At 37.1% G+C, this 68,660-nt stretch overlaps 8 protein-coding genes, 1 long non-coding RNA gene and 2 pseudogenes across 22 annotated transcripts; 6 read left to right on the top strand and 5 right to left on the bottom strand.

Annotated features, from left to right (window-relative positions):
- Positions 1-667: 667 nt before the first annotated feature.
- Positions 668-5,178, bottom strand: LOC137746167 (uncharacterized protein At2g24330). Its single transcript, XM_068486251.2, has 6 exons — positions 4,008-5,178; positions 3,586-3,882; positions 3,220-3,364; positions 2,422-2,531; positions 1,573-1,996; positions 668-1,379 (listed from the first exon to the last, which is right to left on the bottom strand). Exons 2-6 carry the CDS (start codon positions 3,850-3,852, stop codon positions 1,090-1,092), a joined length of 1,236 nt encoding a protein of 411 aa, XP_068342352.2. The 5' UTR covers positions 3,853-3,882; positions 4,008-5,178; the 3' UTR covers positions 668-1,089.
- Positions 5,179-5,182: 4 nt separating this feature from the next.
- LOC137716977 (uncharacterized) lies at positions 5,183-8,258 on the bottom strand (annotated as a pseudogene). Its single transcript, XR_015956828.1, has 5 exons — positions 8,017-8,258; positions 7,781-7,926; positions 7,335-7,565; positions 5,613-7,193; positions 5,183-5,299 (listed from the first exon to the last, which is right to left on the bottom strand). The product of XR_015956828.1 is annotated as an uncharacterized LOC137716977 (transcript).
- A 196-nt stretch (positions 8,259-8,454) lies between these two features.
- Positions 8,455-12,514, bottom strand: CRY3 (cryptochrome 3). The gene is made up of 13 exons (XM_068477676.2): positions 11,970-12,514; positions 11,445-11,584; positions 11,119-11,343; positions 10,902-11,027; positions 10,721-10,795; positions 10,457-10,573; positions 10,312-10,358; positions 10,122-10,198; positions 9,839-9,914; positions 9,637-9,706; positions 9,391-9,514; positions 9,089-9,138; positions 8,455-8,937 (listed from the first exon to the last, which is right to left on the bottom strand). Exons 1-13 carry the CDS (start codon positions 12,385-12,387, stop codon positions 8,716-8,718), a joined length of 1,767 nt encoding a protein of 588 aa, XP_068333777.2. The 5' UTR covers positions 12,388-12,514; the 3' UTR covers positions 8,455-8,715.
- Positions 11,448-17,070, bottom strand: LOC137718060 (methyltransferase). Of its 7 annotated transcripts, none has more exons than XM_088685983.1 (9): positions 16,493-16,547; positions 16,334-16,393; positions 16,194-16,225; positions 15,549-15,691; positions 15,289-15,355; positions 15,097-15,174; positions 14,799-14,944; positions 14,637-14,716; positions 11,448-11,584 (listed from the first exon to the last, which is right to left on the bottom strand). In XM_088685983.1, the coding sequence occupies exons 1-8, from the start codon at positions 16,521-16,523 to the stop codon at positions 14,677-14,679; spliced, it is 597 nt and encodes a 198-aa protein (XP_088542109.1). In that variant the 5' UTR covers positions 16,524-16,547; the 3' UTR covers positions 11,448-11,584; positions 14,637-14,676. The 7 variants fall into 7 exon arrangements, with proteins under 7 accessions (XP_088542109.1, XP_068313676.2, XP_088542111.1 ...); XM_088685986.1 differs by lacking the exon at positions 11,448-11,584 and adding an exon at positions 16,729-16,844 and having other exon boundaries at positions 14,494-14,716; positions 14,799-14,970; positions 16,493-16,577; XM_068457575.2 differs by lacking the exons at positions 11,448-11,584; positions 16,493-16,547 and adding an exon at positions 16,696-17,070 and having other exon boundaries at positions 14,417-14,716.
- A 115-nt stretch (positions 17,071-17,185) lies between these two features.
- Positions 17,186-18,071, top strand: LOC137741317 (uncharacterized). Its single transcript, XM_068481041.2, has 2 exons — positions 17,186-17,327; positions 17,611-18,071. Exons 1-2 carry the CDS (start codon positions 17,186-17,188, stop codon positions 17,853-17,855), a joined length of 387 nt encoding a protein of 128 aa, XP_068337142.2. The 3' UTR covers positions 17,856-18,071.
- LOC137741307 (Plastid-lipid associated protein PAP / fibrillin family protein) lies at positions 18,032-20,060 on the bottom strand. The gene is made up of 4 exons (XM_068481031.2): positions 19,726-20,060; positions 19,136-19,259; positions 18,643-18,822; positions 18,032-18,455 (listed from the first exon to the last, which is right to left on the bottom strand). Exons 1-4 carry the CDS (start codon positions 19,963-19,965, stop codon positions 18,256-18,258), a joined length of 744 nt encoding a protein of 247 aa, XP_068337132.2. The 5' UTR covers positions 19,966-20,060; the 3' UTR covers positions 18,032-18,255.
- A 1,477-nt stretch (positions 20,061-21,537) lies between these two features.
- Positions 21,538-25,658, top strand: LOC137725406 (glycosyltransferase BC10-like). Of its 4 annotated transcripts, none has more exons than XM_068464108.2 (11): positions 21,538-21,774; positions 22,077-22,553; positions 23,367-23,465; positions 23,548-23,672; positions 23,780-23,851; positions 23,987-24,077; positions 24,481-24,561; positions 24,657-24,716; positions 24,828-24,950; positions 25,043-25,081; positions 25,246-25,658. In XM_068464108.2, exons 2-11 carry the CDS (start codon positions 22,140-22,142, stop codon positions 25,372-25,374), a joined length of 1,233 nt encoding a protein of 410 aa, XP_068320209.2. In that variant the 5' UTR covers positions 21,538-21,774; positions 22,077-22,139; the 3' UTR covers positions 25,375-25,658. The 4 variants fall into 4 exon arrangements, with proteins under 4 accessions (XP_068320209.2, XP_088542440.1, XP_088542439.1 ...); XM_088686314.1 differs by having other exon boundaries at positions 21,542-21,774; positions 22,071-22,553; positions 23,572-23,672; XM_088686313.1 differs by having other exon boundaries at positions 21,620-21,774; positions 23,572-23,672.
- A 15,476-nt stretch (positions 25,659-41,134) lies between these two features.
- Positions 41,135-45,355, top strand: LOC137732479 (uncharacterized). Of its 2 annotated transcripts, none has more exons than XM_088686729.1 (4): positions 41,135-41,954; positions 42,634-42,730; positions 44,765-44,824; positions 45,260-45,355. In XM_088686729.1, exons 1-4 carry the CDS (start codon positions 41,464-41,466, stop codon positions 45,338-45,340), a joined length of 729 nt encoding a protein of 242 aa, XP_088542855.1. In that variant the 5' UTR covers positions 41,135-41,463; the 3' UTR covers positions 45,341-45,355. The 2 variants fall into 2 exon arrangements, with proteins under 2 accessions (XP_088542855.1, XP_088542856.1); XM_088686730.1 differs by having other exon boundaries at positions 42,637-42,730.
- A 1,805-nt stretch (positions 45,356-47,160) lies between these two features.
- On the top strand, positions 47,161-48,200 carry LOC137717263 (fasciclin-like arabinogalactan protein 14). The gene has a single exon (XM_068456573.2). The coding sequence runs from the start codon at positions 47,231-47,233 to the stop codon at positions 48,017-48,019; it is 789 nt and encodes a 262-aa protein (XP_068312674.2). The 5' UTR covers positions 47,161-47,230; the 3' UTR covers positions 48,020-48,200.
- A 1,323-nt stretch (positions 48,201-49,523) lies between these two features.
- Positions 49,524-50,744, top strand: LOC137714838 (uncharacterized). Of its 2 annotated transcripts, none has more exons than XR_015957155.1 (3): positions 49,524-49,827; positions 50,062-50,110; positions 50,669-50,744. It is a non-coding gene; the product is annotated as an uncharacterized LOC137714838 (long non-coding RNA). The 2 variants fall into 2 exon arrangements; XR_011065470.2 differs by having other exon boundaries at positions 50,609-50,725.
- Positions 50,745-55,606: 4,862 nt separating this feature from the next.
- LOC137718084 (fasciclin-like arabinogalactan protein 14 pseudogene) lies at positions 55,607-56,644 on the top strand (annotated as a pseudogene). Its single transcript, XR_015956542.1, has one exon. The product of XR_015956542.1 is annotated as a fasciclin-like arabinogalactan protein 14 pseudogene (transcript).
- Positions 56,645-68,660: the final 12,016 nt, after the last annotated feature.

Below are 68,660 nucleotides of genomic sequence, written 5' to 3' on the forward strand. Positions count from 1 at the left end.
GAAATTATATTCCTATGAAAGCTTTTCATAATTAATGGTCGATTTGTAAGAACAAGGCTTATGAATGGATTTAATATATTTCCATGCTTGTTACATTCATTTTTTTAGAAATACATAACTTTATTCGGAAATGAGAAAATCATCAAGTGCTAAATTTAAAACCTACGTGCCCGCTGGATTTTTCATTGACATTTCTTGAAAATACGTTAATTATATGACACATAAAGTTGCACCAATTCAAACACAGGACAGAAAGACAATTAGAAATTGGAATAATGTCATTTCTCATTCCCAACAAAAATACATGTTAACCCTATAATTTCATAGATTGAGCTATTATTGATACTCCAAAGAAAAAGAGCATTCCTTTTACTTAACAAGGTTTTCATTTTTAACATATAGCTTACGATGCATGCGTACGGGCAGCTAAATTAATTAGAGCAAATGTGCTGACTCTATACACCTGAATTTGAATACTCTGACCTACATTTCATGATTTAAAGTAAAACATGACTTGAATTTACCTTTTCTTAAAAGTATGTATTCGTGTAGTTCAGGTTTTCGCCCCATTAAACAAAAGAATATTTTGGTTAAAAATATTGTATGTGTATATATATATAAAATAAAAAATAAAAAAATAAAAAAGTAAAAGAAAGAAACCTAGCGGTAAAAGTACTTTCTCATCCTCCCCTAAATCAAAATAATAATAATAAACAAATAAAATGTAGGAAAACCGCACCACTCAAGCAAGACTCTTTTGTATCACTTGCAGTACTACAGCACTAAAGTTTGAATTTGGTCTGTATATGAACCGTAACTGTATAGCAGCTCCAACTATTGAACAAGCTCAGAAAATAACAAAATGAAAGCTCAAAGATGCACAAAATTACAATCAATCCGCGTGTTGTACGATCATAAAGCCTCAAAGTTACAACCAATCTGCGTATTCTATGACCTCAAAGCCCGGAAAGTTTCTCGGCAAGGCACCTCTGACATTTTCTTGTACATGAGTAACACAACAATCATATATAAATCCACCAGCAGAAACCTACAAGGGGAAAACAAGGCCAGATCGAAGAAAAGAACATCTTAACCCTCCTCATGTTTTTCTAAACGAACTGTATCGGCCAATGCAGGCCTTTCGGTTACTTCCTCAATCTCTGAACCAGCTTTGACCGGGCTGGTACTTGTGAGTACACTGTCATCCAGAGAATCACTTGCTTGCTTTGTCGGCTCACTGATGACCCCTGTTCCCAAATTGCCCAAACTAGGGGTGTTAGAACCAGAAGTACTCCCTTCCAGATGTTTTGGCTGATTTAAGGCGTGACAGTGCGGGCAAAAATAAGTGATGTAAGGGAAATCTTCCTTCTTAGCAAGCCCTGCATAGAGAGAAACATATGACCGTTGTTAGATTCAACCAAAAGAATGAAAGAAAACGAACACTGAGGAGAGTACACGAGACTGCACAATGATTCGAACTTAACTTTCGGTTCTAATCATGACTTTACTTCACTTGCTTAAAAAAAACATAAAAGAAGTAACAGTACTAGGATTCAGGTGTTGATAACTTACCATTGTGCATATGACAGTTGCCACATATGAGCGCATAAGACTGTGTTGGATCCTCACCCACAAGTAATGCTGCAATCCGAGCAATCCATCCTCCATCCTGTGGAGATGATCCTTGAGGATTATGATGACTAACAACTAGCTGATTATACTCAGAAGTCTGAGCACCGTCGGACCTTGCAGAACGAGGTGTCTCTTCTTCAAGAGGATTCAGTGGAACACTTCCTGTACTATTAGATCTGGTGTGCACTGGTTTACGGTTTCGAAGTTCACCAGAATGGACAAGTTCAACATCATGGCTTTTCCCTGTTGAGACATTACCCTTAGTTTCATCTCCCACATAAAACTTCAAGCCTGAATCAGTACCCAGCTTTGATGCCAGGACAGTTGCAGCAGCTGCCTTTGCTGCTGGGTCAGGATCATATCTCTGCATAAAAGAACATAACTTAGGCATATACGAAGACAACAGATAAGGACAACCATGGTACATCTACCGTTATTCAAACACAAACCGCTGAGTTTCCCAAAAACATAGATAAGTTAAATAAAATCGAGCAAAGGGGTACAATAATTGATCTGAGGATGCCTTCGTCTCACACATTTTCAATTAATGCACATGATCTCCTGAAATTCTTCCAAACAGTATTTGCAATAACATTTAAGAAACTCTATCCATTCAAACCATCAAATGAGATAATATGAGATGCAGGGGTAAACATGCATCATGACCTACCCAATTCGCCTGATAAAAATTCAACAAGTTAACAGAAAATACCAAAGAGAATGCAGTAATGAGACATAAATACATACAATGAATGCAATATAGCAGCAAAACTCTCTTCAAACCATTACCTGAATCAGTTGTTGAGTACTGTAATAATTCGTCCTTTCTTTAAGTTCATCAATTTTTGCTTGCCTTTCAGCCCTAAGCCTTTCCAGGGTTTTGGTGTCCTTGCGATCTCCTATACATTGAAATATATGGATATCAAATTGCTGATGCATATCGGCATATCAACATTAGACAAGTACCCTCCACTTAGTTGCAGCATCCTATTTGGAAAATGGAGTTATGGAAATAGATGGGTTCATATACGAATGATCAAAATTATTCACCAGACATTTTAATCAACAGTAATAAACTAATGAGATCATCGTACTTCTAGTTTCTAGCCTTCTGTCAATGATCCATTAAAATACCAACATGGCACTAAGCTCCTAAACCCATACGTTTGATACTTCAATATGGACTTCATACGATACAGACATGTATGAAAGCTGATAAATAGACTCACAACATACATAATTTACAAAAGTAACATATCAAGAAAATCAAGACGGGCATGATATATGTACAAATTGAAACAGTACTGAACTTCGAACTCTGTGAATACATTTTCCCTGCTATAAATGCCTTATGAATTATGATGAGAAGCTGCACACCATGTGCACTAAGAATATACGACGAGGCTTAAAAAAACTCAATAAACAAAGTCGGAAGCCACCAATGCAAGGATAAGTTCTAACTAATGCACAACCTGAAATTCTACCATAAGCACGGAAACCAGACACCTTTGCAAAACAAGTGTTCCAGATATGACCAAATGAACATAAAAAAGTAAGCAAGCGGAAAAGTTTTAGCTAGACACTCACGCAGCTTTGTGAAGCTCATAAATGCCGAATAAGTAACAGAAGATATAGCAGGCAAAAGAAACATGGGCAGAATACGAAATGTCCTCATCTTCCAATCTAAATCCGTCGCTCTCGTCGATACTATAGCATAAGCAATTGCAATAACCTGAAATTGACAAAAGTAAGCAAAGCCCAGCATTCTTCTCTGATACCATCACACTTGAAAAGCTCTATATTCCAAGAAGAAACTTGACAATTTTTATGGTGCATTATCAAAACCTTTAATGGGCATTGGCATGAAAAATAAGAATTTTTAACAAGGCCCTAATTAATGGGTTTTACTATAATAACACGATTAATTAAGCAAAGCAAGAGATTTTCAATTACCTCAAAGAAGACGGAGAAGAGAATGAGATTTCTGGCCATGCGCCTCCAAGTAATGGACCGCCTCTGCATTCTAGCGAGGACAGTAGCTTCCTCCTTCGAAATGTGCTGAAGCCGCTTCTCGAAATCGTCGCCGTGTAGTCGGAAGATCCCACTGAACATTCTGGACAAAATTCCCTGGCGCTTCTTCTTCGTAACCGCAGGCGCTGCAGCCGCCGCCGCGGCGTCCTTCTTGTCGCCTTCTACTCCGACGGCTTTATCCTCCGCCATTTCACCAATTTTCGGATTCTCTATCTCTTTCTATAATATAATAACAAATTGAAAGCGAATAGCAAATCAAACGTCGATTAAGCAAAATACAGAGATGAACTCAGATCCGGAAGATTATGAGAGTTGTGGGGGAGAGAGAGAGAGAGGAGGAGGACCTTGAAAATGGCGATGGCGGATAGGGAGAAGGTTGAATCGATGGAACTTCTTTCTGGGTGTAGGGGGTAATGATGGAAATCGACAAAAGAAGAGAAGTCCGTGAGGGCGACGCAACGCAGAGCTCTGATCGATGAAGAGAGAGAGAGAGAGAGAGAGAGTATCGGCGATGGAGTGAGAGTGTCGAGGGAAAAAGAAGGAGAGAAAGGGCGTCTTCACGAATGGGGTTTTTTAATTTTTTTCGGTTGCTACTATTCAATTAGACGCACCGCAAGAACGCATACGCGGGGCCGGATAACACGGTGAGTGGGACCCACATCGGACCGCAGGGATCCTGTAGCCCGTTCGTTGGATTCCACGACCCACCCCCTGGCCAGATCTCCAACCGCGCTGAGCTGGACCTTAATAAAATCCCCGCGCCAAAAAGTCTATTTTCCTAACTACTCAAACCACTTTTCCACATAATTAACTAATTTTTAAATTCTTTGTTCTTTTTTAAAGGGTAAAATTGTTTGTCCTTTTTCTTTAATTAAATATTTTTTTTATCCTTTTAAACGTGCATTAATAATAGAGTAATGTGATTCACACACTTATTTTTATTTCTCACACCCTTATATCGAAAGATAGCCAATGATATGAGTATAACACCTTCAGGTATGGGATAAATTTCATATCCCAAGCCCTCGATGATGGTATAACATGAGAGAAGTTATTTTGCAAGTTAGACTCACTTTTCATTATGTGTTAGTAAATGCACGATATGTTTGGACGAGATTGATAACCCTAACCCTACCCATACTAAACATGTCTTGGTAACTTGTGAAGGAAGGAAAGGAAAAGAATCTTACTTTTGAGATCCTACAACAAAGAAGCCAGGAAATCGTTTCCAAAAGAAAGCATTTCAGGTTCCTTACCTTCGGAAGGACACAAAGCTTAGCATAAAGGGTTTGTTAAAAATTTTACCAAGGAATAAAGTTGACCATCACGGGAGCGACTGCCGATTCCCGTTTCACCGATCCCATCGCCTCTTGGTTTTCTTCAGAATTGTGCAAGGATGACTCAGAATCTCATGGTTATGAACACTTGAGATCAATATGTTACATTCTCTCTACTATGAAGAGCGAAAAGTTTAACGCAAAAATCTAGTACTTTGCGGTAATTTTCCAACCTGCAAAGTTTGGGCCCATCCGATCTTCACAAGTATATTAAAGCATCCCGCTTTCCATGAAAGGAAAGATCAGAACTGGCCCCAAGTTTTAGCAGCAGGACAATCAAGCAGAAGACCGCTTTGATCCTGAAAGATTTTTGCAAAGAACAGTCAGCGATGATTTAACTCGCAAAATTATAAAATGAAAAGTTTGAAGCCCTGAGCTGACGACGACTAGACTTGACCAAGAACTTTCTTATCCATCCCAACATAAGCTATCCAGTTTTAACTCAACACCCAACTAGACATACATCTTCGAATGTTAGTAGTCTGGTAAAAGTACACAAACTTCTTTGTCCAGCTTTCCATTGACCATAATTACCAAAAAGTCTTAATTGATACACAAAAACCTACAAAAGTATCACTCAAATTGTAATGGAGCATTGGTAGAAACACATACCTTCTAGAAAAGCAAACAACAGATTCCCATTTGCCACAAGCAGAAAACTGCCATTACCAGAATGGATTCTATGGATTTAGATCCAAGTAATTTCACTTGCATGCCAAAACGGCAAAACATGCTCGATGCACGGTCTGAGTTTAAGGAGGATAACTCACAACCCCTTCTCAGCCACTTCTGGTAAACACCAAATGCCATGTCAGGCTCCTTAATTTAGCAGTACTTCTTGAAAACTATACGATATGGAACATAATCGAGAGTTAAACCAGATTCCTGTATCTTCACAAAAAGCTCTTCTGCCTCCTTCATGTTACCTCTCACGCAGTGCCCTCTGATTAGTGCAGTGTAAGTAAACATATCTGGATCAAATCCTATTCTCAGCATTTCATCATATAACCAGAATGCAAAAAGAATGCGCCCTAATTTACAAGCAGCACCTATCAACAAATTATAAGTGACAACATCAGGACAAAGACCAGACATAAGCATTTCCTTTTTGAAAGCAAGAGCACAATCAATGTTTCCTCCTTTTACTTGTGCGTGGATCAATGCATTGTAAGTATACACATTTGGTTGAACACCAGAAGAGAACATATGATCCCTGACAGAGAGTGCAGCACTAAGATCCCCATGTCTTCCATAACAATCGATAATACAATTCCATAGTAGTGGCTCAGGCACCATTGACTTCTCTAGCATACGAAGAAGAAACTTGTTAGCGCTGAAAACTTCTCCTTTAATACACAGGCCCTGAACAATTATTTTGTATGAAACTTCATTTGGAGTAACTCCCATTTTTGACATACTTTCATGGACGTAGCAAGCCTCCTCTAATTTTCCTGCTTTGCAAAGACCACTTATAAGTGTATTAAAAGTAATAACATTAGGAAGCAATCCTCTTTTGATCATTTCACAAAGGGAACCATAAGCAAGGTTCATGTCTCGACTCAAACAAAATCCATTGACGAGAACATTATATGCAACAACATCTACTTGGGCATTCATTTGGACCATGTCATCCCAATTACGAAGTGCCTGAACCATATTTCCGTTTTTAAGATAACCATCCATAAGTGTAGTTGAGGTAATTAAATCTGATGCTGTCTTGTCATTATCATCGTCTAATATCTTGTTAAGAAGTATCTTCACATTCTCCATAAGACCTTTCTTGCACAATGCATGTACAAGTATGTTGTAGAGAAAAGATAAAGAGCTTTATCCACATCATCAAGAAGGCAATAACCCTTAATAAATGTGTTGTATGTAGCGCAATTGGGAGGAGGGCCCATTCCTAACATCTCTCTAATTAGCCAATCTGCCTTCTCCAAGTGACCAGTTTTACACAGTCCGTTTAAAAGATAATTGTGCATCAAAACATCAGGAACAAAGCCTTTCTTTATGATTTTTCTCTGAAGCCAAAAAGCTGTTCCCAACTTACCATCCATGCATAAAACCCTTAAGATAATTGAACAAACCCTACCATCCATGCATAAAACCCTTAAGATAATTGAACAAACCCTTATGTAGTTAACTTTAGAAGCGCAACTTATAAAGCCTATCTCTGCCACTGATATGCTTTCCCTGCAATTTTTCACATAGTCAACAAAAGCTTGTAATGGAATATGACGTACAAAATATGTATCAATCCTTGAGCACTAGTTCCCTAGTTATCAAACAAGATTGTGAATTTGATCCTAAAGATTACAAAGACCGAAAACTGACCTCATTGTTTTCAGACGTTCCAAACTGTCCTTCAACATTGCATCCAACGCATTGAAAACTGCGAATGGATCTTGTTCACCGTTGGAATTCTTCTCCTTTGAAAACCAACGTTGAGCACTCAAATGGTAATTCTCATCCCACTTTTTCATGAAATCTTCAAAAGTAGTTGGAAGTAGATCCTTACCCCAACATTTCCAACATTTGAGAGCACCATATGGTTTCTAGTAATATCTAATACCCAGTGCATTAACTTCTTAGTTTTCTTGTCCACTTTTCTACTCAGTTTTTTCTCAGCAACCAAACAGAAAATCAAGAACATAACTAGAAAATGGCAAGTAATAAAAGCATCTCCATCAAATCTTCAGGTTTTTTCTTCCTCTTTTCTACTCAATATTCTTAGCAACCAAACAGCCGACTATGAGTAAGACAAAAAACCGATGAGTTACTTGGCGTTGTTAGCCTGGCAGTACAAAATGTTGACAAAAATGCGAGCAATGTTGTGCTTGATGGAGTCGAGGGTTCGATTCAAGCAACTCAGAAGGGCAATGTGGGACGGCGACGATTCTCCGCACGCAATGACAAGCTGCAAAACCTAAACAAACAATCAAATAAACAATTGTCGATATAAAAACATATATATATATAAATTAAATTAGTGAAATATTAGGGATTGTGGACTGACTGCCATTGGAGGCGTTCTGTGAAGAACTTGAAGGATTTTGAGGAAGGAGAAGAAGACGATGTGGGGAGTATTTTGTTCTGCAGCTTCTGCTGCTGCTTCTTCTTCTTCCTTGACTCCGTTACTGACGGTTTGAGACTGAGGCTGGCTCTGCCTCGGATTGGTTTTCTCCTGAGGGGCGTTAACCTCCGGACGGCGTGAGTTTTTGGAAGCGGATTCAAATGGCACATATTCTGTTGACGACTGAAGACCCCGAACGTACAGATCGGGGCGGGGCGGAGTGCCAACCAGGCTCGAATAATATGGGTCTCAATTCAGTATGGGCCTGAGATGTCAAAAGACCAAATCTCATTGGAGCTTACTATTCTCCCCATGTTTTTTTATGAGATAAATCTCAACTGCTCATTCGTAAAAATAAATGCAAATAAACAAAGACGATGCTAAATTAATATAAAGTAGAATATCATTGTACAGAAATTAAGACCGTTTACAGATACTGAGAATCATGCTTTCGAATTCTCCTCTCCCAATATAATAAGCGTATAAAAAATCGAATATCGTTTATGGAGAGGAAGAAAGTATTTTGAAGTTTGTGAGATAGAGAATTCTGAAATTTTCCTAAATTCTCTATTTCTAACTGGATAAAGTGTTACATAGTTTATTTATTTATTATTATTATTTTTTTTTTTCTTCTTCCCAGGTTTATCTCCTTTGCCCCCGTGGCTGTCTTCCTCCAAAATTTGCGCGTCTAGCAGCCGAGCCCCTGTCCTGGTTTTGGTGCCCACTACTGGAATTTCCAAACTTGAGAGGTACAACCGGCTTGATATATGCCATTCCGGGAAAGTTCCGTTTATCTTTCGGAAGCGATCGTAATTGAGGAAGCCAATATGCCACATACTCGCCATCAGGATCATAATTCTGCGCCTACAAAAGGCAAAAAATACACATCTTCGGTACGATGCTTCCAAAACATAGTTATAAAAATTTGTGAAGAACTTTGCACTTTGCAATTTGTCATTCAAAGTTGGGTCTTGTTTTAAGAAATTAAAAGGAGACAATGGATTAATGTACTTACTTGTTTCGGAATACTGAAGTAACGATCTTCTCTGGGGTCATTTCCAACACCTTAACAGGATGAACCAACGACGAAAATTTGGTTAGTAAACCTTCATTTCCAAGGTTAAGAGAATCCTTTGTTGCTAGCTTATATAATCCTCCTCAACATCGTCAAAATTCCATATTCTTATTAAACAATCCCGAGTAAAAGTATTCTCCGTGACTTGCAGCTAAAGAAGAAAGTCGACATGGAGGCATACTTATGCTTTTCAGAGAAACATGCATACATTGAATTGAATACAAAGATGAATATGAAATCACCTGCTCCATAGGTCCAATTCCCATAATTGGAACAAGGGTCATAATCCAAAAGACATGTCTCGAACCATTCAGCTCCCATGCGCCAGTCAATGCCCATATCACGAACTAGAAAGGAACATACAATCTGTACAATAGTAGATGAAGTATTAGTAAACCTTCTATGTCCCATGTTCCCGGGAAATATGACATCGAGATCAATACAGGAAGTTTTATTCCATTAACAGTGACAGTTTACTTTAGAATTACCTGCCTTCCTCGATTTGACATGAATCCAGTGGTCGACAGCTCTTTCATATTAGCGTCTATAAGTGGATACCTAGAGGTTTAACAAGTTCTGTATATCAAGAACAGAGCGAGAACCAAACACCAGTAGAGAACAAGTTCTTGATTTAACATTTTTTAAGATTATAGAGGCTTAATTCTATAACTGTCGGGAAAAGTATTGTACCCCGTATGACCATCTCTCCAGGATTCAAATAAAGTCCTTTCCTGGCTCCATCTATGCTCCACCTTTCTCGGGCCACCTTTAAAGGGACCAAAGTTAAAAACACGACTACTAATGAAACAGAAGTAGCGAGAATTGAAATCTTTGCACTGATACGTCAAAATAAGTGGCTCCATGTGTGCTACACAGCAACAAACTTTTTCGGCCTTAAACTTTGGCATGATTGGAATATTATACTTCGGCGTGACTGAATATTAAAGTAATCAAATAAGAATTTAATCCTTACCTAAATGGAAAAGGGAATTCCCGCATTTTGCTGATAGAAACCTGAAGTAATCCCTCCATATCAGTTCAAACAATACCCTGTCGGGTTAAACAAAGATTAAATCAACCGGATAAACAAAAGTGACAGTCCATTTCTCATCCAAATAACTGCATTCTAGTTCCTGGAAACCGAGGGAGAGATTGAGAATTACCAGTATGTGGAATCATTTGCTTCCCTTTCTTTTTCATACCTCTTTACCTTAAGAATCAATTGGATACCATGCAAAAATTAGTCTAAGTTCTCACAATGTCATGTCGTCATGTAATGAACGTAAGAAAATAATCAAGAATTTCAACCTCTTCATATATGAAACGGGGAGAAAGGCTTCCTGAAGCAAGCCATGGAGAAAATTTTGTTGAATAATCAGGTCCTAACATTCCGTTTCTGGTGTGTTTATATATCTTTACCAAATCCTGCACGTGAATGTTCATGAGAATAAGATAGACGACCAAATTACTCTTACCAGTGTTCCGTTATATTATGGAATGTGTTAAAATAAAGAGAAACTACATGGAAGTTTTTTGGAGCATCAATATGCATAACAAATGAATTTATCTTGCCTTCTTCCAGAAATACTCGTGCACTCTGCCCAATGCGGCACTTTCGCCACCGACAAACTTCATTCCTTTACTTACCTACATCGAGATGGAGGGGGAGAAAAGGGAAAAATGATCATTTTCAATTCTCAGAGTCTATATCAGACTATATGTAGCGCTGTAAGTATATATTGGAAATACTTACAATTGAAGATTGAAGTCCAAACTGATCTAATGAAGGAACACATCCCCAGTCTTCAACACTAGGGGGTGGGCCAAGAGAAGCTGGAATTTTGATGCAGCCACGAACCGTGCATTTCGCTTCAACAGACTGCAAATTAGGTATCATCAACAAACACAGTGGAGAAAACCTCCCCCAGATATTGATTGAACTGAAACCAGCCAGAAAGCAATCTCCATACCTTGCGAAATTGAGTATACACGTCCGGTAGGCTGCTGGTATCAAACGGGAGGTCATCTATATGGTACATAGTGGTGCCCCAAATAAGTTGTAACTTAGGATTGTTTACAGAACCGGGCTTAGAGGATTGCACCGAAGATGATGGCAACGCCACTCGTTGCAAACCTTTGCTGACCAATCTTTCGACATTTAGCTCCTCACTGCAAGTTTCTTTTTGGGCATATACCTAAATAGGATTAGATTACATACCAACACACTACTGCTTTAATAAGTTGGAAAATCATAACAAGCTCATTATGCTAATCAAATAGTGTGGAAATCATTAACCGTGTGAGCTCCAAAAGCTTTTGCAAGATCAGGGAGAATCTCCTCGGGCTTCCCATGTTGAATGAGCAAATTAAGACCCCGCTTCATTAAATTCTTCTTCAAGTCGGCCAAACACTCGATCAGAAACTGTGCTCTCAACGCTGCCAAACAACAACGTTTTCCAAATTCTCAGCTAGCAACGTTCTATGTCCCATTTAGATTATAAAACACCAAAATAATCTAGGAAATTTGGAGGTAGACAAAACATCGAGAAAAAAAATTCAAGGCCCACTGTAACACCAACAATTATGAAAAACCAAACTAAACTGTGGAGAGATTTTTGCACGTGACATTAAAGCATTGACACGTAATGTTACTAATCCGCATGGTTAATATTCATCGACATGGACTATTATTAACTTTAAGAAACAGATGCACAATATAACGTAAGTGGATTAGAAACAACACATGTCGGTGTGACGATCACTGGAATTACTGACGAAAAGCGTACGGATAATGTAAATTTCAACAAAACAAGATTGGTACCTCCAGTTTTGGGAAAACCAAAGTAATGGGTAGAACCAAAAATCCTAGGATCAACACAATAGACAGCCAGAACCTCCTGGGACGAAACCCAAGCTTTGTAAAGAGCCTCATTGTCCAGCACTCTGAGGTCGTTCCTGAACCAAACGACGGCCACACCTCTGCCGTTTCTCTTGGCAGAGGAGGAGGCCGAGTACCTCTGCAGCGTTTGGTCCGCAACTCGCTCCATTTCCACCGGGTCCAGACCCGGAACCTGGGAGACCGGGGCGGGGGATTCAGGTTTGGAGCTGGAGGAGGAACTCATGGGTCGGAAAAGATTGAGTCTTTGGGTTGAAATCGTGGGTTTTGGATTTGGGAATAACGGGAGAATGATGAGCTTTTTCAGACAGTGGGGTGCGAGCGAGGAGTGAAGATATGCCATCTGCCATTGCCGAGTTTTGAGGAAGGGGGAGAGAGTTTTGAGCAGTGGGGTTGCTGACACGTGTGCAGAGAGTTGGATTTGAAACGTGGAGGTTTGGAGGCCAAGGGAAGGAGAGAGACGCTGACTTCATTTGCTTTCAAACCTACCGTTAGGTCCGTTATTAATGGCGGCAAACTAAATTCTACGGCAACATCCAATTTCTTTTGCACCCCCATAACAGAGAGAGATTTTTTAGGATGACCGGAAACATGGATGGTACATCATATGTCATTATATAAATTATAAGGTATGTGTGTTAAAAAGTTAATGACTTAAATATTAAAAAATTTCATCACTTATATAAAAACACATAGTGTATCACTCATGTTCCGGTCACAATGAAAAATTTCTCCGTAAAGAGGCCGGCTTAGAGACTCTATATGGAACATAATAAATGGACCCTTGTATAAAAACTCCGGCTACAAAGCTAATTTATATGTTTATAGTTGTATTAATAAGGGATTGAAATCTAAATGGATTATTATTACTTGAGTTATAGTTCAAAGAAAAAAATATATAAAATAAATAAATAAATAAAATCTAGAGCAAAGCCGGCAAAACCAAACTAAAAACATAAAAGTGCCTCTTATACATATGGAGATTATATTTCTCTTTTTCACATGCAGATCTTGAAAATTTCCCAATTATGAAGTTTTTTTTTTTTTTTTTTTACCACAATCCAAGTTGACATACGTAGAATTGTAGATGATATCATCCTTTAGGGGTCTTTAGAATATCCAAAATATTCAACTTAAAATCATTATTAGATAATATAATACAAAATTAATTGGGTTTATGTACAAGTTTATACCAAATATTAAGACAAAGCAAAAAATTGCACACACACAAAAATTTGAAATATCCACAACCTTGTAAAGTAAATGAATTTCCAAATTATGCTCTGAAAATTTTAAAATTTATCCGATTTCAAATATTCTAAATTAATTTTTTTAACCCGATCCAATATTTTTAGGAGGAGACAATCTGATCCAGGGGCGGAGTCAGCCAACGCTCACTAGGGGCAGCTGCCCTCATTGAAGTTATGCGGAGAGGAAAAAACTATGACGCTTATAGGAGGGGCTGAGAACATATTTGGCATATTATTCATACTCCAACTGAAAGATAAAGGAGAGTTAACGAGACTGTTGTTATCTAACGACCATCGAAGGAATGGTCGGGATTGGTAAGACGACCCTCACTCGACTCCTTTACAACAATTGTGAAGTGAAACAGTAATTTGATCTTCGAGTTCGGGTTTATGTTTCTGAAGATTTCACTGCCACGAGGGTCAGTAAAACCGTTATTGAGTCAGTAACGAAACATTGAAGAACTGGACAACCAGACTGCAGTGCGTAGGAGCCATGGTTTGCCTGTAATTGCAAAAGCACTTGGGGTCTCTTAAGGCACACTGTTTCTGAGGAATGGCATCACATATTAAATAGCAACTTTTGGGAGCTACCCTCGATTGCTCGTGATCTCCCAATTTGCTTACTACAATACTTGAGGCACAAGGGAAGAAAATCACACAACATTGGCCACTCTACTAGGACAAAGGTAATCCAAACTCACGAGTCAGCAGCTTTTGTTTTGCATTATTCTCTACGTATCTTAACTTGCTGACAAGATTCATCTGTAAAATCTTCCAAGATTTCTTGGAACTCTGTTCTTTGATTCATAGCATTCAACGTCAAATTCTTATCATCATCGTATTATTTTTGGCATCTTTGTAACTTATAAACCTGGTCTTGCATTTCTTCTGTTCTAGCACACTCAGCAGAGTGATTTCTACACTCCCTTTTTTCTTTTTTTATTAAAGCCATTAGGTCGAATAAATCAAAGAAGAATCAAAGGGACATTAAGGAGAGGGGTGAAGAAAGTGAAAAGGGGAGTGCAGAAATTACTCCCCTAACACTTACTATAAGTACACAAGGTTTGTTAACCCTATGTTTGGATGAGAGTCTTTCAAAGTACCGAAGAACTTTCGAGTCAATTGTTAAAAATGCCTTACAAGAGCACTAAAATGTACTCAAGCACTACAAATCGATTAACAAAACATTACAAATGCACTACAACACGAAACAAAGGACTTTCAAAATGTCATTTTAACGTAATCTCAGATGTAATGCAACAAGTCATTGTCAAGTCCCACTATCCAAACCATCAGTAGTATACTTAAATAAAAAGGTAGTAATGAAAAAGAAAAGGAATACCTGTTGGTATTGTTCACTGTTCAGACCAGTAAATGAAAGGCTACCGATGATAGTTCTGTCCTTTCAGAATAGTCCATGACCTGAAGTCAACGGATAATCATGCGTTATTTTCTTATTTGATGGTTTAAACCCATAGAAGCCAGCAGTACAAAGTATTCTTACCTATAAAGTTGTTCCACAAGAACAACTAATGCAATTTGATGGTTTAAAACCATAGAAGACAACTTGATACAAACATCAGCACGTTCTCGCAATTGTTTTCCATGGCCGTAAGGTCCACCGACGCAGAAGGATAGTCTTGAAGCTCCCTACAGAAAGGAAAGCAAAGTGTTACCTACAGGAAGAAGTTCCTAAGTTATTATACTGAACTTTACCTCTTCTTTTCAGAAACATAAATACATAAGAATGGAAGAATTCGAAAAATCATTCTTGAAAATACTAAATGAGAAATCATTCGTACTGTATTCCCTGCATCCCCCACCAACTCTGCCATCCGCTCCGATCCTATGTCTTTCCCACGCTCATCCAACAGCACCACCTACAAGCACAAGATTACAAAATGAAAATATAGAAACAAGTATAACATCTTTGAGCCTTTGATAATACAATTGAGTCTGCATAATGATCTAAGCAAGGGGTGTTCAGACTGTACCCAATCATCGGACCTTATCAGGTCCATGACAGCACTGTCTTCATGATCAACCTGAGCCTTCGAATCACTACACAAAAGGTAACTAATCTGAGCTGTAAACATAAGATATGATCCATAAACCCACAATGCAAACATTTCCTTCATATGTCCGATGTCCATAATTCCAGGAAAAAAGCCTCTACATATCTTAGAAAAACATGTATCTATTCAGGTTAAGTATAAAGATTATGATGACATAGATCAAATAAGAAGGCCAGTACTGTGCGTTTTTAGGGTTGTTCCGTATGTGAACATCATCAACGCTGCAGTAGAGCTTAAGCTTTTCAATGTACTCATCCACTACAAGTTGTACACCTTGTGATCTCTTCTTCCCTACTGATATTATGCGTATAGGAAGTGCTCTCTGCCCAAAATAAAAAAACACTTAAAAATCAGAAAGAAAACCTAGTAACTAGAGGCCCAACAGGTGTCATGATCTGTTGCCAATTTATAATGCAAAACACAGAAGCCAATTGCTCAAAAGATTGACACAAGCAAAATGATAAAGCAAACTGATACTTCATTTCTAACACGATAAGTGGGTTCAACCAAACACAAATGTAAACCCAACTAACGAAGTACTAAAAAAGATTCGATAAAATCAAGATCATTGATCAAACTGCTAAAACAATAGATGGATTGTGGGATCACAAAACTCAGACATAGATGGTTTGTTCAGGAGACAAAACCGATTGCTTTGCTATGCAACAAATTTAACTATGATAAACCCATTCTCGTTCTTTACATTTCTTCCCAGCTGCTTGGCCTGTGGTAGGTATCTGGTTCACCGCTTTATATGCATAAATTAATACGCAAAAGTAAGTACGTTGTAAGAAAGACTGTAGTAAGAGCTGGAGAGACCTTACCACTGCTTGACCTGTGTATTTACAATCTCTACCTGAAAAGTTTAAGCAAAATCAAGTTCACAAATCTACAAAGTTTGAGATAAGATAACGATTAACGAAGAATATAAATGCAACTACAAGGCTTTCGAGATAAAAATAACCTGAAGGAAGAGCAGAGGTAACGATGTGGAGATGGGCACTAAGCATGACAACCATTTCAACTGAAAGAAAGACAAAGAATACTAATTGTGGCTCCAACAATTGTACAAAAACCACCATGACAATGAAAACACGAAAAAGGGACATTGCAATTGCTTTACAAATTCTACAGAGAAATGTGAACATTTCCATTGTTTAGTCCATGCAATGATTCAAGACAAAAAGGAGAGATAAAATCATGGCATCCTGCATTCATGCACAGATTCTACACATCTCAGGACCAAAATTTATCAAATAGCTGCAAGTAATTACTGTAGAATTCTTGGTAAAAATTTAAAAACTAGCAATTGGGTATGGAAAATGCCAAATTTTGACACCAAATTCTTAGATAAAATACCAGCCTTGAGCTTGAAAAATCCAACTGGGCAGTGCCCACCAGAAAGAGTCACCAACGGAACTAAAACACGGAAACTCTCTCTTCTCACTCTCTCTCTCTCTCTCTCTCTCTCTCTAGCAATTCACGACGGCTTTTGAAGCAGAAGACGCAGAATCGAGTTTCTGGGTTGCTGATAGAACGAGAAGTGGACAAGAACCTCTTCTGTTTTTTTGTTGGATGGGTTGGAGGAGAATCGAGTTTCTGGGTTGCTGATAAAACGAGCAAGGAATGAGCATAAGAAGTGAGGCCCATTATTACCAATAGGCCCAAAGCAATTGATACAGGCCCATGCCCGTTTTCCGTGCAGAGCCTCGGTTGGGGAAGACTAGAGAGAAATCGCGGAGTTTCTGGAACATACTGCCCTGCATATATTTGCCGTATTCCATAGAATTTCGACGACCAATTTGATCAAATCAAAATGTCTGCGTTCGATAACGTGGTTGTAGGGAAGCTGAAGCTGAAAGGCAAAGCCTTGGACGTCAAAGGCGGTGCGATTTCAAAGAAAAAGAAGAAGAAGAAACAGAGCGCATTTTATCACCAATTGTCTGATGCCTCCACAGGTAGGTTCTTGCCCTTCCATCTTTTTTATTTTAGTTTGTTATTATTGTTTCCTAAATCTAATGTGTAAAATATTCTGTAATCCGGAGAGCGGAAGCGTGACAAATCGATTTTAAACTACTCTAATTTATGGACCGTAATTTTATTTTATGTTTTTGAACCAAACAACCCCTCAACGGATTGGGATTTAAGATGTTGTGATTTCTTAGGGTTTAAGAGGTTGTGATTCTGGTTTTGCTAATGGAGAATTCAATTTTTGTGTGTTTGGAGGGTGATAGCTGATAGGTGGAGAAGCAGTGACAGATGATGCTGAGAACGAAGGCGGCATTGGCACAACGCAGGCTGCTGCTTCTGCTTATGGTCATCTGACACCGGCGGAGAGGCGGTACCTCGAGCAGGCAGAGAGGATTCAACGCCAGAGGCTTTCCCAGATTGCTCGAAAATCGCACCGCGATCGGGTTCAGGAATTCAATCAGTATCTGGCTAATCTGAGCGAGCATTATGACATTCCTAAAGTAGGCCCTGGTTAGCAACAGCATCGTGTTCTTCATTTTTGTCAATCAGGTGGATATAAAACTTTGTTATTCCTCGAATCGGGTTCTATTGCTTGGGCCTCAAGAAAGTGTTTAGTTTTTTTCGACCTATTTGCTTTATGAGTTCAAACTCTTGCCACTTTCTGTCAATGCAGATTAGTGTAGATTATCGCTTGATCTGAACAAGAAGCTAACTATGATCATTCGACCTTATGTTCAATAAAGTCAAAACATCACACAAAGGAAAAAACTATGAACACTTGTAACATGGATAATCTTAGAAAGGTAAGATGATGAGATGCACGGAAGTAACGTTGATATCACATCACACATCCGTTTGCAGCGCTGAAGCGTTACATTTTACAGGGAGGATGGTTCTTGCCTACCGATAGTCTTTTCAGGTGGAACCACCGAGTCTCTGGAAAACAAATAGAGAGCCTTTAGAGCCCTTCCCCAACCTGACCTTGTCATCTATGTATGTAATCTGGAGTTTAACCTCGCTTTCACCTCCGTATCTGAAATCCAAGGCTCCAACCTTCAGTTCTGGGGGCTCAAATATAACTTGGATCCACTTATCATCCAGAGCCTTCAACTTTCCTGCTCATGCATATACGAGAAGTTTAACACATGATGCAAAAAAGAAAAGAACAGTGCGCGGATCAAGTAGAATGTACGACAGTCTTACCAAAGGAGCAGCATAGGAAGCACGATAATGTGACGGAAAAATTCAAGAAAAACTTGAGACAGTGGTTTTACGTTTACGCACAGAACCTCAGCAGCCTACCTGTTAAAGAGACTTCTCCATCCAAGAACCCGAAAACGGAGAAGGAGACTTTGTTCTTGACAATGTCAGGAGCTTCAATAACTTGAATCATCTCCTTTGTTTTAAAAAAAAGGCGCCCCAACGTACTTCTGTAGCCACCCCCGGGTGATGTTGGCACTGAGCAGTACACCACATCCCAGTCTGTGAAAGCACTAGATTAACTCATCATACGAGTCTATGACCACCAACAACAATAACAGAGAAATGCATATCATGTTTTTCTTAGCACTGAACAAATGGTCGTACACGATTTCTGTAACGATTTAAGAGCTGGATAATCTGGTTTCGATGAAACTACGATGACTTAGGTGGAAGGCAATCCCTCGACGTGATGAAAAACATCAAGGCTTTATTCAAGGAATTGTGGTTAGTAAGAAAAGAAGGTATTCCTACGCAAAATTGAGGATGTGATGTACATCTCAAGAAATAAAGTTCACACCTTAACGGGATTTACCTCCGAAAATGAGAGGGCATTTCACTGGTTCGCTAACACAGTAGTTCTGCAATTCTTCAGCCTCCTTAGCTACCTCTTTTTGTTGTTCCTCTTTCAGCAGAACTCCTCTATCCGAATTCGTCACCTAATCATCATAATTCACATTTCATGAGCCAAGTATTCAAAAACTTTGCATAACTCCCCCTAATCAAACTGCAAATACTATCATATCAATCTACAAATATAAGCCTGAAAATTTTCCATAGCAAAAGCATGGAAACCGAGAAACTAATATCAATTTCAAAGCAAAGAAGCAATCGCAGAAGGTAAAGTACGAAATTTTCTCAGCTAAGTTACTGTCCCAATATCGGAATCTATGTAAACAACACATTTTCTCAGCTACCAAACAACATATAACGAATCCAAAATCACAAAAAACAGAAAAAACACTAAAAGATAGGATCACATTTTTTCAGCAACCAAACAACAAATCACAAAAACATCAAAGTAAAACATGGGATCACATTTTCTCGGCTACCAAACAAAAATTCCGAATCCAAAACTAAATAAATTAGAAGCAAACTAAAATATGGGATGGGTGAAGGCCGTACCTTGGAAAGAATAGACGCAGAGAGCTCTTCGGGACCGGTACGAACTCCAGGATCGGAGACGGAAACAGAGGCCAATATTCTCAAAGTGTTGCGCCGACAACTGTGAGATTGGGGTGAAACAGTCAAAGCCAAATTTGTGGGCTTTGAGCAAAGGTTGAGGAATTTGGGTTTCGAGGGATCGGCGCCTCCTCTGAAGGTGAAGGCTGACAGGGCTAGTGATGAGGCTACGGCAGCGGCCATGGAAGGTAAGCTCTGAGCTTCGAATGGGGAAAATGGAGGAAGTGATTACACAGCTATCTCTTATCTGATGATGGGGGAGGTGGTGCCACGTAGGCAATGCGAATCGAGATGGGGCCGGTTTGGGCTTGGCTATTGGTGGGGGGTGATGCCACGTATGAGGGGTTTATTTCGTTGCCTTATCTAATTGGTCAGCGTTCCAACAATTTTTTATTTTTTATTTTCTTGGATTTGTAATTTTGTAGTGTATGTATATCCCGCCTTCTTACTCTTTTTTGTTTTTTCTTTACTGAAAAATAGTCTCGCCTTCTTAAAAGAATTCATAATATCGTGGGAGGCAGATTTTCTACCCTCCTGTTTGGGTGCCTTTTCTATATTTGAACAAGTTAATATTTTATATTGATTTTTTTATAGAGATAATAAGACAAAAATCAATAGAAATATAAAATGTTAACGTGGTTTAACCATAACCGTACAAATAGGAGGGGATGGGAAGGGCATCCATACAGGAGGGCAGACAATCTGCCTCCAATATTGTGTGCTTTTCTTGTACTAAAGTCAGTCATATTCGTATAACCGCTAATATAGTAGCGTATAGTATGGCTAAGTTGATCTTATTTTCAATTTTATCAGTTGTTGGTTTGAGGAGACTCCAAAGTATTTTAAGGATGTTGTTCTGAAGAATTGTTTGATTCTTTATTGATAAATAAAACCGCTATCGTTTCTTATAAAAAAGAAAAAATTATTCATGTTGTGCTTGAGTTTGAGTTTTCGAATAAAACTTTCGTTCTTCTTTTGAAAAAAAAAAAGCATGACATCTGATGAATTGGTTATATTTGGATGTCAGTATCATCATAATTCTATTTAGTTTTAGTAATTGTTTAACTATGGTATAAAATATATGATTTTGGTTTTTTGTTTTTGGAACAAGCGATATTATTATATTAAAGGAGTAGGGAGTGAGAAAGTGGACTAAATCTCACAATAAGCAAGTCATAATAATATGGTTTAAATTCAGCTTTGACGATAATCGAATTAAAAACCTCTAACTTACTAATTGTTAGATTGAAGGGATAATGAATTAATTACTCAATTATGCTAAACTTTTAATGGAATTAGCACATGAAACTCCCAAACTACAACAATTAGCATTACATTCACCAACTACATGCACTAAAATCATACTATGGACTCTGGTGTGAGCATAAATCCATTTGAGTAGTATTACCTACCAACTATCATCCCAATTGCTCACTACTTATTCATGTGACCCTCTACTTATTTATTTATGATACGTGAAGTACCTCACTTAAATTTCAGGCACTCTAAAAAATTTCTACGAGAATTGGTACCCCTAATTCGAGCATTTTCCAAAACATTGTGGTAAAGATTCTGATTGGTTCTGAGAGGGTAATGGAATGAAATTGACAATATCTCCGTACACATTTTTGGATAATATTTGACAATATTACAGATTTATGGAATGGACAGCTATAAGCTTTCCCTAATTTTACTTAACCCCTAATTAAAAAAAATAAAAATCATTTAATATTACGTGGGAAAGTTGCCATAATTCACTGGCTGAAGTGTTCATCGCCCAAAAACCATCCAATTCCCTCAATTGTCCAGAACCAGAGATTCACACCCTCCCCCTTTTACCATATACTCACAAAGCCTCACATCGCCATTTCCCATCGCCTCATACTTCTCCCCACGCCGAATCCGCTTCCCCTCTGACAAGCTGAAACATCACCTGCACCTGCATTTGAAACAATTTTGACTGATTGAAGCTGATTTCCTCGCCACACCCAGGTTTTTATTTCTCTCACCCATCAAGATTCTTCCTTTTTTCTTCACCACCCTCACCATTTATCGTTTCCAGAATGAACATATAGGTTTGATCTTTGCGTTATGTTTTCAAAGTTTGTCGCTTTTTTCTGTTTTTTCACTCGCATCCAAATTTTGATGAATCAACGTTTGATGAAATGTGATGCTTTTGGGGGGTTTTTTTTTTCTCAAAAGGGTATTCGTTAAATTGTGAACAGTTGTTTTCTTTTTTGTTGTTTGATCCAAAAATGCGTTTGAAATGATGTTATTTGTGTTGCAAGTTACAGCAGCTTCTTAGTTTACATTGAGCGCAAGGGGAAATAAAGCGAAGAATGCGAAAAAGGGACTGAATGAGAGGTTCTGTGTTGCCTTCGGTCCAGATGAAAAAGTCATTAGCATGGCGGCCGCAGCTGATGAGAGATATCATGATCATGTCTAAGTCAAGGCCGCGTCCAGCGTTGAGAAGACCAACATGGATTATTGCATTGGTTTCGTTCATCTGTGTTTTTCTGATCCTTGCCTACTTCTACCCTCCGAAAAACTCTGCCGCCTGCTATCTGTTTTCTTCTAGTGGTTGCAGTATGTTTGGAAGGACTCCTCCTGGCCCTGCGAGGGAGCTGACCGATGATGAGACTGCGTCGGAGGTTGTAGTTAGGGAAATTCTCAAGACGCCTCCTCTTCAATCGAAGAACCCGAAAATTGCTTTCATGTTTTTGACCCCCGGAACTTTACCTTTCGAGGAGTTGTGGGAAAATTTCTTCCAAGTAAGGCTATGTCTCTATGCTTTTCTTTACTTTTTATTTCCCTTTTATTATCCATTTTGATTTCATCAGGTTTAGGTTTTTTTTTTTTTCCTTTCATGTATTTATCAAGGAATTGTATGGATAGATGTATTTGTTGAACTACATTCAGAAATTTAGTAGTCAAGTGCTACAATATTAGGCATTCCCTACGGCAGCCATGACTGAGAAGTACTAACAGCAGAGGTTTAGTAACTGAAATGCTTAAGTAATTTGGTGGAGTTAATGCTCGGCTCTGCAGTGTTATCTCATGTGACTATAGTTTCGGTTTATCCAGTTAGAATTACTGTCAAATTGGGACCCGTCTTTAGATCGCCTCAGGATATGGTAGTTGCTTTTGATTTCCTAGTATGTTAAGGGATTTATCAAAAACGTATATATCTCAACAGATAGGATAAACATGCGCTTGGAGTTTTCAACACCTTGTTTCTGTGTGGAGACAAAACAACACCAATTCATCTTAATCTATTACCACCTCTCGAATCTCCGTTTATATAAGCTTGGTGTGGAATATATCTGCTAACATTAGTTGCCAAGATGTTTTGTTATGTATATCTAAATCTATACATGTGTGTGGCTTTTTCTAAGGTATAGCTACTTTATGTGTCTCTGGTAAACGTCCCATTTCATACTAGAAGTTGATGAAAGTTGAGTTGTTTAACTAGCAGTGAGAACTGGAATTAAGACCTCAGGCCATGTTTAAGATAAGCCTAAAGTATATAAAGGATACATACTAAAGTAAAGTTCAATGTCTAACAAAAATGACATGGTTTCTAGGGCCACGAAGACAAATTTACCGTTTATGTACATGCGTCAAAGCAAAAGCCTGTACATGTGAGCCGGTATTTTGCTGACAGAGACATACATAGTGAACAGGTACACAGAGCCTCTCTGAGAATGCTTACAGTTCAGTATTATTATTTTTTTAACTGATCAATACACATGGTTTTCTTTAAAGATGCCATTAATAATAAATTCTCAGGTCGTTTGGGGAAAATTTTCGATGGTTGAGGCAGAGAAGAGACTTTTGGCAAATGCACTTTTAGATCCTGACAACCAACATTTTGTTTTGCTGTCTGACAGGTCATTGCATTGAAACAACTTTTACAATTGTGAACATTTTCAATGAGGTTCTTATGTTGGAAATCTGCTACTTCTTTCATTGATTTCGTTCTACGTTTTTGTTTCAGTTGCATACCACTGCATAACTTCGATTATGTATATAACTATCTCATGTACACCAACGTCAGCTTTATCGATTGGTAAGAAATGTATATTTAAGAAAGAAAAACTGATGTGATTCTCAAAATTCTTTCCCGCTACTTATTTTGAAGCTCTTATTCTGGTGTACTTATGATTGGGGCTTTCTTATTCCATCTACTTTGCTCTCTGTCTAGTTTTGTGGATCCTGGTCCACATGGAACTGGCCGGTATTCAGAACATATGTTGCCTGAAGTTGAAAGGAGGGATTTCCGGAAGGGTTCACAGGTAATTCAGCATATACTTTCCAGAAAAACTTTGAGCTTACTTATTTGGTTTGGAACTTCGGCGTAAGATACATAGCTCTGGAAACAGTTTTAAATCTTCTGCGTAAATATGTCTCTTACAGTGAATTAAACTTCTGCAAGATCAGTTGCTACGAGTATATTTCTGATTTATATAATCTTTTCACCAGTTCCTTCTAAGTCACCTGAGCTCCTCTCCCCTTTCTTTCTTGTCCTTAAGTGTATGAATGATTGCAATGTTTGGATTGGTTTGTTGTTCTTGTTTATATTGACGAAACATTGGATCAACAAGAATAGTTTTGGTATAAAACATGCTCCTCGATCAGATTTAGATTTGTGCACACGCAGTTCAATAGGGTTGGATTTAATTGACATTTTTATTTCAGTGGTTCTCTATGAAGCGGCTACATGCAATTGTCATGATGGCAGACAGTCTATACTATACAAAGTTCAAGCTTTACTGCAGGGTAAATATTTTCTTTGTTATGATGTGCTTTTGTTGACGTTCATGAGAAAAACTTCCTTCCAATCTCTTGCTGATGATGTTTTTTGACTTTCTCAGCCAAACATGGACGGGCGTAACTGCTATTCAGATGAACATTACTTGCCAACCTTCTTTAATGTTAGTACATCAAACTTTCTTGTTCGTCGCAGTTCAAACTGCATTTCACCCTATTCGTAATTTCTTTGCTGCTACCAATTATCTTTTGCTTTTACCATTAATGCTTTTCAGATGAAAGATCCTGGTGGACTCGCGAACTGGTCTGTAACATATGTCGACTGGTCTGAAGGGAAGTGGCATCCGAGAGCGTTCAGAACTCAGGATGTTACTTATGACCTCCTTAGGAACATCACGGTATGATCTAGGGAAGTCCATTTTCTTTAACCCTCACTTCATTTTCTTCATTTCACGTCTCTCATGTATCGATATTTTCTCATCCATTTCAGTCCATTGCTGAGAGCACGCATATTACAAGCGAAGACAAGGTACAAGCTCAAAGTACCCTTCCAGTCGTAACCATACGTAGTCAGCAATGTTACTGTCACCAATTCTAAAATGATATCATATCATATCACCTGCTACGACATTTGGTGAATAAATTTGACGACCCTTCTACTATTGTTGACTGGTTCACGTTTACTTTCTGCAGAAGCAAATGCTGACCACACCGTGCTTGTGGAACGGGATGAAGCGACCGTGTTTTCTATTTGCCCGAAAGTTTTATCCAGAAACACTGGGGAAACTGGTTCAGCTTTTCTCCAATTACACAAAAGTCTAAATCCTTTTTCTTTGGTTTTTGGCCATTCAGTTGCTTCCTCAAGAGCTTCAAGTTCTGGTATATATCTCTCTTGATTATACATTGCCATGTTTTGAGATATATGGCTTAGGTTGGTGGGTTGATAGGCTGCTGACCGTTGTTTGTGTAGATTGTTTTTGCCTTTCTTTTTGTTATTTATGTATTTTAAATTACTGGATTTTGAATGACCCATCCATTCAATTTCAGGTTTTTTGACTTTCTGTAAAGAAAAATGAATGGAAATTCGAAATTATTGACATCCAAAACCAAAGATCAACTTACCTCGTCGATAAAATATTACACCAATAATTCGAAGTGAAATGTTTTGGTAAGAATATCAGAGAGGTATTTCGAGAGGAATAAAATGTTATTGTGTAACTAATTTAGAATAACATTATTGCGTGTCCCGTTGTATATATGTAAATTCTTCTCTAGCAGCATATAATGGAGAAAACATTTCAATTTTGTTCCGTTTAGAAATAAAACTGTGTACTCCTATAATGTATATATGTAAATTCTTCTCTGGCTGCATATGGTGGAAAAAAATTGCTTTTCCGTCCTAGATTTCCGACTTTAAAGCAAATTCCGAGTTTCTTTTACGTATCCAAATAGAGTGCTAAGGTCCGGTTGTTTTGCTTCTTTTTGTTTTTGTTTTGTTTAGTTTTTTTTTTTTTTTTTTTTTTTTTTTTTTGTGTCTGGTTATTTTCTTTGAATTTGATATAATAATATGTAATTTAACATCAAATTTTTATTAAATTTAATCTTTTTCAAATATTAAGGTTAAAAAAATTCCTATAATAAAATAATATTAATAAGACTCCATAAACTGCAAATAATATTAATAGGACTTTCCTATTGGTAACACATCATTTAGTTTACAAAAAAGTCTAAATCCTTTTTCATTTAGTTTACAAAATTCATTGTTCCTTGTCTTGATTTATTCAGATTAATTATTTGTGTTATTTCATTTGACAACCTTAATCCCACCCCAACGGTGGTTTTGTATTATCTTCGTTCAGTCCATTTACTCTACTCATAGTGACTACAAGTCAGTTTGAGATTCGATTACAAAAAGTACTAGTTTGAAAGGCTCGTTGGAATTGATCCGCTACGGGATTGAATGGTTCCACCTACTCAAAACTCACAGGGGATGCCGCCTACTACTAAAATTTCGATGCTAGGTTAGTACGTAGGTTAAGGTTATGAAACTAGTTAAGTAGTCTGCAAAACCTAGCTTTTTTGGGCTGTTATATCTGCTTTACCACCACGCCATCAAATGCAAAGGCGAAACAGCTCCACACTCCCTAAGATGGTCTCAATAGTATAGTACTCCTACTAGCAGCGTTTGCAGCGCTGTGCTTGTTATTATCAATGGTTCCAATGCTGGTCCTTCACAAAATAACCCTAACGGTACAAGTTGCCTTGGTTATCATTTTATTCTTCGTACTTGGCTTTCCTTCGGTTCATCCGTCTGTGGTCCGACGCAAGAATATGCCATGTTGCCCGATGATGAAGAATCCACCCGAGCAGTAGTAGTACCCGCAAGTTGACTCGATTTTCAACGACTCTATAACTAGCTCTTCATTAGTTTTATAACTAAACAAGAATTAATTACACATTTTGCTCCTAAATGTGAGAGTTCAATGCGTGTGCATACTATAACTTAATGTGTGTACTGCACCATGAAACGAAAAATATTTGGTTTGGTGCTATATTAAACACATTCTTACCCTTACCCTTCCTCATTTTTTTTTTTTTTTGTGCTATAATCTTCTAGTATATTTGCACGTACAAGGGGTGTTTTCCCAGATTCTTTCGTACCTCTTCAAAAGGTAGGAGCAGTAGAAGTAGGATGATGAAAATGAAAGCCTTTGACAAGTCAGCTCTCAGAGTCTCAATTGATAACCACTAGACCCTAAAACTACGTCGTTTTTGAAGTTGCTTGGCACAAAGTTAATGCATTGCAAAATTTGCGAGACACAATCTTGCTCTATATTGCACCTGTCTACGAATCTCTGTCCTTTTGTTATTCATTAATTTAACGAGACAGCAAACTCTCCTTCGTAAGAGTTAAACTTGTGCTCATAAAATTTAAGGTAAGAAATCTCCTTGTGATAAATGGAGACTTCTTCATGAACTCCCCGAAAAGGAAACTTCCTTGAGAAAAAGACGTCTAGATAACCTTAGCGTGCAGGAGATCGAAGTAGGCTCGCTTTCATGTAGCATATCATTTTTCGGTCTAATATTTTGTTACTTGTGTATGTAAGTGCAAGGAATCGATGAACAATCAAGGCCTTAAGATATTTCATATCATATCACCAGCTACTTCATTTGGTGAATTTGCATTTACGTGCTGCAGAAGGAAATGCTGACTACACCGTGCTTGTGGAACGGGATGAAGCGACTGTGTTTTCTATTTGCCTTGAAGTTTTATCCAGAAACACTGGGGAAACTGGTCCAGCTTTTCTCCAATTACACAAAAGTCTAAATCCTTTTTCTTTCTTTTTTTGGCCATTCAGTCACTTCCTCAAGAGCTCCAAGTTGTGGTATGTATCTCTCTCTTGATTGTACATTGCCATGTTTTGAGATATATTGCTTAGATTGGTGGGTTGATAGGCTGCTGGCTGCTGGCGGTTCTTGTAGATTGTTTTGGCCTTTCTTTTTGTTATTTATGTTTTTCAATTTACTGATTTTGAATGAGCAATCCATTCAATTTCAAGTTTTTTTTATTTTCTGTAAAGAAAAATTAATGGAAATTTGGAATTATACATCCAAACCCAAGATCAACTTACCTCGTAGTTAAAACATTACACCAATAATTTGATATGAAATGCTTTTGAGTTATAACATTATTGTGTGTCCCACTGTATATATGTAAATTCTTTTCCGACCGCATATAATGGAGAAAACATTTCGATTTTGTTCGGTTTAGAAACAAAACTGTGTACTCCTATCATGTATATATGTAAATTCTTATCTGGCTGCATATGGTGGAAAAAATTGCTTTTCCGTTCTAGATTTCCGACTTCAAAGCGAATTCCGAGTCTGTTTTACGTATCCAAATAGAGTGCTAACGTCTGGTTAATTATTATTATTTTATTTTGTTTAAAGTCTGGTTATTTTCTTGGAATTTGATATAATATAATAACACTAATAGGACTCCATTAATTGAAAATTCGAGGGTGGTGGATGGCTAAAGAAAATGAGAGAGATCAAATCTAAAACTAATGACAGAGTTATAGAGTCCTTATTCTTCTTCATCCGTCACTGTGAAGGTGACCCAACATACGCATGACTCAAGTGAAAGAAAAACAGCAACAATAAAAGGAACACGAACATCTCGGATATATAATCATCCATGATAAAAAGAAAAACAGCAACCATAAAAGGAACACGAACATCAATCAATTAACTTGTTTCACCCACATTACACTTCAATTCCTCTGCATAAATAATCATTCATGATAAGAAAAAGGATCCCAACCTAATAACCTATACAAACACCCAACTTATATGTATTCTGCAAGAAGGACAAACATACTACTCAAGTCTAACTAATTGTATGGGAATGGGGGTGGGAATGGAATTCCAGATGCTTGTGGGATGTATGAGTTTGGAGGTGCGGATTTACAGGGATCAGTGAACATGAAAATAAAGCCGATAAAAACTAGGAGGAGGTAAAATAGGAAACACATCACAAATCTGCTGGCTCGAGCTGTGTTTCTCTCAGCAAGTCTGATTATCTCCATTTTTGAGAGTTACCCAATCAGGTAAAATTTTGGATCGTCGTTCGGAATTTTCCCTTGCCTCTTGCCCAACTGTAGTAGATCTCTTTTTTTCTTCAAATTGTTTCTCTTCAATTTCACAATAAAAAGCTTTTGGTGTTTTTTAAAGTAAATGGCAGACAAATGTAGGAGCACAAATGCAAGGGCAATGCCACAGGTTACAAAGACAACGCCTAAGTACAGGAGACTGCATTTTATCCTTTCCGATTTGTTACCGTGACGTACCACAAACCCCAAGATGGCCACAAAAATGGCGCACGCCGTGGCCGCTAAATTTAAAGAGTGTTGCATTGACTCAGCTAACCTTTCACGCTTCTTCATGAGATACTCAAGCTTTTTTTCAATCTTTTCCATCTTATGGTCAGCAACTTCATGATCGATACGCGGCGGCAGCAGCAGCTGATCCATCTCCATATTTCACAAGTTCATTCAAGGCACAAAAGTACAAGATAAATCAATACAACTAAATATAAAAAAAAGGAAATAAATGAAAAACAAAACATTAACAAAAGCAACAAATCCATAAATTTTTCCTAACTCTAAAAATGACATCTTTAGTACTAGAGGAAAAGTTTCAAGAAAAAGATCAATGACTTTGAATATAACTTAACCCATTGCTAAAGGAGAGATACCTTGATTTGAGCCGGTACGTAGATGAAAATGGAGCGAGAGAGAGAGAGAGAGAGAGAGAGAGCGAGAGAGAACTTGTGTCTGTAGTTTTGGGTTTCAGACTCTTCACTGATGTCTGATGCATGGCATTGCATGCCAATTTATAGTAGCATTTTTCTTAAATCCCAAAAGTACCCTTCAAAAACCTACTTGATAATTTTCCCAAAAGCCACTTCCTAGTTCCTGTGAAAAATAATCCCAAATTTTGATTCATTATTTAGTCTTATTTTGAATCAACGTGTAGTGCTCATTCGGATACAAATTAAGTAATGATGACGGGTGCATAGGTCATAGTTTCTTTTTTCGCTTTTTTGTGAAAGCATAGTTGATAATTGAATTTGAGCAATAACGAAAGAGTATTGAAGCTAAACAAAATACATCCCCTCTTTGATCTAACTGATATCAGTATAATTGAAATGTCACATTGTTTAAAAAAATTCCTTCGGTTTTAATTTCAAGTATGAGCTAATTAAATTTAATTTTCTCTCACATCAAAATAAACACGTTAAAACTGATTTTGAGTACATTACATTTCACATGAGATTTTGGTGCAATTTCGAAGACGAGGCTATGCTACTGGAATTTGCGTAGTTGTGCATCGAGCTTGATTTGGACCTGATTTGACAATCTTTCGTGACTTGAATTATAGTTTTGAATTGCCATTCAATATATTTAAGTTTTAAGTTTTCTTTTGCATTTTTTCTTCCTAAACTAAAGTAATTAAATCAAAGATGGAATTAAGTAGTGAAGTTTTAATGACATGGTACATGCCACAAATGTCATTTGGTATTCATATTTGATGAAAAAATAAGTAACAAAAAATAAAAATATTTTGGACAATGTTTATGTTTTCCTAAGCCTAATAGGATAAGTGCAATAAATATAAAAATGCAACTAGTCTTAGTTTTCTCTTTCCTAGAAAACATTTAGGCTCCTTTTCTTGCTAATAATTTTAGGTTGATTTAGTTTCCTTTCTTTGCAACAATGTCAAAAAATATTGCATACGACTTTTTACTTATAGCCATTGGTACGAGGATGGCATGTCGTGATGTATAAAAGAAGCCTACCGATCAATATCTATCTAAAAATAAATAAAAACCATTTGATAAAGAAGAACTTTTACCATGTTTGAAAATGATATGTAACAAAGTGTGAGGAGATAGGTTAGGACTAGACTACTAAATTTACTCGGTTTACCATGTTTGAAAATGATAAAGAAGAACTTATACCATGTTTGAAAATGATATCTAACAAAGTCTGATGAGAGAGGTTAGGACTAGACTAGTAAATTATGACCTTACTTTTAGAAGAAAAACTTTTAGCGTAAAGGAAAAGAAAATTTCATTAAATTCGAATAACAATGTTCACATCAGAAACTAAAATGTTAAACAGTTACTCTGACTCAAAACACTGTACGAAAGTGTTAAACAATATGATTAAATTTTGCCATTAATCATATCCACGCGAGACATTTTGAGTCTGATTCTTCCTGAATCTCATCAAAACCTTGTCAGTACAAGCCAATAAATATGCACATGCCGCTTCCGCCATTAAGCTGGACTCGCATGGAAAGTTTGCAACACCGCCACCACCCTTTAAAATACATGCATAATCCCGAGCCGCCCATCCATACCCTCGTCGTCAAAATACATTTAACCAATTTCCATCACAATTCACCTTAATTATACAACACGACGATTAGAGTAAACAACTTTTGTAGAAGACAAGAAATAGAAAAGAAAAAACTTTTGCAGATGACGCTTTATCATCGCAATCGTGAAAAGCAATGATGTATGTGCACATTATTGTTTGTAAGAAAAAAAAAAAACATAAACATTTTTAAATACACAAATTCCTATTTTCATTGTAAGAACAAAATGGAATGAAGTGAGTAGTCAGTTTGTATTTTATTTATTCTTTTCTTCTTTATTTTTTATCATAACTTGTGGTAAGAAAGAAAGACATCGTTGCTTAGGCTCAGAGAGGCTTTTGACCGATAGAGAACTTGAAGAGAAATTAGGCAGTCTAATAGGCTTTGACCATGCAAAAAAAAAAAAAAAACAGACTAATAGGCCAACAGTGGTGACGTTTTTTTTTTTTTTTTTTCCCTTCCATTTTTCATGAATAATTATGATTTTTTTTTCGTTAACCATTTTGTTTTTTCAGAATGCAACAGACCCCTTGAGACGAGACCCCCGGGGGGGGGGGGGGGGGGGGGGGGGCGGCGGGTGTAGTTTACGGAGCGGGAGTCCTAGTTGCTATAGCGAAGGAAGTACATTTTTCACATGATTTTTCCAAGCTTTGATTCGACTGTTATAATTCCAATTATCCAATTAGCATCTGCACTTAAAAAACAAAAAGACCTCCACACACATTTTCTTTCTCCTTAGAGCATTTTCACCCATAGTCCAATTGATAGGACAATTGGGTTGAACTCTCCTTGGTCCAAAATAATGATAGTGCAACGTTGCAAAAAAATGGAAGGCAATTGGGCAAAAGGACTTGTGCCCTTTCATTTGCCCTTGCAAGAACATCCTTAGCTTGTGCCATTGCAGCTGTCCAACTGCACCAGTGAGGGTCACCCAAGTGACCGTTGGATTTCAACATTTAAAAAAACTAAAAATTAAAGCTTGTCTACGTGGCATAATCTGGTGAATCTGATTTGAATAAAATTTAGTAAATCTATGGCCTGAGTTAATTCGAATCTAAAATACTACAAGTGTTTTTTTTCAACATACTTAAAATTAAACACACCTAACAAACTTACAAGGTTCAACCATCTTCTTGATTTGCCTTTTATTTTTAATTAATTATGTTTATTTGTACTGCTATGTTTTGTTTTGTATTTAAAAATTAAAACTAAATTATTGAAGTTAAAAATAAGGTGTTTTATTTTCAGAGAACAAATTTACAAAACATAAAAAAATCAATTTATAGAGTCCTTATTCTTCTTCATCCGTCACTAAGAAGGCGGTCCAATAAAAGGAAAGACAAACAACAACAATAAAAGGAACACGAACATCTGGAAAACTTGTGTTGCAAGGATTGTGATCAGTTAAAGTAAAGTTCATTTCGGTCAACCAATGGGTAAAAGATATCAGAATATATATATATATATATATTCTGATATCTTTTTTTTAAATATATATATATATATATATATATATATATTCTCATGTCTTGTATAGCTTTATATTCTATATTTAACTTTGTAATTACTTTCTGCTGTTATGCAAAATGTGCAAAGTTTTATATGTATCCAGATGCCAAAGTGTGGGTGCCTAAACTTGGAACCACAAATATATTGTTCATATGATATTAGTAGTATCTTTTGATTTAAAGGGCAAGATTGTCAAATGCCCTTGACAAGTATGTTTATGTATGCGTGTATCTTTGTACTAGGCCTAAACCAAACTAGTAAGCTTTCACGTCAAATACCAAACTAGTTGGCTTTCACATCAAATTATTGTTGTAATGTTTTATCGAGGTATGGGGTTTAGACTAGTTCAAAATTAAATATGTATAAAATGTGACTTTTTTTTTCCTTTTTTTATATTTTTTATTTTTAAATCTGAGCTCACAATAAATAAATTTGATGACAAAATTGGTGATTATAACACTATTTTCTTTTGAATGAACGTGGTTGAAACGTTTAATTTGATTTTGGTTCCTTGGTTTCGTTTTTGGAGTCGGATCATGAGGGTTCACTTAGCCACGAATGATCGTAATATCATAATTACTAACACATTAGTAACGTAAGCATTTCACTTGGATGGTGATTTTTTGTTAATCCATTCCCCTCAATTTGTAGCTAACCACGCTTGTGACTTAGTTGATTAAGATCCGAGATTTTAACTTATTGATTAAGAGAACTCCCTAATAGGAAAATTATGATTACATGTTGGTGTATATATGTATGTGTGTGCGCGCGCGCACATATATATATATATATAATTATTTACAATATTACCTAGTCCAACAAAAAAATTAAAGGCTTGAATCGGCGCCGAAGGAGAGGTTTTCTTACGATTATTCAATTCAACGGAAGTTTATTGCTTAGAAAAAAACCATGAAGTTCATCAATGGTAGTGGAATCGAGCCGAAATTGAATTCAATCAATGAAAGATTCATACTCAGAAGGAAAATCATGTAAAGTGACAAAGATCAACTCAGTTACCTCAACTGGATCACCAACGCAGGCAAGAGCATTAGCAATTTCTTCAATTTGTTGAAGATAGACCGCAGCCATAGAGTCACCCTTAGTGATGCTGTGAAGACGAGAATGAAGCTCATGAATGTGTGATCACGAAGCAGTCGCAAGTCTTGATTCCAATTTTGACCATAGCTCACAAGCCGAATTGACTCCAACAGTGCATGGGATGAGAGAATATGAGAGTGTAAAATTGATGCAGATCAGAATGTTCTGATCATTCTCGAACTAGGTCACATAATGAGGATTCAGAGTAGAGGTGCGATTTCCAGACGAATCAAGAAGAAATTTGGGCGAAGCAGTCATCGTTCCATCAATTATTCTGGTGATGTTGTATCGGCGGAAGATCATAGTGAACAAAGCACTCCAGGTGAGATAATTCGTTGTGGTGAGCTTGATTGGAACCATAGATCCAATGTTATGGATCGTAATCAAAGCAATTGTCGAAGGATTTGAGGAATTAAGGCAATAATTCATAGAAGCAGGATGAATTTGAGAGGCACATTCAGAGGAAGGAGATCTAGAAGTCGCCATTGCTAGATTTCTAGGGTTGCAGCTTCGAAGAAGAAGATGAGCGGGAAATAGAAGAAAGAGGATCGAAGATTGTTAATTATACACAGGTGAGAGATACCATAATTGGAAAATTATGATTTCATTTCATAAGGAATAAGATTACGAGTGACTAACTCACTTGTATTAACAACTAATTACATCTTGTCTAACTAATCATTAACTAATTACAAAACTGTTACAACTGTCTCGTAACAAACTCAACTATCTTGAGTAGACTTATTTACAATATTACACTTATTACTCCCTCCCCACTTAGTGAGATAAGACTTGGTTGTTGTTATTAAGAGAACTCCCTCCAGCATTTGAAGATACCTCCTTGTAAAGAAATTGTGAGGGCAAAATCTGACTACATAATTTTTTAAGTTTGATCTCGTCATTCGTTGTTGCACACGGTACTGGGAAAATTGCATTTCTTGTTTCCTTGTATTTTTGGTTCCGTCGTATCTTGTTTCCTACTGGTACGGTTTTTTAGTCTCTAAAAAAGCAGTGTGGTCGGGCTGCTAGCTCTTTGGACAGGATATAATTTTCTTTTCGTTTAATTTTTCAGTAAACCACACAAACATCAAATTCGTTTCTTGGATGAAAAGGCAGTGCCATGCGTGCACATGCACTATGTCAAATGAAAAGCTAAAGTGAATCAACAATCCCATTATGACACGTGGCATGTGACACGTGGCTTATGATATCTTACTGTCCCCATGTCCACGCGAACCCCTTCACATCTTGCGGTTTTGATCTTTCTCCCCCTCACGTGGGGGACCTCCTCATGTCACTCATTTCCAATCAAAACCAGTCAAACGGTTGTAAAAGTGCTTGCGTTCTGTGATTGGATAAGTTATTCTCTCTCACACGTAAACACAGAGACACGTTTTCATTGGATAATGGATAATGCTTTGTCCCAATTTGTTAATCTTTTCACCCAAACTTTGATATGAGAAGATTTTGGATAATGTGACAATTATGTAAATTAGCTTAGGAAAAATATAGCCTTCATTAGCAAAAGTTGCCCTCGCAATGGTGCAGATTTTCAAACTGTAAAAAATACGTTGAAGGTTCTAAATATATATATACCATAGACAATACTAGTTACATATATGTGGTAATTTATTTACAACTTTATTTACAACTTTATTTACAATAATTAAGGAACAAAATATATGTCGAAGGGTGATAAATTTTGCAAGTTAAGAGCAGTATTAATTGCTCATTGTCCAAAATTTCCAAGTCCTTATATACTAATTAGCTGTAGAACTTCCTTCTTTATTAAGCGGCGCTTCAAAACTTCCCTTTTTTTTTCCTCATATGTAGGCGTTTTCATTTTGCTGTTACAAATTGGAAAAATGGAAGTTTTTAAAAGTAAATAATAAATGACAATTTTAGTGGAAGTGAGAGAACAAAAAATCTATGTGATTTGAACTATTGACGATAACAATGAAAATAAGTTGAACAATATTGCGTCATCTAAACAAAAAAAAACCCTAAACCTTTTTTTTCAAAGAAACGATAGTAGATTCTGTAACATCCCAAAATTTCTAATTCGGAAGCCAAACACACAAGTAGGCCACAATAAAAATAATGGTTAATTATAATTCTAACTAACCACACAAAAAAAAAAAATCATTTTGTTTAGTTTATTGCTGCATCTAACATCCTGATTAGACAACCTACGTATCCTAAACAAAGGGATCAAGCCATTCGTAGTTCGTCTTACGCTTCTAGAACAACAGTAGTTCATCTTACGCTTCTAGAACAACATACTAAAATTTCATTATGATCAAATGGTCGGATCTCGGTCAATTACGAAATCAAGTGGCGGTCGACATTTTATTTTACGAACTTACCATTCCAATTCAGGAAGATCCGTACATCGGATTCCCGATCTGTAAGTTCCTAAGATCCTCAAATATTACGTATTACAATGTATCAAAGTTTGGTGACGATCCAACGGTTGGATCATCGATTCAAAAATTGATCAAGTACGGTATTGTAATGAATTTAAGTTCGAACGATTAACCTACGTCATACAAATATTAAGACTGACTTCAAGGCATCTAATTTAGCTTAAAGATAGCATTGACGGCATTCTGGCCACGCGCCGCCACACACGCCACCCCAGTTGGTGGTCGGCCGCCCCGACTGGTCGGAAAATTCAACTATTTCAAAAACTTCTCAAAATTTTTAGAAATGAAGATCTCAACGAGGGGAGCTATTTTTATACCTGGGCTGAAGTCCAATTCGGCCGGGAAACCCCCCAATTTCACTCAAACCTGCCGGAAACCCTTGAAATTGGGTGTTCTTGATTTGACTCCAAAACAGCTCCAACGCCCCCAACCAATGCATGGGCTTTGTTCCTGAGGTTGAGGAGAGTCTACTTGTGGTGGTGGTTGACGGTGAGGCTTTCGAAATTGGCCGATCGCCATCCTTGAACCCGCCGCAACCCCCGTGCAGTTTTCACACAATCAAGGCCAATTTTGTATGAAATTTGGGATGGATTAGGTAGAGGGAAGCCATGGAGTGATTTCCCAAGGTTTGATTGATGTGGTTTGCCAGAAAACCGACGAAAACCACCAGAGAAGAAAGGCAACGGGTCGGGTCACGCAAGTCAAAGGGAGGACCCGGTTCTCTCCCTCATTTCCTTGTTCTCTCCTTTCCCTCCTTCCTTGTTTTCTGATTGGGCAGTGCTCTCTCTCTCTCTCTCTCCCAGCCAATGCCACACACGTGGCACCTCACAATTTTGTGGAGAAATCTAGATTATGGTCAAATGACCATTTCACCCCTAACTTCGCTCGTTCATATCTCATTTGTTATAACTCCGTTTCACAAACAGTTTGCGCTTACGCGTTCGTGAGATCGAGCTCTATCCAAAGATGCCAAGAAATACGATAAAATATATGAGGTTAAAATATGTCCTCGTATAATTACGTTTAGTCAACGAGAGACATTTTAGTAATTTCACTTTTTGAAAAAAAAATTCCATATAATCAGATGTTTTAAAATTTTCAGAGTATTACATATTCATTGATAGAGTCATTACATTGGTTTGTTACAAGGCCATTCCAGGCTCCATACTCTCATCAATAATTAAATCCAAAATTAAAGTCGGAGGGTGATCATCCCAATCACACGCATGACTCACCAAGAGACCAAAACGGGCAAGCCCTATGTGCGATATTGTTTGCTTGGCGATGGGTATGGGATATAGTAGCCTCAGTAATTGTTGAAAGTAGCGCCTTTGGGTCCACCATGATTTGCCCGATCTCAGAAAAGTGCATGGAATGATTCTTAGCTGCTTCAACAATATGAAGTGAGTCGGTATATACGTAAGAAAAAGTTGTAACTGAATCATGTTAAATTCATAATTTTTTTAACATGTACGTCCATCATAATATTAATCATCACCACCAGATGATCATATAGTCACAGCCATTAAATCAAAATAAGACATTTAGATTCACCACTCAATTCAACTTAACCACCAAATTAAACATACAAATCTGGACCTAATGAAGAAAAAAAAAAACGTAAAAATTGAAATTTCTAAAGCATATAAATCTCACATAGGTCACAATGAAGAACCAATAGGAATCAAAATATTATCTATATCAACAAAATTATTCTAACTTAAAATCTCATTGGCCTGTATTAAGATGGTAATCCTTCAAACTCCTTTTGCCATGCTTTCTCAAAAGCCCTGATACCTAGTTAACCATCCTTGGCCCTAATTCCTAGTTAACCATATATGGTAGCCTACCATGATTAGAGGTGGCCCACAATGAAACTACGATGTGGCCGATATGGCTTATTCACAATGAATGTACAAATAAGTGTGCATTGAAGAAAAACTACCAATAATTTGTGGTGAGAAAGAAAGAGATAATTACATGAGGGAGACCGAGAAAGGCTGAGTGAGAGTCAGAGAGAGGTGTAGTTTAGTATAGTTGGCATGCCTTTTGTGGCTAATAGTAAAAGGCAGCAATGATGATGTTTGTTAGCAAATGATGATGCCTCTTTCTTGTTTTGGGGAAAAGGTGTAGGCTAGGGACATCATGATATGCCTCTTCCTTGTTTTGGGGAATAGGTTACCTTCTGATTGAGGAAGCAGAGAAACGGAGAGAAGGAGAGAGAGTGTAGCCTATTTTTTCTCGGTGCAGAGAGCAGAGGAGAGAGCATTCGGCTCTTCCATTTGGAGAAGAGCTGCTGCTCTCCTCCTTCGTTAGTAATCACTCAATCAAAGATAACGGTGCTACGATTTGTGCTTTTGGGAAAGAAGTGAATTCGTATAAGTTTTTATCTCCTCTATTTGTTCTTTGTATGAGCAAGAGTTATTGGGTGTATGTGAAATTTGGGGTCTGAAAGTTAAACTCTATTTGTAATTTTCATTTTGATATTAGTGGAATTTTTTCACCGTCTTTGAATTGGACGTAGGCTTACGTTGATCCAGTATAAATTCTTGTGTCATTTTAGATTATTTGTCTTGTCATATTTTGCCAAATTAGCTTATTGGTTTCATACTTGACGCTTCTGCACAACATTTTGACCGATAGAGAACTTAAAAACTTGTAAATGAGAGATTATAGGTTCGATTATCTCCAAAGGCGAATTTGAACCACATTATTGCTAGTCCATTGTGAGGCTAAGCCCACACCCTCTCTCTTAATGTAGATAATATCGATTGTTCAAAAGAGAAAAACACGCTTTGACCGAACAATAAGATAGACTAATAGGCTAATAGAGGTAACATTTTTTTTCCTTCCCATTTTCGTGAATGACCATGACATTTTTTTCTTAATCTTTTTGTTTTTTCAAAAGGGTAATGTTAGTAAGATCAAAATTCTAAAATAAATTTTATAAACAAAATAATGTAATTGTTGATCATTGAACTATCACGTAAATATTAACTAATATGTTTATTCCTTATTAAGGACACAAATGAGTTGATTTCCTTAACATTATTCTTTTCAGAATGCTTCAGACACCTTAAGTACATTTTTCACCTGATTTTCGAAGCTATGATTCGAAGTCATAATTCCAATAATTCAATTAGCCTTTGCACTTAAAAACAGAGACTGCCTTCGACACACATTTTCTCCCTCCCTAGATTATCTCCACCCATAGTCCACGAAAAGACAGACTAATAGGCTAATAGTGGTGACTTTTTTTTTTTTTTGGTTTGTAGTCGTTCTGTCTGTTGTAATGCTTGATACTCGCCTACTTACACCCTTTGCAAGCAAACGAATATCAAAAAATTCTCAAAACCTTATAAAAAAAAAATGCCATACCGACGACTCGGATAAAAAGAACCAAAATGCAATAAGTTTTAGGGAAAATAGCTACATAAGCATATTTTGTCATTTGGTTTACAAAAATATCATTTTCAATAATGACAACATATTTATCATGTATTGTCCACAAAAGATAGCACTAAACAAACACAACAATAATATAATAACGACATAATAAAAATGAATTATTTATAAATAAAAAATCAAAATATGTATATTCTTGCTAATTATAATTTTTTTTAAGAAAAACAACAATCTCTTGGTGAGCCGCGAGCATGTCCGTATTGTGACCCTACTTAACTGAGAATTTTTTTATTGTGACGGGAATACGAGTGGTACACCACATGCTTTTATGTAAGTGGTGGGAAATTTTATTTTTAAAGTTATTAAATTTTTAACACACATATCCCACTATTTGTATAGTGACAAGTAGTGTACCATCTCGTATGCTAGTCACACTGACCATCTCCAACCGAAAAAGGGCCAAAGAGAGTCTTTGGCCCTATAGCCCTCTAAGAAATTAATATTTTAATGAATAGTATCAAACCATTTTTCTTACCATCTTCAATCGAGGGACCAGAGGGCCATAGGCTAAACATAGCCCTACGACAAAAAACCATCTCCAACCGAAGGGCCCAAAGGGCCATAGGGTCAAACATAATTTATTATTTTAATTGAAGTACTATGGTTACTTAAAATTAAATTACCTCAATAATTTTACGTTATGGATTGCCAATAATTTTTCGAGATGGAATCTCAATAATTTTAAGTCTCGAATTTCATGTGCCACTTCGCGGATGTTATGTTGTTTAATGTTACTTAATGTTATTTATTGTTGTTTAATATTGTTTAATGTTGTTTCATGTTACTTAATGTTGTTTAATGGCTTAGGAAGTTATAGGAAAAAAAAATTTTAATTTTTTTTAAAAAATTTTGTTAAGAAAAAAAATCAAATATAACAGCTAGCTGATGTCAGCAAGTGCCCTGCCCTGGGCTGGCTAGGTTGGGCTAGCCAATTGGCCATTTTCTCATTTTTTGGCCCGGTGGAACCCACGAGCCATTTGGTCTAGCCATCAGTTGAAAATAGTTTTAGTGTCATTTCATATTATTTTCCACCATATAACCTTCTGGCCGAATTGGTTGGAAATGACCTTTAAGTGTCCGGGAGAGCGAGGAATTGTGTACACGTGGTTGACCTGGAAAGGCCTTGTCAATTCCCATCACAAAGTCACAACCCAGTGCGACTCCGTACTCGCTCTTCAATCGACGGCCCATACTCATGCATCACCCCATAAACACTTCCCCATCGTCTGTTAAAATCCACGATCAGCAAAAGCGCGGGAAACTGAAATATTATCTCCGAACCAAGAAGTACAAAACGGCACCAGCCTGAGCCAGAGCGATTCACTCAGTCAGTTTTCGCGTTTCGTTGCTCGTGCGAGAAGCTAAGACGCAGCGTTTCATCTCTCTCCCTCTCTCTCTCTCTCTCTCTCTCTCTCTCTCTCTCGATCGGAGCTACGTTAGAGTGCTAAGGTTTCTGGATTTTGTTGGAATGGCCCCGAGGAAACGCAAGCTGACTGCGCAAGAGAAAGAGCAGGTGGCAAGGGTCGGCGCCCAGTTGGAGGCGCTGGTGGCTAGGGACACCGCTCGGGGGGGATCCGCTCAGCGAGTGACCCGGAGTTTGACTCAGACAGCTGCCAGTGGGAGCTCGGCTGAGCCCCGGCCAGTGGCGCCGGCGAGGAAGAAGGCCAAGGGAGCTCAGAAGAAGAAGGAGCCGGCCAAGAAAGTGAAGCCGGCGGCGGAAGAAGCGGAAGGGGAGGCTGTGAAGGAAGAGAAGGAGAACTCCGTCGAGAGCGAGGCAGAGGCCGAAGCGGAGAACAAGAACGAGAAAGGGAAAGAGAAACTGGAGGACAAGAACGAGAAAGGGAAAGAGAAACTAGAGGACAAGAACGCGAAAGGGAAAGAGAAACTGGAGGACGATGGAGAAGCTAGGAAGCATACTGGCAACGAGTGGGACAAGAGGACCATTGTGATTGAGCACTGGTGAGCCAATTTTATCCCTCTATCTTTCTTTGACCCTGTTTGGCTGCCGAGAAATTTTTGGGATATGCAAGAAAATATTGTTTCGCATAATTGTGCTTCTTGTTTTTTTTTTTTTTTTTTTTATTTATTTATTTTGTTCAGATTATGATATTGGCTTTGAGCCTTTGAGCATTTTGACTTTCTGTTATAATAGCTATTCGAGGGGCGAGTGGTTTAACTTAATATCTAGAAAGCATGAACTGGTGTTGCAGGAGTGTAGTGGATTCTTTGTGATTGAATCAAACTATAGTACATTCTTTTGAGAGAGGCTTTTGATTCCATCAGTTTCTGGAATAAGTGATTGTAGTTTTGAGAGAGGCTTTTGGTATATGTATCACAATCCAGCCGTTCCATTTTATATTGTTGGAGTAGTTTCATTGCTGGATAAAAGTTTATGGAACCTTTGCTCCCATTTGGAAAATGAAAACTATTTGTTGGTTATGAAGTGGCCCATTTAAGCTGTTAGTCCTTGGTTTTTATTGTGTACGCTTGGGTTCCCCATTCCCCCAACATTACCAAGATCTCTGTGTACTAGGCTGCCATATTGGTGTTTTTTTCTTTGTTTGGTAGTTTGGCTTTTGCTACGTACCTGCAGTTTCATCATAGCATCCTTATTAACTGATTTGTTTCATTTCTCTAGCAGGCAATGCAAGTCATTCAAGACAAGAGCTGATGAGGTGAAAGATAGTTTGGAGAAAGGTGTTCCTGGCATCAAAGTTCTACTAAACCCTGATAAGGTATACTTATTGAAGGATATTAATGTTTTCCATGGATTCGAGCTTATTTGGATGGAAATATGATAGTAACGCCGAATTAGTAGAAAAACCCAAAACATTAGTTTTATGTATTTGAAATGAGTACGTTTACAAGTGATCATCGAAACCATAAAGTATCAGGGGATAAACATTGTTTGATAGTGTTGACCCTAAAAACTACCAAGCCAAGGTGGCGCACAAGCCGAGTAATTAATAAGCTAACTACGTCATTCGGTTGTGTGCGGAGCGTGCCAACTCGTCGGCCGAGTTCGGCCGCGTAGTAAAATATATTGATATAGCGTTGGGCGCGCTGTTGACTTCTTGATCTTGCAACTGCGGCCGAGGAAGGAACATGTCTCGGCCTTCGGGTTCTAAAGCCTGAAGATAAGGCTGTTAGTTCTACGAAATTCACAATTCGTTGGCGCCGGGTTCGATCACAGTGATTATATTCATAAGAGTATAAGCACGCCCAATTGACACCAGACAATATGGGCACATATACTTGAAAGAGATGTATGTCTTGATGGTAAATGTGGTTTGGTTGTCGGAATGCCCAACTCTAAAGTGTACTTGTGAATATCCAATCATAAAACAACTTGGCGTTCAACATGCCGAGCCTAGTAACTTGTAACACTTCACTTCATCAAGAAGGCTGATGAGATGACCTCTATCAACAAGGACTCGAAAATCCTTGTTAATTGAGACTTGGATAAATAACCAGTCAATCTCGAAGCAGTGCTGTTTATCCAAATTGAAGATGCTCTTCGGTCGGCTAAGCCGAGAAGGTTGATGAGATGATCTCTACCAACAAGAACTCGAAAATCTTAGTCGACCGAGACTTGGATAAATAACCGGTCAGTCTCGAAGCAGTGTTTTTCCAAACTGAAGATGCTCCTTGGTCGACTGATTCTTCGGCTTCAGTGATGTTTATCCAAATTGAAGATATTGCCGGTTGCCTTCACATTGTTGTATATCTAAATTGAAAATGTATTGGCCGGAAGAAAGGAAAAGAGGGTAAAATCTCAAAAGTTATTAAGAAACTTTGTGCATGACAATTTGTGTATTGATTTGAGGGGGCCTTAAACGTTGCTTGCGACTCTGTATTTATAGCATCCATACTTTTTGCTTAGCAAGGCTAATAATTTCGTAGAAGCCAACTCAAACTCAAACTCGCAGAATGAAAAACTGAATAGGCTAAAGCCTATTTTTCAGATGATTGACTTTTCAAACGAAATAAAAGCTTACCAAGCTTATCCCATCATGACCAAAAGCCTATACTAACTAAGCTTCTTATCTCATCACCTTTTGTGGAATTATCACATCATGACCAAGGGCCTAACCTACCTAGGCTTCTTATCCCATCACCTTTAAACCCATCAATGCATGCATCCTGATCCCCATTCTTGATTATCAGTTTGCAGCATATCCTACCCAGGATTTGGATCGGATCCCCTCCTTGGGATCCTAGGGATCTACGCACATGAACCGTTGATAAAAAAGCGTGCGATTCCAATGAAATGTTTTTTATATTTTTAAAGGTAAAGAAACCTCATTTTGCATGAAAAATATAAAAAAGGAAAAAATTGTGACCACACGATTTTTTATCAATAGTCCGTGTTCCTTGATCCTTAGGATCCCCAAGGATCCGGTGAGGATCCAAATCCTCCAATCCACACGTCTACACACCAGACATCCCAACTCAATTTGAACTGTTCCGCTTGCTTAGGGATATAATTCACATGCTATTTATCCTGCTTAAGAATATACCAAGATAATTCATATTAAAAGATAATTATTATGATAAAAATCATAATATTATCCTTTAACAATAACAAAATTATCTTTATTTTTTTATCCGACAGTTGGGAACTATGCTCACTCAACGGCTTTGATTGCACAAGCTGATGATTTAATTTTGGGTCCAAACAGATAGTTATCCATATTTGATTTTTTGTAGACTTGCAGTCCTCCTACCGGATATTGAAAGTAACTATTTCCTTCTTTTATTGTGAATAGCCAAGAAAAGGATGCTTTGAGATACGGGAGGAAGGCGGCGAGACTTTCATCAGTCTTCTGGTAATTCTTACACCAACGTTACTCTACTCTTACAAGATTTAAATTGCAATAATGTTTTGTCAATAAGTCTTTTCCATTCTGAAAGACATTTGATCGGAGAGCAAAATAGCTCACTGTTTTTCAAGAAAGGTAAGTTTCAGTTTGAAAAAAAAAGAGGATAAAAATGATTGATGATAATTGCTAAGGGAATTAGTTTAAATCCATATTGATGATGAATCTTAACAGGATGGTTACCTTTTCACAAAAAGGAAACATCATATTCTGTAAGATTTTTCGATGATAATTTGAATCACTTATTCTGATGAAGAGAGGGTGACCTTCATTAAACGGGTTTGTTTTGGTGCAGAGATAAGATGATCAGTTTTAACATGTTATCAGCTTATTGAAAAGTAATCACTTTTTCCGAAGTTTTCATTTATGGGTTTTGTTTTGCAGGACATGGAACGACCATTTTCAGAAATGGAGGAGCTGAACATGGAGGACGTCATTGCCGATATAATTGAGAAGATCAAATGAACAATGTAATACAAGTTCATTTGTTAGTAGGGGTAACTGTCTTTTTGGGGGGTAACCAAGTTCATTTGGTGTTTTACATTTGATCGTATAGTTGCACCTGGTGAGGCCAACGATCTGGATATATTTTGAAAAGGCTCGAAAGATTAGACGTTGCATACAAGCGAATGTAGGTTACTGATGATAACATATTATTTTTGTTAATGCTTGAATTTAATCGAGTAGAACTTCTTTGACAGCATAATATTTCGATTTCAAATTTCTAATCTTCTGTGATTTTATTCTCCATTGTGCATTATTGAAAAGAGCTTTAGATCCTTTTATCATTTCACCCAAAATTAATAAAAGATAAATAAAGTCTTATTGTTTTGCAAGTAATAAAATTTTCTACAAATCATTGCACAGCAATGTCTCCGTCCTTCAGTTTTCGGGAATGAAGATGACCAACAACGTTGTAAGATCTTCTGCTTCCGTTAACGAATAACGATTGATAATCATCCACGTACTTCCCTCTTCTCCGTTTCTCTCTATATGCTATAATACTAAATTTCTTTCTTTAAAAAGCCACGAAGAATGAGAGGGACCCCATTACCATCCCAATGCATAGGAAGCTCGAAGCCAGCCGAGTCGAAGCAGAATCCTCAGGAGGTGGTAGTGCTGACTGATGCCCAGCAGCTTCAGGGGGCGGACCGCGCTTGAATATTTTCGTCAAGGCATCACCAGCCCCAGCGGCAGCACCAGCAGGCCCTGGAGCAGACTTGAACATGTTGGTTATTGCTGAAGCATCTCCATTCTTCGCTGCATCTGCTGCTGGCGCTGGTCCATTTAATTGCTTAATCATTTTGTCCAACTTGTCTTTACCACCAGGGGCCGGAGCAGAGTTGAAGGAATTGGCTAATGCACTAGGATCACCACTCTTTGGTGCATTTGCCTTTGTCCCTGCTTGTCCATTAATTTCATTAATGATATTGGATTGGAGATCTGCGGGGACGTCCAAGGCGTCTGCGACAGCCGAACTGATGAAAACGAGGAGTAGACCAAAGACGGGGACAGAGACGGGGACGGGCAGGGGGGAAGCTTTGTGAGGTGTCATGGTTTTCGATTTGAAAATTGTGAAGGCTGTTTGATGGAGGTAAAGAGCCTTCTGAAGGGTTTTTTTGTGCAAAGGGATTATATTTGGAGAAGACAACCATGAGATACTAAGTTTGGAGGATCAGTTTTTGGGGTTTTAACTGTCTTTCTCCAACCCTCCTCTCTGTTTTTTTTCTTCTAAAACCCCCTTCTGTTTATATTGTAACAAAACAACTGTTTGATTTAGGCTTCAACTCTCAAAACCCCAACAACAACTCAAAACTCTCTCTTAAATAATGTTTATTTTTTAATGTATTCTAAGTTAATGCTACATGTGCCACATTTAGGATCCTTTCAAATCAACTGAATGTTTCTGAAAACAAATACAAGTGTAACTTATAAAAAGTTGATTGCTTCTTTCTTAACTTAGGCGAAGGTCAATCTGCACGTGATTCGCCCGTGACTCTGTGTATACATTTTTCTTCTATCATTAATGCATTTTAAGAGTACACGAATGCCATGTTATGCGCGTTATTTCTACGTGATTGTTTGATATCTTTTCTTCTATCTTTTCTATTTTTTGATAATATTTTGTTGAATATGCCTAATTAACCAGTCAAAACTTCGGCTTTTTTTTTGTATGGCAACGAGAAATTCACTCCCACCCTTTAGGCTCCACCATCCAAATTTTCCGTCTAATTATCCAATGAATCTCTGTATATAAAGCTCCCAAATCCCCACTTCACAAACCAGGGCTTGAAAATAAAAATAAAACATTGCTTCCAAAGCAAGAAATAAGGCAAAGCAAGATAAACAATAAAGATGGAGAACACAAAGGACTCCGTCATCCTCTGCCTTGCCTTCTTCCTTGTCTTCTCTTCGGCTTCGGCCTTTGACATCGTCAAGCTTCTCGAGAAGCAGTCGGATTTCAGCAGCTTCACCAACTATCTCAAGGAGACCAAGCTCGGAGACGAGATCAACAAGCGCAGCACCATCACAGTGTTGGCAGTGGACAATGGAGGCATCTCAAGCATCTCCGGAAAATCCCAAGATGTGATCAAGAAGATCCTGAGCGCACACGTGGTTCTGGATTACTATGACCAGAAGAAACTGACCAATTTAGTTACTTCCAGCAAGGTGTCAACCCTAACCACAATGCTCCAGTCCACTGGCCAGGCCAAGGACCAGCAAGGGTTCATCAACCTCGGAAAGATCGACGAGGGAGGGCTTGCTTTCGGGTCAGCTGTCAAGGGCAGCAAGCTCAACGCCAAGCTCGTGAAATCCGTTGTCTCTCAGCCCTTCAACATTTCAGTTCTTCAAATCTCAAATGTGATTGAAATTCCTGACATTTCTGCTGCCTCGAGCCCTGCCAGCTCACCAAAGTCCTCTGCCTCACCAGCTCCTTCTCCATCAAAGAAATCATCCTCTGATGCTCCCAGTCCTTCCTCCGACGTTTCATCCCCACCTGTTTCTGGTGATGCTTCATCTGCATCCTCACCATCTGCTGATGCACCAGCCGGATCATCAAGCTCTACCACTGGTTCACGCCGTGAGATGGCTGTTGGCGCCGGAGTGGTGATCATGAGCTTGGCTTCCCTTTTGTTTGCTTAAGTAGTCGTCAATCATTGAGGAAATGAAAAAAAAAAAAAGAAAAAAAAAGAGAACTTAGGATCGTAAAAGATTTATCTTAAAGAGTTCGCAATAGTGGTTTTGTGTGGCAAACGTATGGAACATATATTCAGGTAAGAAGCTGTTGTTTTTTTTTTATTATGCATCAGATACCCTTTAAGTACATCTTTTCATGTGATATTTTCGAATCTCGGTTTCGGTATTCACCAAACCAATATACAAAATAATGAGGAAAAACAAACATACTACTAAAACTATGAGTCTTCACAATAACACGAGCTTCTGTCCAATTAATTGGATGGGGATTGGGATTAGGGAGTGGCTCCACAGGGATTAATGAAATGAATAAAGGGAATAGAGCACAAATACGAGGAAGCAAAGTACAGCAACAGTCACAATTGTACGTAGTCAGAGCGGTCTTTCTCTCAGCAAGCCTGGATATTTCCATATATGTCTGAGAGCTGCCCAACCAAGTACACTACAAGAAAAATGGGCTATGGATACAAAATTGAGGACACGGATGAGGAGTTTGTGTCCCTTTGAACACTAAAAGGGTGGAACAAAGCACATTTTATAAAGGGCCCCAAATATTGTGCCCAAATGTAAAAAAAGTTGACACAAACACATTATTTGGCACGAAAATCGAGACTTTTATGCCCAAATGTCCATCCAGCTTTCACGTGTTCTTTTAATATTAGAAATGAAAATTTAATATAAATTTACAAAGACACGATAGTAGTTTTCGTGCCCTCTAATTTAATATATTTAAATAAAAAGTATGGTTTTTGTGCCCTCTACACATTGACTTTTTCCTATTCCACAATAATAAGATTGTTTATTAATTTTAAACTGACATAATAATATTTTCGTGCCCTTTGTTTTAAATAAAATAAGAATACCACCCTCAAATGTACATTTCTAATTATTTGCACTATATACTTTTTAAATTTCAAACGGCACGTATAAAAATAATTGTGCCTTTTGTGAAAAATAACTATGAAAAACATATGAAAAACTTGAAGATGAAAAAAGGTTATTAGTCATCCCTTCATCCTGTCTCTTCCTTCCCCTTCACTCTCCCTCCCGAATCCTTCCTGTCCATATATTTCAGGCAACAGCGCCGCCTTCCACTTGTCACCACAGACCGTCAAATTATACCTTCATAATCCTCTTCCCATCATCTTTCCGATCCTCAAGTTAGTTTCTACAAATTCATAGCCAAATTTCTTCAATTTCAGATCTAAGAAACATATGATTTTGTTCGGGTTTTGTGTGTTTTGCAGGTATGAGAGCGGCGTACGGGACAGCGAAGAGAGAAGTAGCGGTGGCGTCGATGGGTGACGAGGCCCGAGCTGGTGATGAAGCGATCGTTTCTCTCAGTGACACACGACACAAACGGTCTCGCCTCCGTCCTATCCTCATCTCGCTGCCGACTCCCTTCTCTCGCCTCCGTAGCCATTCTTATCCTTTTTCCACCTACCTTAACTTGCTACAGTTAACGAGACACGAAATTCTTAGAGCAGTTGAACCCGTCCAGCTCCACCTCGAACTGCGGCGGCGTCCTCCAGCTCTGCTTCTTCACACGAGCCTGAGGTGAGGACTCCATATTTCCCTCTTGCTTTGCTGTACTGGTCGTGTTACTTGATGGAACTGCGGCAGTGCTCTTCAGCTGCTGTGTTCTTCAATCATGATATGTTGCTTTTAATTTTTGGTGCAAAGCTTAAAGGAGATTGTGAAAAACTGCGCTCAGGTCCTCCCCAACGAAGCCGTCAATGGACTCCTCGCCCAAGGTCCTCCGCCTATTTCTCTCTCCTCACTTTGTCTCTCTAAAATTTCAGATTTATTTCTCTAATTTTTTTAACTTGAAGTTTTTGGTTCTTTCTATTTTAGGCCAAATGAAAAAAAATAGAATTGGGCCGAGGCATAGTTGTATTAATGAATCCCTAATTCTAATAAATTCCAATTTCTCAACCCTAATATGATTTTGGTTCTGGGTACTTCTTTCACTCAACAAATTTGAGCAGCAAAGCACAAATCTTTGTGTTCTTCACTTCAGCCAGTTTCGTATTACAGGTACATCCACTTTCTATCCATCTTTTTTTTTTTTTGGGTAAAGTGATTAGAGTTGTTTCGGTTATAATTGTGTTAAAGTTTTAGTTAGGATTGAAATTATTGATTGCCCAGATTTTGCTATGTGGAATTGGAGGTGGGCTTTGTGTTAAAAGTCAAGAATTTGTGTGCAATAATAGGGATTGAGTTACAAAGTTGTGTGCTGTGTGCATCAATTGGTGAATGAATTTGATTGGTTCTGTTTTTTGGGATTGAAATTTGAAACAAAATATTCATGCTTTTGTGGCTTACGTAGGTGAATGAATTTGATCGGTTTTGTGTGCCTACGGTGTTAAAGAAAAGCCGAAACAAAACGAAATGAAAAAGAAAATTAACAAGAGTGATCGAGCAATGATGAATAAACTTAACAGCGTCGGTGACCCTGAGCAGCGTGAACTGGAATCATACGTACTGACCATTTCTTTTTATGTTGAATTTTATTTTATTTTTTTTACGATTTAGGGTCAGATTTGAATGGGGGAGTTGCTGCGGTTATAGGAGAGCTTGATCATAGTGATGCAGGTACAAGAAAAATGGATGCTTGGGGTACTTGGCGGGGCCATTCAAAACAACCCAGTTGTTCAGAAGCAGGCAATCAGGCAATCATTTTTTTTTCCCTCTCTATACGCGATGGCCACATCGAAACCCATCAACCACCAAAGCCAACTTGACCAGGTTGCCGACTCGAATATGAGAAAAGAACTGTGCGGGTTCACTTAAAACCTTAATAGTTGATGTTCTTATTCCTGAGAGAACCGATATTCACTTAAAACCTTTATAATTTTAGTTTTATTTTAGTTGGGGATAGAACATGTAAAATTCTAGTTGTTTTTATATATAATGGTTGTGAATATCTTTGTAAATTGTAATATTATAGATGCTTGTGGTTGTGGGATGTTTTAATTTTATGAAAAAATAATTTTTTGTTTAGCCTCAATCTCAATTTGTAGGTGATTTCGGTTTTAAATTTTTTTTTTTTTTAAATAGTTGACATATTGGGCACAATAACAATAAATGTGCTAACATGGGTGGCTGCAGCCATTTGACAATTTTGTCAGAATTGGGTACAAAAGGACCTTTATTGGTGCTTACCCTTTTCAGCACAACATATATTATTATGCCCTTTTAGCAATGATGACGTCCATAGAGGGTAGCTGCACTGTTGCTATTGATCTATGAACACATATGTTGGTGCTCTTTGGCCTCAAAGGGTATGGATAATTTATTGTTGGCAGTGGCCATTTTTGTTGTAGTGGTAGAACTTAGGGTTGCTGCCGTTTGGAATTTGCTTTTGCCGCTTACCCAACTTTATCAAGTCTCTTCTTCTTCAAATTTCTTCTCCTCAACTTAACAATAAAACGTTGCTTTTGCTTCTTAAAGGCATCAGACAAGGGCGAGAGGATGAGTCCAAGGACAAAGACACCGATCAAAAAGGTACAAACAATTTACGAGACACTGCTTGCAGCTCTTTTCAGATTGTTTCCATACGTAACCACTCTTGTTTCTTAATATGATTAATTCATATGAAATATGTTATAGGATTGTTTATTCTTTATGTCCTAATTAATTAGGTGTAACTTATATTTTTCCATATCAATTAAATTTTTTGTACCAACTAAATTGAAAAAAAAAGCATGAAAATAATAAAGAATGAGGAGGAGAAGGGAGAATCAATGTTAGTAAGGTCTTGGTGTTGCGCAGATTAAGTTACGTGATAAGTATACATATTATGTCACATCCTGGCCCGGGATCCACCACATTCCGGGTCCGCTCCACCACCGTAGCACGATATTGTCCGTTTTGAGTCCCGACCATGCCATCACGGTTTTGTTTCTGTGAACTCACATGAGAACTTCCCAGTGGGTCACCCATCATGGGAGTGCTCTCGCACACTACTCGCTTAACTTCGGAGTTTCCATGGAACCCGAAGCCAGTGAGCTCCCAAAAGGCCTCGTGCTAGGTAGGGATGAGAATATACATATAAGGATCACTCACCTGGGTGATGTGGGATCTTACAATCCACCCCCCCTTAGGGGCCCGACGTCCTCATCGGCACACCACGGCCAGGGTTAGGCTCTAATACTAAACTGACACACCCTTCCAGGTTCTTGTAGCATGGTTCCGTATCAACGAGGACATGTGGCACTCCCAGTTTTGGTGGCATATATTAATGGTATAATTATTATCTTTGTTCACTGTACTTGTTTTATGCTCTGTATCACATGTGAAATGGGTCCATACCCGCTCACCGCGTAGTTGTGTATATAGGCACTTTTGGATTTAAATTTTTCACACTTTACACATCATCACATTTTATGGCTTCGTCACCTTCCGGGTGTCGACCAGCATAACTCAATTGGGAGTTCTAGTGGACTTTCTGAGTCGGAATGTGTCATATTCCCTCCTTTTTTTGGAAGGATGAAGCACATAAATTGAGTGCATTTTTGCTCAAAACCTCCCCTAACCCTCAATTGGTACCTCCCTCCAAAATTGTTTCATGTGTTTATTTAACTAACCGTAACTACTTTATGCATTTAATTAATATTTATAAAAAAAGAAACAATTAAATGATTTATATAATAAAATTACCATTTGTTCCTTCCTCGATATCCTATCAATTAACAATTAATTGATTGAATTATTTTTTTTAATAAACGATATTATTTACACTAACTGTGGTGAGCTTAGTCTCACGATGTGCTAGTAATAATGTAATTCAAATTCGCTTTTGGCGAGAATCGAACCTAAGATCTCTCACTTACAAATGAAGAGAAATACTACTATACCTAGTACTAAGTGGCTAATTATCCTATTTTTATTCCTCTCTTCTCGACTATAGCCACTGTTCTAAAAATCCCCATCTAGCTTCACCTAGGAGCTAGGCGGCTGGCCACTGCCCTGATTAGTCCCTAGGCGTTTTGAAAATTAAGAAAGAGTGTTTAGACCTGCTTAGTGTCCGCCTAGCCCACCTAAAGCTACCTAAGTCGCAACTCCCACTTAGATAGAAAATCAATAACTTTCATTTTACATTTTATTTTTCAATAAAATATAATAAACTTGTTGGATACTATGTTGAACACTCATTGTATGCTTGTTCCCTATGTTTTCAATATATTCTAATACTTTACAATGTGTATGTTATATTGTATGCAATATATGTATCCCAATACAATTATGTGTTTTTTAAGTAAAATAGGCACTTATTGATACAAATATATAACAAATTTACTTAAATTCATCTAGTCCGCCTAGGCCCCAGCTTGCCGTCCGACTAGTGTCTAGCGTCTTTTGGAACCTTGGCTATAGCACAACTCCACTTTTATAAAAGAGAATAAATCTTCTTCTACACTAAGGGAGAAGGAAGTAAAATAATAAATGATCAACAAAGAAAGGAAGATAAATAAGAACTGATCAACAGAGAAATAAGAAAAATAAGAACTGATCAACAGAGAAAAAATAAATATATTGAAAGTGAAACTTGTGCGTCCAAAATTTAAAGGAAGCTAAACTGATGCCACTGCATCAACGACCCAACGACTTTACCAACAGAAAGGAAGAAAAATAAGATAAGGACAAAATGAAGGGTAAAGTGAATAGTACCATGATTGATTTTTTAGTGTAAAAATGTGGTTTTTCGTTAAAGTGAACAGTACTAAAAGCTCTTCGTTAAAGTTCAAAAAAAAAAAAATGGTAAGTTTTGCTGAAGCCGAGAAGAGACGAAGAGGAATAGGATAATAATTCAATCTATTGTTCAATTGATTGGAAATGGTAAGTTTTTTTTTTTTAATTGTTATTCTTTTTCATAAAGATTTAATTAAATCAAATGCATCTAAAAGCGAATTAGAACCATATTATTATTAATCTTTTATGAGGTTAAGCTCATCCCCTCACATTATTGTTATTGTTAATCCTTTATGAGGTTAAACCTATCCTCTTTTTTAGCAATGTTTACATCTTTAGCGAGAATATTAAAAAAGAAATCGGGACCAATAGCGTCTCATAAATAAGAACCACCATGCAAAGTAGCAAACAGACACGTCGCATGATTTTAAAGGAGAGGTAAATAAATTTAGCCATGGTGGCGTCGTCACTTACGTGGTTACACCACATTACATAAGGTATACTGTAATTTTCTCTTAATAACTATATGAATGAAATTTAGGGCTTACGTACGTACTCATCTTGAATTTGATAATATATTAAAAAGACTCCATGAAGAATTTGAGGGTGCAAGTGCATGTATGGCAAAAGAAAATGAGTTAAAAATAAAAAAAACTAATGACAGAGCTATAGAGTACTTGAAGAGTCATCTTGCAAAACAAGAAACCCTATTTCGCCTTTGCATTTGACTTGGTAAAAAATATATATAAATAAGTTCTTATGAATAAGTATACATTTTTTCATGCGATTTTTTTAAAGCTCGGTTTCGGCATCACCAGGGGCGGAGCACACAAACTCGGTCTCCCATTCAATTTGACCGCTCGCTCTCTCCCTCCTCGATGTTGCACCGCTCTGAAGCCAGCAACAAGATTAAAAGGTTGGAGAACGGTGAAAGGATCGATGTCTCAAGGTGAAACCTTCATAATATCCAAATTATCATTTTCTCATTAGGATTTGAAAAAAAAAAGATACATACAAAAAAAAAAAAAAAACCACGAGACTATGAGTGGTTAGTAAGTTCATTATTTTCAAAATATAATTTAATAAAAAACAATAACAAATAAATAAATAAAATAAAAACAGTAATTAATATATTATAAAAAATGAAAAATATAAAAGAGTTAATTGCTGCACACGTGTGGCAAGTGGCTGCTATTTTGGTAAAGCAATTTAATTTCTATACTCATAAACTAGTACCTCAAATAAATAAAATAAAAACAGTAAATAATATATTATAAAAAATGAAAAATATAAAAGAGTTAATTGCTGCACACGTGTGGCAAGTGGCTGCTATTTTGGTAAAGCAATTTAATTTCTATACTCATAAACTAGTACCTCAACATCTAATACTATACTTTAAGTTTTAATTTCTCGTACTCTAGCTCTACAACATGTAGATCACTAACATCATATAATAATGTTACACGTGGAAACAAAATTTACTGGTCATCAGAAGAAAAGAAGTCAAAACTACAACTATAAATCGATGTAGACTCGTTGAGGGAAATGCACTATAACATTGGAGCCACGAGCCCGGACATTACGAGAGTATGTTGAAGTGTATTAAGAATAATGCAATGTTATGCCCTAAATTTAGATTGCTTCTCGTGAGTAAATGAAAAAAAGTTGAGCAAATTTTTTAGGTGCGACTTAGAACTAATCCAAAACGTAATTCGGGCAAATGAGAAATTCACTCCCAACCTTTTGAGTTCTAACATCCTACTTTGTTATTTGTCTAATTATAGCAATCAAACTCTGTCCCCATATAAATCCCACAAACTCCCTCCCCACAACAAACCAAGCTTTCAACTGAAGCATCGAAGAGAGAAAGAAAAGCAAAGAAGAAAGATGGAACATGGCATCCTCTTCTCCTCCTTCTTCCTTGCCCTCTTCCTCCTCTTCTCCACCTCGTCAGCCTTCAACATCACCAAGATCTTAGAGAAGCAGTCGGACTTCTCCAACTTCAACAGCCTCCTCTCCGAGACAAAGCTAGCTAACGAGATCAACAAACGTAAAACCATCACCGTCCTCGCCGTGGACAATGGCGGCGTTGGAGGCCTCTCCGGAGGATCCTCTGACCTAACCAAGAAAATCCTGAGCGTCCACGTTGTCTTGGATTACTACGACACGGACAAGCTTAAAAAGCTCTTCAAATCAAACAAGTCTGTAACTCTCACCACCATGTTCCAATCAACCGGTCAGGCTCGCCACCAACAAGGTTTCATCACCGTTTCGGTGAAAGACAACCATATCTCATTTGCATCCGCATACAAGGGCAACAATAATGGCGGCAATCACGTCAACCTTGTTAAGTCGGTTGTTTCCCAACCCTACAACATTTCAGTTCTCCAAGTCGGGTCCATCATCGACGTGCCTGACATCGAGAACACCGACTCTTCCCCCGCCCAATCACCAAAGTCTGCCAAGGCTCCCAGCCCCTCGAAGTCCAAGAAAGGAGGTGATGACGGGGCTCCCAGTCCGTCGGAAGACGATGAGTCATCATCTGACAAGGCTCCAGCCCCATCAAAGAAAAAGCATGACAAAGACGACAAAGGCGAAAAATCCTCGCCACCAAAGCCATCTGATGATGACTCGTCGTCAGATAGTGCTCCAGCGCCTGCACCCTCGTCACCTGCTCCATCTGCTGCCTCACGCACTCGTGGGATCGTGGCTGTTGGTGCCGCGGTTCTGTTCATGGGTTTGGCTTCACTTTTGGCAGCTTAAATTTAAAGGTTGTTGAGAGATAAGCGCTTATTTCTTTGACAAAAATTCATCTCGTTTTAACATCCAAATCAAATTCAAATTTTAATTAGACGGTCAAAATCCAAATGTTTACAATTGTGACATATAATAAATTTAATTACCCACCATAATTCTGGCAAATAAATGCCTTATTATTACAAAAGTATTCACTTTATACCTCTCTTGTGATCATCTGTTTCTGTTCTATTTCTTTTATTTGTTTGACAATCATTGTAAGTAAATTATTTTGCATGTATGTATAAGATATATTTTGTTATTACTATACATACGTGTGCGAATAATTTACCTATATTTTTATGTAAAATATAGGTAATTAATTAATTTTGAATCAAATGGCAACATTCCTTTAGTTTGTAGGTAACTTATTATTATATATGTGTGTGTGCATGTAGTTTACTTATATTTTCTTTTTGCAAAATATAGGAAATTAACTAATTTTGAACAAACAATATTTTTTTTATTGTGTATGTATGTATTATTACATATATTTACTAGGAAATTTTATTGTTATTATATATATGTTGTGCAAAATAATTTACTTATATTTATATGTAAAATATTTGAAATTTTGAATAAAATAAATTTTTTTATATTTGTAGAATATACTAATTTATTTGTTATCATCATTTGCAAAGAAACCAAAAAATGCTTAATTTTACACAAATATGAAAACAAATATATAAGGAATTAAAACTCTAATATCATGTAATTTTTGTTATTAGTATGCATTGGAATCATGACCTTTAAATATTTTCTTTTGCAAATCCACATAAGCTATTTGAAAACATTTAATTGAATGAAATAATTAAAATAAATGTAGATAACAAGTAACAGACTACCACTTAGTACTACGGTCTAGTGGTATTCATCTTCACAAGTAACAGAGTAAAGTCAATGTTATTAGGGTAATTTAGGCATTCAAAAATATAATTTTGTAAACTTGAACTCAATTACGGGTATTTTAGTTGGAGCCTAGTCATTGAGCTTTTGTTAACTATTGATGATGAGGTACCAATCACAATTCACTAAGCTGTCTCCAACGGGAGGATGGAAAGAAAAAAAAAAAAAAAAAAAGCCCAAAATTTGGGTCCAAATCCTCTCTAAGGATGTATTTTGGGGGTGGGAAAAATAGAATTTCGAGTTTGGGGTGGATATTTGGATAGGAATGGGTTCGGTTCCGTTCAATTCGGTTTTTTGCCAAAACTGAAAACCGAACCGAAATTATTGTTCGGTTTGGTTCGATTCAATTTTCTATTGGTTTGTGTTTGGTTCAATTTTTTCCGATTCAATTTCGGTCCGATTCGGTTAAATTCAAAGTCCTATTTCAATATAATTGATAAAATAAGCATTCCAATAGAATTAAAGACAATGAAAATAAAAATTTAAAGTCCCATTTCAAATAAAATAAGCATTCCAAATTTCCAATAGAATCAAAGACAAGGAAAATAAACATTCAAAGTTCAATTACAATCAAGTCTTCTAAAGTCCAAAGTTAAATAAACATAAAGTTCAAATCTTCCAAAAGTCCAAAGTTAAATAAACATCAAAGTTCAAATCTTCCAAAAGTCCAAACTTTAAATAAATATTCGAATTAAAATAAACATTACAACTAAGATCATAAATTCAAGTAAGCATTCAAAGTTCCATGCCTTGCACATACTTCTTCAAGTTCTCAAGATCAATGCTCAACGATTTCAAGTTTTGAATGACAATTTGCTCGCTAATGCATGAGCAAAATACTAAAACCCTCCCAAAAAAATCTAAAATTAGAATATATTGAAATATCTCAAATCTTTCTCTAATCTGTAAAGGGCACTATTTGTTGCAGAAAGAAACCCAAAAAATCATATTAATAGAAAATGCAAAGTATGAATCCTTCTCTCATCTTTATCGACAGAAAATGCAAATTAATAATTGGAAATCTGTAAAGGCACTATTTGTTCAATCATAACCAATTTGAACAGAACAGAAAATAAAGCACAAAGAAGTGAGAGTGTGAGACTAACCTTTTGCTGCCGAGACTTGAAACAGCAAGAAGAAGCTGACAGCGAGATGAGAGACTGATGGCAAGGTGTGAGAGACAGAGAGTTTGAGAGAGTGATTGAAAATCGAGAGAAAGAGGAGGCTCAGGCTGTGAGAACTGGGAAAATGTGAGAGAGGCATAGCCTTAGGGTTACACTTGGGGTAGAACGATGTCGTTTCTAGAATAGAATTATTAATTAATACAATACTTACAAAACCACGTCGTTTTGAAAAACTTCGGTTTAGTTTGGTTTGGTTTAGTTTTTGAACTCCAGAAATTGAATTCGACCTAACTAGATTTGATTCGGTTCGATTCGGTTCGATTTTTGGTCCCTTTTTTTTTTCGATTTTCAATTTTTTCAATCCACCCTTATATTTGGATGTCTTATCCCCCCTACATGGATAAGGTTTCTAGTGGGTCGAGCGCTCCGCACAATTATGCTCCATCACGTGAAACAAGGCTCTACACAACAGCAACAAGATGGCAGAGGAATTCTCTGCAAGCGAGTGCACGGCAAGCAAGGGTTCTACGACCTAGATTGTCATGCCGTTGAGGTCCAATGGCTGTAGTACCTTATGGGTTTTGATTCGGATGGCGTGCTAGCTATTTCTTTTAAACTCCAACCATTCAAATTCAATTTAATCAATTTTAACGGTAATAACCTTATATGTATAAGTGACAAGTTGAAAATACAAGACTAAAGTTTGGGATCTCCCACATTTGGGCTGGAGATAGCCTTCAATTTAATCAAGTTGGAGGCAGGAATTATATGTCTCTTACAGTTGAAGCAAAAAATTGCCTAACCCATAACCTTATATGTATAGGTGAAAAGTTGAAAATACAGGACTAAAGTTTGGGATCTCCCACATTTGGGCTGGAGATAGCCTTCAAGGAAAATTATGGGAATAGGGACATTGGGAGGGCACAAATTTTGCAAGAAGTTTTGTTTTGGAAAAGCTGGAAAAACAAAAATGCTACTCTTATTACATTTTCGATACCATAATTGTACCACTTTTCTATTAAAGATGTAACTCACATGTTTTTGGTAGACCCTACCTCTATTAGAGAGGTGGTACAAATGTAGTATTAAAATGTAGTAAGAGTAGCATTACTTTAGAAACAAACACAAAAAGATGCTTCATATATATTTTTTTTTCATAAATTTTTTTTTTTTTCAAAGAGGGACTTTGTTTCTTAAATGGGAGAGATTTTCAATGCGTTCGGAATATGGGGTAGTACGCTTATGTTACTATACGATCGGAGGAAAGTTTTTTTTTTTTCAAATGTCCCTTTACTATTATAATGACATATATGGCGTATGTGCCCGTGTTCCAAACACACGTAAAAATCTCTACTTAAATTGGTTGAAGTTGTAAATTAACCCCTATGATGCTGGATTTTTTTTATTAATCGATCCTTCTTTTAATTAATAACTGTTTCACTTATATTGTCATGGTTAATTTCTCACAAGTCGTAAGTCATCACAAAGACATGGTAAATAACTTTCATGACTAGCCACTCGGTACTACGATCTGGTGATATTCCTCTTCGCTTAGAAGTGAGAGGTCTTAGATTCGAATTTCATGGATGGAGAATTTGCAGCCAAATTAAGATGCCCAATGTGTATCATAGCCGAACTCTCCCTCCTCTAGTGTAAAAATATCGATGTATTCAAAAAGAAAACTTTCATGACTCCATGTTACTGACTCCTCTGGGGTAACTAGGTGGAAGATGTTAAGAATTTGGCTTTTCGAGTGATTTCACTTCATATTCAACACAACTTCATACCTAATTTCAGCATGTTAAACACTTTTACATATTATACATTACAAGGCAAAATCAAAGTTAATAAATCCTCACTATATACACATTGGATCATTAGATATTGATTTTTTTTCCTGATCCGTTTTTGTGCTACACGTTCTTCATGACTAGATTCGTGGTTATAATTATGATTTAGGATTGTGAATTAAATCTAGGGTTATGGTTATGTTGGGCCATTTGGGCCATGTGGATTAATTTAGGGTTATGGACAAAACAACGACCCTTGAGTTTATCGTAGAATTAAACTTGCTAATCCACCAGCATGCATGCAATTGCGAAAGGTACTTGCCATCGTAAGTTCTTGTAAAACAGTTATATACACTCATATACATACGTATGTATGTTAAATTTCTTATATTATACAGTCGATATAATTGCTTTTAATTAAGCATCAACTTAAAGTGATTGGCTATAAATTGAATAAGGATGTTAGTAACTTAGCAACTTTCTCACTCATATCTTCTTGTTTTACCTCTCGACTATCATTTTTATCATGTAATGTTTGATGATGGAACTGTATAATTTCAAGGCCACCCTTAAAAGATCAGCTTTGCAAAAAAGTAATCAAATTAGAAATCGTTTTACCATTTGATTAGCATCAATGTCAAATTTTAATTTTTTTTTTTTTTTTTTTTTTACAAACAGTAGCGTTAGTGTGTTAGAGTTATGGGAGATAGGTATCGATAGGGATCGAACATGCACCAGAGTGTATAGACATGATTGCTTTTCGCCATTACGGTAAAGCGTCTCAAATCATTAGGTAATATTGTATGATAGAAAAGGGTCAAAGAAGTAGAATAAGAAAATATAAGTGAGAATTAAGTTGCCAGCATTGTTACAAAAATAAAAGTTGCTAGCATTACCCATGTTAAATTAAGGGTGGTGCTACATACATCAAATTTATGTAGGAAATGATGTGGTACATTATATACTATAAATTTTTTTTATTACCAAAAAAAATATCCAACTTGAATTTAAACACAAATTTGATTGGTGCCAAATCGATCATTTGATGTACAAATTTGATACCTAAGTGCCTAGTATTTTCCTTAAATTAGATAATGATCTTGATACGTTCACTTTGGTGACATCGCACTAAATTATCCTCTTCACGTTGGGTTAGTAGGTGCCCCATCCACTATACGAAGTTTTGGCTCATATTCGATTTAATGCGTACCATACACTGTTTCTCTTAAATATTATCACTGGAAGTTTAATTATCATAAATTAAATGCTCTATTACTATTGAATTAGTATCTAATTTATTCACATTGCAATCTATTTGCTCTTTTAGACGGGAATTAGTATCTGATTTCTAGAAAAAGAGAAGCTTTATTTGAAGATCGCAAACTCGATTATCCTCCTAATTATAATAAGTTTAGCTTTCGAGGGGTGTGTGTGTGTGTGTGTATGTATTATATCACCATTAGGAATATAAGTTCTGCCATTAGGGTTGTGTAAAGTTAGTACTGCTTCGTCAAATATTATTCTAGTTCATGAATTATGTTATAGGCTTGTGGAGTTCAAATCCCGCAAGAAGGACGAACCAATAAATCCCCGTAAGGCAAAAAAAAAAAAAAAAAAAAAAAAAAAAAAAAAAAAAAGAAGAAAGAAAGAAAGAAAGAAAGAAAAAATCTTGCGCAACTCATAAATGGTTGATGACAGAAAAAGCAGAACAAAATGGTTATATATAATGAGAGTATTAATTTTACATTACAGAAAGAACGGATCTTGCATGTGCCTATACATAATTAGACTACTTTCTATATTACCAATTAGTTTTATAGTGGAACCTCAACATTTTCATGGAATCAGAGCAAGTTGTCTCATATGTGAAGCCCAACATCCACACATGCTCTACGTCACCCGATTTGTATAGTGTTTACGTGCCAGACTTGAAAATTGAACAGAGGACATGTTGAGAGTATTAAACTCATAATGGGAAAAGAAGAGACCTTACATGTGATAATAAGTAATTGGGTTACTCCCCATACATATTACGAATTAACTTTTATGGTAAAACCTCAACTTTTTTAATTATCAAACATGCCTCGACGAGTTTCTGTTAAGCTAATTAAACCAAACTTCATTCAACACTGTTCTATAGCTTGAACGATTAGACTTTGGCCAATTAAATGTAGATATGGTTTTAAGATTATTACAATCCACAAAATTATTTTGGAGTGCTAATTATTCTTGAGTGCATGTATCTTTCTGAATATATTAGCATACTCCTTTCATAGAAGCAGTATACAAATCTCATCCCTAGCAAACAATGTATTTTCACCGTATAACTTTTATAATCAAAATTGTTCAATTTTTTAATCATCATTTAAAAATCATCCCAACAACAACAATAATTTGAATTAGAGATCGTTTAGTTTTCAAATAGATCAAACAAATCGACAATTTATCATAAATGTGTCACCTGGTACTCACACTGTCCATTTATTTCATACATTTAGTTGACTAGATGATCTTTGGTTCAAATGATTTTGGTAGGAATGATCTTCAAATGAACATTATGAAATTAAAAGGTTCAGATTATAAAAGTTGTGCGATGAGTATATAAGTAGGATATGTGCATTCCCCTCTCACGGATGCAAGTGTTATCCTATTTTTCTCTTTTATTTGGATATAAAAAGGTAGTGACGAGTGTGGAAGCTACCTTTCCCTTGATTCTCACTTCAAATGAGATATGTATGAAAAGCTAAGCATGTTGCATAAAGTTTGTGGTGTACATATGTTATGGAATCTTCGGCGCCCCCACCAAAAACCTAATATTTGTACGCAAAGAAATGTGAAAAAATATTATGTATGGAAAAGTCGAAAGAATGACAAAAAGAATATGGAATATATGGAAAATCATGGTGTGCTACTGCTACAGTTGTTCTCCAAGAGCCGAACACTTCTTTGCCAAATCGCTAATGTATGAAAATGACCACTAATTGGCATCCAAAACACCTTTCATATACACGTAGGGCAACGATTCTCTTTTCTGGTTTCAAATCACTTATTAAAAAGACCTTGAGGTGTCCAAGTGCCATTGGGTTCTTAATTATACTCATGTCCTCATGTATTAGGTAGGCTACCAACTTTGCAATCACACCATTTTATACTTTTACAAAACTATGAAAGAGGTGATTGTCGTTTTTTATCACCAATTCTTTGTGTTTTTTTTTCTTTTTTTTTTTTTGTTTTTTTTTTCCGTTAGAATGAGGCGAAGCCAAAAAGAAAACTACACAAGAATCCTCCGATTTATCATAAAACCAATTGGTAATATGAGGAGTAATTCAACTTCTTATAAGCCCTTGCAAGATTTCACCTTTCACCGATGTGAGACTTATGTGAACAAAACAAGTGGGGAGTGGGGTGAGATGAAGCATGCGTGGTCGTTGGGCTTCACAATTGGGCAAACATGCTCTGATTTCATAAAGAAAGTTGAGATTTCACCATAAAGCTAATTGGTGATATGGGAAGTAACCCAACCTCTTATAAGTTCTTGCAAAGTTTCTCGTTTCACTGATGTGAGACTCTTTTACCTTCACATCCTCACTGTGACATCCCACATCGTCCATGGGAGTGATTCTTATATCTATATTCTCATCCCTACCTAGCACGAGGCCTTTTGAGAGCTCACTGGCTTCGGGTTCCATGGGAACTCCGAAGTTAAGCGAGTAGCGCGTGAGAGCACTCCCAGGATGGGTGACCCATCGGGAAGTTCTCGTGTGAGTTCCCAGAAACAAAACCGTAAGGGCGTGGTCGGGGGCCAAAGCGGACAATATCGTGCTACGGTGGTGGAGCGGGCCCGGGAAGTGGTCCCCCCCCCGGGCGGGGATGTGACAATTGGTATCAGAGCCTAACCCTGGCCGTGGTGTGCTGACGAGGACGTCGGGCCCCTAAGGGGTGGATTGTGACATCCCACATCGCCCAGGGGAGTGATCCTTATATGTATATTCCCATCCCTACCTAGCACGAGGCTTTTTGGAAGCTCATTGGCTTCGGGTTCCATGGGAACTCCGAAGTTAAGCGAGTAGCGCACGAGAGGACTCCCAAGATGGGTGACCCATCGGGAAGTTCTCGTGTGAGTTCCCAGAAACAAAACCGGGCCCGGGAAATGGTCCCCCCCAGGCGGGGATGTGACACTCACAACTAGAGAATATGTATATAATAAGAGATACCAAAGGTTGAAATTCTACAGACTTTGATATATAACAAATTAGTAAATTCTTGGTTGTATTTTTAGTAATTAAGTTTTAATTGAACACAATTAAACAAGATATAGGGCAGCCTCGTTGAAATGTACGTGAAGATTTCCTCAACTTACACATTTTTCACTACTATTTATTGTACTTAGGAGCTAGGATAAAATGAAGTTTAAGGTTGATAATTCAAAGTGTATATATATTATAGAGTGTGGTGACACCAAACAATATAGTTTTGAACTTTTGACAAAAAGCACAACACAAATATTATCTTTGGACAAATGGAAAAAAAATAACTATAATTTTTGGAGCTTAAAATTAATTTCAATATCATTTCATTAATTATGTCCTTTCGTGACTGCAGGCCTTTGAAAGAAATAGTAACTGTCGGAGCTTGAAACAAAGAAATTGAAGTAATTAGCAAATACATTATAAAGTCTGCAGGTCGTGCGATACAGCTTAAAGCCCGGATGCAATCCACTTGACATGGGGACGAAATTTCTAGACAAACAAAATTATGTGTTGAGACCCTGATTTTCGAATAAAAAAAAAACAAAAAGAATACATACATACATATATATGTATGTATGTATGTATGTGTTATGAATAGGTCAGGGAAAACTTCAGTGTATCAATAATACGAAAAATGAAATGGTAACAAAGATGTAAATGACCGGAATCGAAAGAATTGGGTACCACTTGAGATTTTTCAGAAGTATTGGGGTTAGGAGGGGTCTATATCACTAGGACCTTGGGGAATGTAAAAAGTGGAACAAAACAGAAGCAAAGGTGACATTGCGCTTGAGGGGCTTGGAGGCCTAAAGGCATACAAAAGGTGACATTGCGCTTGAGGGGCTTGGAGGCCTAAAGGCATACAAAAATCCAGCATGCAATGCTCTCTACATGCACGAGGGGGAACATGAGAATATAAACTTTCAGACTCAAAAGTTGATCGAGGACCACTGTTAATTTGACTTTTGTCATCTAATAATGTGGATGAGTTACATTAAATTTGACATCTTATTAAATATGCTACCGATCAACTGTTAAATAACTTTTTTTTTTATTTAAAAATTGTCGCTTATGAATGAACTTAATACATACTCCTACAAAATAAAAATTAAGTGTCACTAGACTAAAATTGATCAACTGTTGAATTAAATATACATGCATCCTTAACCAAATGCACACACATAAATTAGGATTGTTTGTGTGTGTATATATGGTAGATCGAGTTTGGCAGATTCGCCATGTATCACGTAATCACGTGAAGTTTTGATCCTAGATTCTTCCTAGATTCAACATCAACCACTTGACAAAGATTTTTGGTTAATTTCAAAGAAAGAAAACAGAATACGGAAGGAAGCAATAGACAATGACAGCCCTATTCCATGTCTTTTAAGTTACCTAATCAACAAGAAACTCGATATTGACTAATCAAACAAAATTTTCCTTTTTGGCCAATTCGCAAACAGTAAGAAACAGATAACATAAAGTCCATCGTTATGATAGCAGATGCCAACATTCGCACTGAAATTGATTTCTTGTCTCATGGTTCTTGACTTGTTATTGTTAAGTTCACATTGAAGAACATCAAATTTACTGTGTGGTCGTATTTTCCTTTTGAACGTGTCAAGAAAGGAGGCAGATTGTCTGCCCATCCGTGCTCTTCCTATCCCCTCCTATTTGTGCGGTTACCATTAAGTCACGTCAATATTTTATATTAATTTTTTAATAGAAATAATAAGACGAAAAATAATAGAAAAATAAAATATTAACGTGATTTAACCGTGACCGCATAAATAAATAAAAGATGAGAAAGGTCACGGTAACAGAAGTATAGACAATCTGCCTCTGTCAAGAAACTCTACCTCCAAAATATCCTACGTATAACAGTAAGCATGGATTTGACAAGACGGCAGCTCAAAGGCCCTCCTTTCTACTCTCCGGCTACAGGACCATGTAAGCCCATGTGATGACATGTGGGCAACATGGGGGCATTTTTTTTTTAAGTGTTTGATCATTCAGACATTCTGGAAAAACGATGAATTTTTTACGATGATAATTGAGACTTGGTGAAGTAGTGGTCCTTTTGAATGACAAAGTACATCACCTTAGGGCTCAATTATACATGAATTGACTTCGACGGACATATGTATCTCGAGTCCGTGATTAGATTTGAGTGGTATTTAGAATTTGGGAGAAATCTTAACAATAAAAATGATTGGGGAAAATAATCAACTGTCTAATCTCAATAATAAAAGTACTTAGTATCTCATCATTTGCTTTCGCTTAATGTATGAATAAACCTAAACCTAGTTGGATCGAACTTTCATGTTTTCAGTTACTTATTAACCATTAAGGAATGTTTTTGGATTATGCATTCAAGCTCAGCCTTGGTCCTTTACTTTTGTTTTTAAAATATAGGTCATATCAACAGACTACTAATTTAGAAATTCGGATTCTCTCTATGAGAATTATGGAGATTCGTAAATTGTATTTGTTTATCATATATCGTGCAGTCAGAAATCATTTAAAATTTTTTTATTTAAAATTGAACACAAACAGTACCTGACAAAAACTGACTACACGATGTACGATAAATAGACACGATTCATAGATCTCCAGAATCCTCACAAAGAGGATTCGAAGAAGATCCTATTGGCAAATTCAGTACATAATTTTTTAGTACATGAACTCTTCGGTACAAAAGAAGCCAAAGATTGGGGAGGGAGTAGTAAGAGTCAAACCCTAGTGTGAAAGTAAGGGGATATCAGGGAAACCAACTATTTAGATCAAATTTTGTAAACTGTATGACGTGGTGGTTGATGATTGGATTATTAAATGTTGATTAAAATGTTAATTTCCTATTGGTGATACATCACATAATTTGTAAATTTGATCTACCTAGCATTACCAGAAATACATATATATAGGGAATTGTTATTAGCTCTCCAAAAATCTCATTCTACACTCCTCACAAGTGTATTTTTCTTTCTAATTATAGAAAGTTTGTAGTACCAAATGAGATTTTTGGAGTGCTAATAATAACTCCCTACATATATATATATATATGTGTGTGTGTGTGTGTGTGTACACTCTACCAATGTAGTTTCAAGCACCACATGAAGACGCATTTAATAAAATATGCAAGCAATTAGATGTGTGTTTGATCCGTTTAAGAAGAACTCAAGGCGTGCACCTCTACCATCTATAGTCATACCATAAAACAAATAGGAAAAAAAAAATATTTTGATTAAAATTGAAACAGTATTGAGGAAGAGCAAATCACATTTGAATTATCATGCACTTCTGGGATCCAATACTCTTGAAGAATCTTTTTCATTCTTCGGTTATGTATAGAAAGATAGAAATAAAATGACTACAATTTTGGGTATTCACTTAATCTATTCAGAGGCTCATTAAAATTGAATATTGATTATATCAACTAATACAGTATACAAACCTCGAGTTGGTGGTCCAGTGGTAAAAGACGGATTGCAAGGCTTCCTTTAAACTAAAAACTGGAGGTTTCATATTCGAAACCCATTGTCGGTGTGGAAGTCAGACTTGTGGTCAGAGGGAGGTTGAAATGCCTCTGTGAGTCTTCCCGACCCCCGTAAGGTGTGGATAACTGTGAGATGCGGATAACCGTGACTTGCCACCAATTATCTCCCTTAAAAAAAAATTAAAAAAAAATTAAAAAAAACTAATACAGAATACAAAAGACAGTTTCTCACGTAAAAGTTAAAAGGATGACAATGGTAACATTGGTTAACTAATTTCTAATTTGTATCAAACTCTTCAATGATCAATAATTTAATTGTACATCAAAATAAAAACGTAGCTTTTAAGGTTAAAAGCAATTATAAATGACTACGTTTTTCCAACAACAATAATCCCAAACAGGAGCTTTCAGTCGGAAAACCCACCAACATCCCAAGATCCACACAAGAAATAACAGCCCCCTAGTCACTCCCACCCCCTTCACGTGGACATCTCGTGATATAAGTGAGTGCAGCTTCTATCCATCATTGAC

This window comes from Pyrus communis, chromosome 15, assembly GCF_041283825.1.
Source record: "Pyrus communis isolate YQ-2024b chromosome 15, ASM4128382v1, whole genome shotgun sequence".
Classification (NCBI taxonomy): Eukaryota; Viridiplantae; Streptophyta; class Magnoliopsida; order Rosales; family Rosaceae; genus Pyrus; species Pyrus communis.

What these genes read in the sequence shown, in the direction of transcription:
- LOC137746167 (XM_068486251.2), bottom strand. Translation starts at nt 3,852, where the DNA reads ATGGCGGAGGATAAAGCCGTCGGAGTAGAAGGCGACAAGAAGGACGCC. An exon ending in TCTTCTCCGTCTTCTTTGAG is followed by an intron (nt 3,365 to 3,585) that starts GTAATTGAAAAT and finishes TGTCAATTTCAG; the next exon opens with GTTATTGCAATTGCTTATGC. An exon ending in TATGAGCTTCACAAAGCTGC is followed by an intron (nt 2,532 to 3,219) that starts GTGAGTGTCTAG and finishes TTCAATGTATAG; the next exon opens with GAGATCGCAAGGACACCAAA.
- CRY3 (XM_068477676.2), bottom strand. Translation starts at nt 12,387, where the DNA reads ATGGCATATCTTCACTCCTCGCTCGCACCCCACTGTCTGAAAAAGCTC. An exon ending in ACGAGTATTTCTGGAAGAAG is followed by an intron (nt 10,574 to 10,720) that starts GCAAGATAAATT and finishes ATTCACGTGCAG; the next exon opens with GATTTGGTAAAGATATATAA. An exon ending in TGGAGAGATGGTCATACGGG is followed by an intron (nt 9,707 to 9,838) that starts GTACAATACTTT and finishes TTAAACCTCTAG; the next exon opens with GTATCCACTTATAGACGCTA.
- LOC137718060 (XM_088685983.1), bottom strand. Translation starts at nt 16,523, where the DNA reads ATGGAAATGTTCACATTTCTCTGTAGAATTT. An exon ending in TGGGGGATGCAGGGAATACA is followed by an intron (nt 14,945 to 15,096) that starts GTACGAATGATT and finishes TCCTTTCTGTAG; the next exon opens with GGAGCTTCAAGACTATCCTT. An exon ending in CTTGTGGAACAACTTTATAG is followed by an intron (nt 14,717 to 14,798) that starts GTAAGAATACTT and finishes CGTTGACTTCAG; the next exon opens with GTCATGGACTATTCTGAAAG.
- LOC137741317 (XM_068481041.2), top strand. Translation starts at nt 17,186, where the DNA reads ATGTCTGCGTTCGATAACGTGGTTGTAGGGAAGCTGAAGCTGAAAGGC. An exon ending in ATTGTCTGATGCCTCCACAG is followed by an intron (nt 17,328 to 17,610) that starts GTAGGTTCTTGC and finishes GATAGCTGATAG; the next exon opens with GTGGAGAAGCAGTGACAGAT.
- LOC137741307 (XM_068481031.2), bottom strand. Translation starts at nt 19,965, where the DNA reads ATGGCCGCTGCCGTAGCCTCATCACTAGCCCTGTCAGCCTTCACCTTC. An exon ending in CTGCGTCTATTCTTTCCAAG is followed by an intron (nt 19,260 to 19,725) that starts GTACGGCCTTCA and finishes TATGATGATTAG; the next exon opens with GTGACGAATTCGGATAGAGG. An exon ending in ATGCCCTCTCATTTTCGGAG is followed by an intron (nt 18,823 to 19,135) that starts GTAAATCCCGTT and finishes GTGCTTTCACAG; the next exon opens with ACTGGGATGTGGTGTACTGC.
- LOC137725406 (XM_068464108.2), top strand. Translation starts at nt 22,140, where the DNA reads ATGAGAGGTTCTGTGTTGCCTTCGGTCCAGATGAAAAAGTCATTAGCA. An exon ending in GAGACATACATAGTGAACAG is followed by an intron (nt 23,466 to 23,547) that starts GTACACAGAGCC and finishes TTTTCTTTAAAG; the next exon opens with ATGCCATTAATAATAAATTC. An exon ending in TTTGTTTTGCTGTCTGACAG is followed by an intron (nt 23,673 to 23,779) that starts GTCATTGCATTG and finishes TTTTTGTTTCAG; the next exon opens with TTGCATACCACTGCATAACT.
- LOC137732479 (XM_088686729.1), top strand. Translation starts at nt 41,464, where the DNA reads ATGGCCCCGAGGAAACGCAAGCTGACTGCGCAAGAGAAAGAGCAGGTG. An exon ending in ACCATTGTGATTGAGCACTG is followed by an intron (nt 41,955 to 42,633) that starts GTGAGCCAATTT and finishes TCATTTCTCTAG; the next exon opens with CAGGCAATGCAAGTCATTCA. An exon ending in TTCTACTAAACCCTGATAAG is followed by an intron (nt 42,731 to 44,764) that starts GTATACTTATTG and finishes TATTGTGAATAG; the next exon opens with CCAAGAAAAGGATGCTTTGA.
- LOC137717263 (XM_068456573.2), top strand. Translation starts at nt 47,231, where the DNA reads ATGGAGAACACAAAGGACTCCGTCATCCTCTGCCTTGCCTTCTTCCTT.